The 72,089-nt window shown below is 27.3% G+C and overlaps 2 long non-coding RNA genes across 2 annotated transcripts; one reads left to right on the top strand and one right to left on the bottom strand.

Moving 5' to 3' along the window:
- Nucleotides 1–33,653: 33,653 nt before the first annotated feature.
- Nucleotides 33,654–35,468, top strand: LOC147813942 (uncharacterized). The gene is made up of 2 exons (XR_015432280.1): nucleotides 33,654–33,848; nucleotides 35,269–35,468. It is a non-coding gene; the product is annotated as an uncharacterized LOC147813942 (long non-coding RNA).
- Nucleotides 35,469–47,242: 11,774 nt separating this feature from the next.
- On the bottom strand, nucleotides 47,243–47,921 carry LOC147813943 (uncharacterized). The gene is made up of 2 exons (XR_015432645.1): nucleotides 47,832–47,921; nucleotides 47,243–47,772 (listed from the first exon to the last, which is right to left on the bottom strand). It is a non-coding gene; the product is annotated as an uncharacterized LOC147813943 (long non-coding RNA).
- Between the last annotated feature and the right edge of the window lie 24,168 nt (nucleotides 47,922–72,089).

Below are 72,089 nucleotides of genomic sequence, written 5' to 3' on the forward strand. Positions count from 1 at the left end.
AGAAGATCAAAGATACTAACACATGTAACCTATGACGTCAGCTGATCATTTAAAAGCAAAATGGGGTGTTAAAGTTGAGCTAAGTTTTTACATATGAGTTAGAATGTTAATTAAAGTAAATTTAATATCGCACATCGCTGCGCCGTACCGCGCATTTAATTTGTTTAAATATAATTTTTTCTCATCTACGTCTTTTAATTAAGATTTAATATCTAAGATTTAATATTCGCTTATGTACTTTATTGTAACCGTGATATTATTTTGCTTTGTGTTCTTGGCAACTTTGATACAAAATTAGTTTGTTTATTTTTCACATGCCTTTGTGTCTGTCCTTGTGTTAAGTAATATAGTGAAATAATTTTAATCTTTGTGAAAGAATCTTTGTTAAAGGATATAGAATGTGTCACTTAAGAGAACTGATAATTGTCCGGCTTGGCTTACTCGAATTAAAGTGAAAAAAAAAGTTGCTAACGTAAATGAATGCCATGCTTTAACAACCATTAAGGATCGAAATACCCGCTCTACGTCACTTGCAAGTATCCCATTCCAAAAGAAATTTTTCAGAATTACGTATTTTTAAATATGTGGGAAGCAGGGGCGGATCCAGAAATTTTTCCTGGGGAGGGTCATAGACTCAAATCCCCCCCCCCAATTAATTTTTTCTTCAAATTTTTTTTGTGAATATTTTTATTGAAAAAAAAACTGCGGTTTTTAATGCTAGTCTTCTTATTTTTTTTTTCATAATGAACAGTAAAACAATACATAAATAATTCAAGTATTTAACATCTTTAAATAATAAATGTAATGCGTTATCCAGAAACTTTGGCAAATCTGTCAATGATTTTTTCAACATCCAAATCAATTTCTCGATGAATGTTTAATAATGCGAGTCCATTTAATCGTTCTTGATTTTGAGGTGCTCTAAAGACAAGTTTTGAGACGTCGAAGAGTTGAAAAGAAACGTTCTGCTGTTGCTGCACTAACTGACAGAGTTTTTAAAATTCTCAACAACATATTGATTGATGGGTACAAATCGATGTCACAAGCATTAATAATCTTGGAAAGATTGTTGGGCACTTCAAGTCCTGTCTCCGTTTCACGCTACTGCCATTTTGCCATCCAAAGACGAAATTCTGTTTCGACAACTTTTGCGGAAACATTTAAGAGATTCTTATAAAATTCGGACGTTTCACGAACGGCTATAAGATCTTCTTCTGTAACAGTTTGACGAGGTAAAAAAACTCGTAGATTAAAAAGTTTCATCACATCTGGGGAAAGTCTGTCCTTTAAATCTGTTAAAATATTATCTAATAAAGGAATATAAATAGCCTTCCGAAAATATTCTTCTTGGGTCAGGTTTGGCTGATTATTATTTCTTTGTGCTTATCGAGTATTTAGTCGAGTTTCACAAGTTTCCCATCTTCACCTTTATACAATCCTAGGTTAAACCTGTTGAAGCGTGTTCGGAGCGCTCGGTGAGCTTCAACATTATTAATGTTTACAATGAAACTATGACGAATTTCATTTTAATCTTTCGGATTATGATTCTTGAAACAGTGAAGAACATAAAATCGATTTTTCCGACCTACCTAGGTGTATATGTCCCCTTAAACAAATTTTAAAATATTTTATTTCTTTTGTAAACTTTAAAAAAAAAATTATTTTTGTAATTTTTTTTTCAATTTCGGGGGGGGGTCATGACTCCTATGACCCCCCGCTGGATTCACCACTGGTAGGAAGGATTTAGAAATATTCCCACACATCCGTTTAAAATTAGGCTACAATTTTAACTAAATCGGTTGCGTGTATTTTATCCAGTATTTTAAATAGATAAAAAAGATAAAAAAGGAGAAGTGCCAAATTTAAACTTACTTAAATAAAAATTTAAGAAACAAAATCATAAGCATCCAGGGTCATAAACATACAGGATGAAAGACTTTGAACATAAGAAAAACAGCACAACAAAGTGCAAAAGGGAAAAAACAAACTTTTGCGATGATTTATATACATTTCATCGATTTGAATTCAGTTTAGTTAATTATACTTCAGATCTGGTATAGAATTTTACAGGTTCGACAGGTACACTGTAACTTTGGTACTCGAACGTAGTTTGTTGACTACACCACACAACTTTCAAAATATATGTTTGATTTGAAAATAGCTTTTGTTTCACAAATAAGTTTTGCAACACAATTTAAGCATGGGTTTTTAAGATTTCATTTAAATATTCCCTTGTTTTTTGGTATCACATGTAAGAAAACATATTATTAAATGACCAAAGATCTCGAAAAATATTAGCATTTTTGAATACTTAATTAATTAATAGATATATAAAACGAATTATTTTATATATATACTTTGAGTATTACAGTTATACGAAACCGAAAACGGTTTAAATCCTGAAGTTATGAAACACATTTCAATGTTTATCATTTGATGATATTTATAGAAAAAAGGATTTGTTTTCCAAATGCTTTTTAGATATTCTGGGCACATGGTTTCACATGCATGAATAAATTTCTAACATAAAAATAGATGCAGGAACTTGTATTTTACTTTAAAGGATTTGAACAAAACAGAATCACCGAATATACTTGACGGAATACGTTTTAGAGATTTTCAAGAAAACACTTTACATGATTTTTCTTATTTGTTTCTTCAAATAGTATCCAATGCATAAATTCCGTAACAGTTCCGCTTTTTATTTTGCATTTACTGATTTTCAGAGAAGAAAGTATGGTCAAAATTACCAGTATATGGTAAAATTCACCATGTTTTTGGCTCTATGAGAGCATCAAGAACCTCGGTATTTTTTTACCGAAGGGCTTTAATTTTTTTTGGTAAAATTAACAATAAAAATGATTTTGTAATACGTGATAAAATTTAGTTAATATGGCAATTTTATCATAAGACTTTAGAGCATGGTATAAAAACCATTTATTCGGTTAAATTTACTTTTCAGGTTTGCGTCTCAGAAGAGTGTAGGATACTAAAAACTCGTTTTTTATTGAAGGAATGGAACAAATATTGCGGTAACAAAGCTGGGATTCCAACCCCTGTTCAGCCGGTCAGGAGATCGACCTATTAGCCCTCATATAGACAGAATCTACCTAGCAGCACAAAACTAAATATCTTCATAAGGTGGACGTGGTTAGGGTAGAAAAAATTCTGGTTGTTAAACCACATTAGGTAAAAAGAATCAATAAAGTTTTTTTCACTCCTGGAAGTTTGAATATCACATTTTTAATGGTTAAGTGTCTGTTTTGGTTGAACACAGTAAAATAACAATTACATAACAATACAAAAACATTACAATAGCAATTACATTTTTACTGCGAAATTTCTAACAGTGTACTATTCTTTCTAAATTCCTTGACTTGTTTCCTAATTCCTTGTTTTTTAAACATATTAACCAGAACTAATCAAGCTGAAATAATTCTTTTTTTTTTTTAGTTATTATTATTTGTTTCCCATTAGGAAGTTTTACGTAATTGCAATAAGTAATATTTCTTAAAAATTTAACCACTATCAAAATAAAGATTACTTTAATTAGTCTCATTCAACATAATGCTGTAGCTCGAAGCCAACTCATGAAAATCAATATTTACAACAATCAAGCAATTTTCTCCCGTACTTATCCTTAAAAAGGCTGTAACAAATTTCCCCATTGTCTACATAAAAACTGATCAATAGTGATGTAGTTTTGATATATACAAATATACTAATAAAATACTTTGAAACTGTTTTAATGCATTTTATATTATACATATAAAAGCTGCACCAATTGCCATAGCACTAGTAGTGCCCATTACCAAAATTATCTAAGCAACAATGGCCACATTATTAGTATTGTTATGCAGTATGGGATTTAATGGGGATAAAAGATAATCAGTTCTTTTTACGTTTCAAATAATATAAAGCGTGTTCATAGGTTAAAAATATTACAAATATTATAGATTAAACCGTGGTGGCTTAGGGGTTAGAGCACTGGCCTTCCAATGTTCTGACCAAGGTTCGAATAGCAACGTTGGCTAGTAGATATGAACTCTGCTCCTGGCTCACATTGATCACAGTGCTGACATAAAATATCCTCAGAGATAGATGGATTATGGATTAGTATCCCCATGCCGTGTGCCTTACCGTGAATGTTTTCGTGGTTTTCCTTCCATATAACACAAATGCGGGAGAGTTAAATTTAAAACATCCTTCACAAACTCTAGTTTGTCCTAGTACTTGATCCATGAGTTTTTTTGCCTTCTGGATTAGGTTCAAAATTAAAATGGTATGGCGTTGAACATTGATAGTCATAAACTCAGAATTGCGTTGGCTGTTAACGCTGGTTATGAAATAAAATAAAATATTATACATTTTCTGGTAACTATCTAGATTTAGATTTTTGCTCGTTATTTTTCATTTTAAAAACAAGGGTTAAGAAACCGTTTTTTTAGGGAAAAAAAACTAGTTTGAGTGCTTAATACCACACTATAATTAAATTGAAGTCATATAGCACTAAAGAAATGGACGCTCAAAAAATAAAATAATAATACTTTTAATAAGTGAGCATAAATAGGTTGTCGTTGCTCAGTGTATTTCTTTCAAATTTTATGTTTTTAAGTAGTTTCAAAAAGGAACTTCAAAATAATGGAAATAAGTTATTTTGAGAAACTACATAATTCATCTCAAAATTTAAACAAACAAGAAAGAAAATTATGTAGTCAGTAAACATCTTATTAGATTAAAAATTATGCATCGTAACTATCTCACGCTAAAAATAATAAAATGGTAAATAATTACCACTTAAATTGTCATTCCAAAAAAAGGTTGTAACTAGAAACTGACAAAAGTCACTTAGACTAATCTGGATGAAAAAAGAACAATAAAAAAAATCTACTGCTGTCAGTAAGGATGGTATGAAAATAATTAGTTAATAAAAATAATTAGTCAGCTGAAGTAAACAGAATAAATCATGAAATAGTTTCTTTACTGAATGGGTGTACATTTCTTAAAAAAAGATTCTGCTTAAGGGTATGTTTTTGAATTGAAAACACAAATCTTATAAAGAAGCAATTATATATTTTTACAAAATTTATTAAAATAAAGAAAGTATTTAAAACATGAAAATTCAACCTGCTACATATATCATATTTTTCTAATAATTTTTCAAATTTTTGGATAAAAAAAAAGAGATTGAAATTTAATTGGAGGTTAAAAATGAAGGATATGACAGATGTATAGTGCGCAAAAATAAACGGACCACACCGAATATCTTTTGATCTAATGATTGAATCTCGAGAGATTTTTAAGCGAATTGAAACATTTTGGCATACAATTGTAAAATGCATCTAACCATAGATAATTCATGCTAAAATTAACATTAAAAAATATATTTATGTTTTTTTTATTAATTTATTTCTTAATAGTTAAAAAAAGGAATTGCAAGGCTTTCACATTTTTACACCCTTTTAAGGAATCTAACTTTACATGACAAAATAAAATGTTTTAGTGAAATCGGATGAAAACGACTCACCCCCTCAAACCATTAAAATTGAGTACAAGAACGTGAAGATCCGATCATTAGATCAAATGTTATTTAGAATGGTCCGTTGTTTCTTTCATATGGTATATTATATTACAATCATAACATTAATTTTAAAAACAATAACATTAATTGTAACAGAAATAACAATAATTTTAACAACCATAACATTAATTTTAAAGAAAAACTATACACAACAATAGAAAATTTTATAAATAACAATTATTCGAAAATTAACAATAACATTTACTAACAATTACATTATCTAAAAAAAAAACTATACGCAACAATAGAAAATGTTATAAATAACAATTATTCGAAAATTAACAATAACATTAATTAACAATAACATTAATTAACAATAACATTAATTAACAATAACATTAATTAACAATAACATTAATTAACAATAACATTAATTTTATTTTATTACAGTAATTTTTTCACTATATTTTTTCAATTTATTTCATAAATATTGACAAAAACCGACATTTATTATTCAATATAAATGAAAAAATCAACAAAAAAGTTGTGATCGCCTTATTTCGATCACTGGTTACCCATTGGTCAAATGCTTTTTCTTTCTAGATTGGCTCCGTTAAACGTCACAACACTTCAAATCATGGGTTGCAAAAGCTGTCTCAATTGATGTTTGTCGTCGGATTGATTTTCATATCCTGTTTATGCTTGTGTTTTAAGATGTCGCAAAATACTTTTCCTTCTTTAGCATTCATATTTATATTAAAATCACCGTCAAGTCAGTAATTACACGTTAATAATAAAAATAGTATAAAAATACTTTAAATTATTATTATGTAAATACATAAAAAATGCCTGCTAATGAAAATAAAAAGAAAAACAGCAGCGATCGCCATAGCAACGCATGCAACGACGGCGCATGCGCACTGTTTACTATTACTCTTGAACACAGTTGAAAAGTGTGTGGACGCCATCAAATCCAAACCAAGACCCATTTTGCCAATGGGTAATAAATAACTAACCAAAATAAATATAGGGGAGCGTCGGGTAGCCCCGCCCAGCGGGTACCCCCGCCCACAGTCAATTTCATATGTATAGAATAATTTTTCAAATCAATGGGCCATCGGACATAAATTGTTATATTAAAAAAAGATTATTTTCAAAGTTTCAAGTATTTAAGCAGCAGTTAACATCGTAAACAGTAGTTTTGAAAATATGTTGAACACAGTAGTCATGAAATTCAGAAAAATTGGTTGAATGTTTCGATTAAACTTCATTTTAATACTAAAAAAATAATCTTTTCTATGCATACAGCATTAAAGTATGTAGTCTTAAGTTTAATTTGCACGAAGAAAGAAGTTTATATGTGAAAAATTGTTCCAGTAAGTACAAATTTGCAAAACAATTGGATTTCGGGTAGCCCCGCTCACATGAATGTCGGGTATCACCGCCCAATTTTATTTCGTCGATAAATGTACGGTTGCAAAGATTATTATTTTATTGCTTCAAATTTGAATGTTATATGCATTTTTAACAACAAATATTGTTGTTATTAAATGATAGAATTCACTAAAAGTATATAAATATGTAATAAATAAAATAATTTTGTGATAAAAATGATAAATGAGGTTATCTATTGTCAATACATTGGTCATTTTCATTTATACCTGAAAAAACAGTCAAAAAACATAATTTCTGTAACTGGGCGGGGCTACTCGACACATTTTGAAAAGAGCTGAAAAACATGTTTTTTTTAAATTTCTATTCTTTTAAGTTAAACTATTTTTTTTTGGTTTATTCTTTTTGCATTATTTAATTAGATGGAAAAACAATAGAAACATACAAAAATACTGATTATTACTCAATATTATACAGAAATATAAGCAATACTCCTTAAGTGGGCGGGGCTACCCGACTCTCCCCTATATATCCGGTTTTTGTGCATTTTCTGCGAAGGGAGAAACTGAGATCGTTTTTAAAAAATGAGAAAAATAACTAATATTAAAGAGTAAACAAAATTCAAATGTGTTAAAGTAATTCAAATGTTACACCATATGATTACGTTTCGTGAAATATTATCAATTTTTGCTAAAAATATATGGTAAAACGAATTTCTACATGATTAAATTGTGAATAGCCGAAAGGTGTGTTTCTGTGTGTTTTATTCTACTTTTTTTATACGTTTGACTTTCAAATGTAAGTAGAATTACTTCTGGTTGTTGGGCATTCTGTATTGCATACCTGAAAATTTCTTTTAAAGGTTAAAAATAATATATTGCTTCTTATTCGCAGTTTCTCACTGAATAAGTAAACTCAGTATTTTTTTACTATACATTAAATTTCATTCAATATAATGATTTATTCTAAAAAAATATATGTATATAAATTTAGCTCAACAAAAAAATTGTTCTCTAAACAATACATTATTTTCCTAAAAAAGCTTTTTTTAAAAACAATTATCTTATCATTGAGTTATCGGTAAATTGGTTTCTAAAAATAATGATGAAAATAGGCATGTGTTAATACAATTTATTACACAATTAAATTGAAAATGATGGAATTCACCAGGTTTAAGAGATCATTAATGAACTAAGTAACTGATTTTGTTTGATATAAATTAAATAAAGCTTGGAATTCCTTAAAAATTATTAAACTTTGGAGAAAGACTAATAACTACAAAAGTATTAGCCTTTTTAGCGTAAACAAATGCTGACAAAAAAAATATGGTAAAATATGCCAGTGTATAGTAAAATTCACCGTGTTTTTGGATCACCAAAAAGTTCGGTATTTTATACCGAAGAGCTTTGGTAATGATTATTTTGGTAAAATTAACATGAACATATGGTTTTGAAACCTGTGTTAAAATTTGGTAACTGTGGTAAAATTTGGTAATTTTATACCTCAGAACATGGCAAAAAATATTTATATGGTTAAAACTTACTTTTTTAGTCTTGTATTTTCAAGCAGTCCAGTTTTGTGTTTTTGATTTTATTAATCGGAATTATGTTTATATTTCTTTAACAGAAATGTTAACACTATGCAGTGTGGCAATTTTTCCGAAACTTATTTCATCCGTGTATGATGTCAAATTTGTTTTATTTGTGTTGTTATTAAATAATTTTTTAAAGAAACTCAAAAGTTAATTTGAAATTTTAAATATATTTTATATCCATCCTTGAATCTTCGGTGAGTCATATACTTGGAGGAGTGGCTTTTAACTTTAAACTCTATATATTTATAGTTGCAAACTAGACTCATAAGACCGAAGAAAAGGATGTGTTACAGTAAACATACCGAAATATAAAAATTATCAAACATTAATTTGGGGGGAGGGGCAATAAAATTACAATATTTACAAAAACAGCTTTCAGATTTCTATAAATATTCAAAAGGAGAATTTTGTTAGATTTTTTATAGCCCACTCAAAAAATACTTACTTTCATTTAAAAAAGAATGTTGGTTGCGAAGCTAGTTCACCGACCGTTGTCAGTGGACAATATCAAGCTGAGTTTAATCGAACAGTTTTAACTAACCTTTTAAAAGAGTTAAAATTAAAATTCTCTTTTCTAAAATTTTCAGTTTTATCATATTTCAATGTTAGAAAAGCAAATCCTAGAAGGATTGATTTGGTGAAAATTATCTGAGAAAAAAAAATTCATTACTAAAATGCAAAAAGTTTAAGGTGTAAGATAAAAAAATTTAGTTTCATAGCAAGCCTGCTACGAGAATATATATATATATATATATATATATATATATATATATATATATATATATATATATATATATATATATATATATATATATATATATATATATATATATATATATATATATATATATATATATATATGAATACCTATTACTTCTCTGACTTACTTCTCTTTTAATTCTTCTTATTGAATCTCACAATCTATATTGCTTAGATTATTTTTTTTTCAAGCACAGATAATTATTTTCTGAATCAGGATTATTATCTATTTCATTACGATTAACACATTACTAAAATGTTCTAACAAAATGCTTCTCTAATTGTATATTTCGAAACCAAAATATTTTGTGTTACTGCTGAAAATATTGACGTATAAGAAGAAGTAAACAATGATTAATGAAAATCAATTACAGGGATAGGCAAGTGGAACCTTTTAATTATGAAAGCAATTAAACAGATGAAATAGCTCTTAAATATTAATGCGAACACAAAAAATAAGCATTTTAATACAAAAGTCTTAAAATAGTTTTGTTAAAGTACACATTTTATCCCAACTAACACACCACTAACGGAAAAGAAGAATAAATTATTTTTTAAAAACCATCTAGCCTGAAAATATTTTATAAGTATCATATTTGCTAAATTTTATTTTCTATGCAGCAAAAAGTGACACACAAGTGATTGATGATCGTACTTTATAGAATCAGTTTTTTTATGATAAGCTGTTACTTAAACAACTTAGAAACATTATTTAAAATCGACATATTTTAGGGAAATGTGTAGAAAATGAGGTTTTCCGATTTCATTTATCATTTTTGTGGGAAATAAATGTATAACAAATATCTTTGAATTTAAAAAATTGTTGAGATTGTGTTGGAATGAAATTTTTAAATAAACTTAATATTTGTTTGTAAGGAAGCAGTTTTAATGTATTTCTACAAAAATATATTAATTATTTTAAGAGAAGTGTCTAATCAGTTAAGGGTCTAATCAAAATATTTTGCTTTTTTTAAAAAAACATAGGATAATATTTTTCTTACAAAACTATTTGAAGTATGAGATGGATAATCTAGAAATTTTATAACAAATCAGTGAAATAGTGTAGTTAAAGCATTATTTTGTTTTTTCCTATTTATGCCAGCAAAAATGTGTTCAGAATAAGTTTAAACGTTTTATAAAACGCCGTAGATATTTTTTAATTAGAATTTATTAGAAATAATATATCAAGAGTTTTATGAAAAATTTTAAAGAATTAAAAACCAAATTTCATGTTAAATACAGGAAAATGACGGCAAGAAACTCAGAAAATTTAAAGAGATAAATCTAGTAAAACTCTGCAAACTAATGTCTGACTTTTAGACATTAAGCTTCTTACTGCTCTGATGTAACTGTGCGTATTGCATTAAATATGGTTTTGGATCCCTGAAACACAATAGGATAAAGAGCAATCCGCTTAGACGCCCAGAATTAACCACAGAAAATTGAACCTCGGCCGTAGCAGTAATAGGCGATAACCCTACCCACCGTACCGAAAGGGTGGTAGACACACTTAAAATAAAAAGCCTTAACATACAATATTAAATATCCGAAAGAAAATCACTTTCAAATGATAGACCTGACTTTTCTGTGACTCTGTTAATGGGTAACTTGGTATATATATATATATATATATATATATATATATATATATATATATATATATATATATATATATATATATATATATATATATATATATATATATATATATATACCTGTATTTTACTGAAATTGTTTAGTGTAAAGGAAAAGTGAACATGAATAATCACGTTTAGTCTAAGATTCAACAAATGAAATAACTGGCAATGCAAAGCAGGTGCGAAAAATACTGTTAAGAGAGCACTGATAGCTATATTAGGAATTTGGAACTAGCAACAGCAGATAATGCTCAAAGATTTGAGTAAGCACAGGATCTTTTCCTATTTTATGATGAGCTCATTAAGGAACTATGCACCTGAGCAGCAAGCCGTCTTAACAAAGGGTCATATTTTATTTATTTAGGGCAGTGGTTCCCAACCTGGGGGCGATAATCCTTAGGGGGGCGATCTGGGGGCGACGAGTACTCAGATAAAAATTGCCAATAATATTAATAAAAGCTATTTGAGAATGAAATTGAAAATATATATGAAACCTATGGTTCTGGTGTAGACAAAGAATTATAATAGTTAAAAATTAAAAAAAATTCAAGTGCAGGATCGTTTTTGTCATACGTTTTGGTATCGCAGGCGGAAATCTGACAAGTCCTCTGGGCAATAATACTGTTTCCAGGCGTATTGATGAGATGGCCGCCGACGTTGAATCAAAACTCATCAAATTTCTGAAAGAAGGTAAATTTGCGTTGCAGATTGATGAATCAACTGTGATAGATAACAAAGCTGTTTAAGCTTTCGTGAGATTCATAAATCAGAGTAAGAAGATTAACGAGGAAATGTTGTTTACAAAAACTTTGAACACAGATACAAAAGGATCGTCGATTTTGAAATTGGTCAAAGATTATTTTGAGGTAAAAGAAATTCCCCTCACAAATATAAGTGCTTGTGCAACAGATGGTGCTCCAACCATGTCTGGTTGTCATACTGGGTTTCTGGGTCACCTTAAAAAAGAAGTACCGGAAGTTATCTCACCATTCATTATGTCATTCATTGTCAACTTTTGGCTGCGAAAAATTGGTTATTTCTGGCATAAATAAAATAAAAGCTAATTTTCCTAATAACCGTTTGTTCCGAGAACTTTGCCATGAAAATTATGAAGATTTAGAATTCCTGCTCCTACATACAGCTGTGAGATGGCTTTCAAAAGGAAATTGAGCCGTTTCTTCGAATTGTTGGATTCGGTTACTGAGTTTCTCGACACCACTGATCCTGTTTTAAGTGAGAGTTTGAAGCAACACAAGTTGGAAACTGCGTACCCCACTCATAGTTTTGAAAAAATGAAGGAAATCAACGTAAAACTTCAAGGAAATAAAATAAATATTATCAAGGCTTATCTTCATTCATCGCCAAGTTTGATATCTACAAGTCAAACATTGGTCGCAAAGAGCTAATGCAATTTCCAACTCTTAAAAAGTGTTCAATGGCAGATATCGAGATTCTCAAAAATAAAATCTTAATTTTTACTAATCACCTGTATCAGTTATGGAACCAAGATTTAAAGATTTGATGAAATTAGAAATTTCGGATTGGATTTTCGATCCTTTCTCTTTTGAAGTTGTGGATAAGTTCACTTCCTCTTTGTAGTCTGAGATTTTAGATTTTAAGTATGACTGTGAGATTAAAGTCGTCTTTAAAAAATACGGTTACGAGTTAGCTTGGGTAAAGCTAATGGACACTTATCCACAATTGTGGAAACAAACTGAGCCGCTTCTCATCTCGTTCCCGTCAACATATTTAGTGGAGAGAGGATTTAGTTCTGTCTTCCAGCTCCTCACAATTGCAAAGAGAAAGGTTGGACATTTGCTTCAAAGGAGACCCGCGTTTAAATCTGACGAGCATAAAACCTGATATTCAAGCTTTAACTTGAAATACATCAAGCACAGGGCAGTCATTGAAGTTGTATAAATGTACTTTCTCTCTCTTCATTTTTTTTCTCAAATTTTAGTTGTTAACGTTTTAACTTTTTCTTGATTACATCAAAATATGAATTTAAAGAAATGTACTTTTGTTTCGATTATTCCGTTTTAAATATCATTTCTTTAAGAAAAAAAAAAGATGCACAATTTTATTTTAGGTAATAAAAATGACAGAATAAACGTGCCTCCTCATTTGCATTACAATTTAAATTAAAATCAATTAACACAGTATATTTTCAGTGTTTGGTTGCTCACAAGCAACAATGAATGATATTTTGAGCCAAAAGAGAAAGGGGCGATATGTGTCAGCCAACCCCAAGAGGGGGGCGATGGTCCACAGAAGGTTGGGAACCACTGATTTAGGGTCTTTCAGAATGATGTCAAAGTAGATTAGGTATAACTGATATTACTTTATTTTCATTTGTTATGTATCATTCAACGAACTTTTAAGTAGCAGCTTGTATTTATGTATTAATTATTGTTCAATACGGTACTGATAAATGGATTATAAATAAGCAAAATACATTGATTTCTATATTTTAAGGAGTTCTTTAAATATTTACTTGATCCCAAAGATTCAAACATAATCAAACGGGAAATAATAGTAAAAAATATCTGAGACAGTCTAATTCGGAGTTAATTCAATGAAACTTATAGCAGAATTTGAACTTCAAGGTAACGATTTCGAAAAAAAAAACATATAATGAAAGTTTCAAGAGTTGTATTGCTACTTCAACCCAAGTCACAGTATAATTTCTAATTAATTTGGGAAGGAAATAAATTATTTTGCCAGCCTAGATTGTATCTCATTACAAGAGCCAACCCCATTAATTTTGTTTTTAATAGGAAATTTAATGAAACCTTCTTAAGTTACTTTTTATTAATTTTTTTTCTTTTAATTAAAAAAACTTCAAGTTTAATTAGCTTGTTTGACAATAATTTCAAAAGTAAAGTATTCAAATCTTGGAAATATTTTTAACCAGACTAGTTAAACGTAAAAAAAATCCTATTCATTAAGTAGTTTTTATAGTTAATAATTTTTTATATTTAATTTCCTGGATAAGTAGTTTTTGAAAGTTTTTTTTTAATTATCAAAGATAATTTTCCGCTATTGATCTTTTTATAGCTGTTTTTCTAAGCACGTAAATTTTTCAATAATATAAAATAAATAATTTTCTTTAGAAAAAAAAAGATTAATTGTATTAATTAATTAGCCGTCTTACTTTTTTATACAACTATCGTCGTTCGGTCGTAGAGATCACATACTTAACAAAAGATTTAATTTAATGGTAACACTTTATTTTTGTACATTACCTAATTTTTTTTCCTCATGTTTCATAAATATAAGTAAAACCCTGTCAGTTTGGATGACGATTTTTTGTTTACTTGTATTTGTTAATTTGAATATTGATGGCGGATTTTACCTAAATGGAGTTGTGAAAAATCAACTTAGTGATACATGGATTCTGGATTAAAGCCTCTTTGCCAATTGGCTAACAGTGGAAAGTTCTCATTTACATGTAATACATTAAATGTTGGATAAGCCAAAAGGTTCCCTACGGATACGAGATAATACAATGCTTTCTAATGTTTTATAAATATAAGTAGTGTTAGTGTCTAACTTGTTGATGATGGCTCATTAAATTTCTCATATTCATCATAGGCAACCCAATGTTAATGTGGTAACACAATGCTTGGTAAGATTTTCTAAATATAAGAAGTGTTAGTGTGTAACTTATTAATAATGCTCGTTAAATTTTTTATTTTTCTCATGGGTAGCCCAATGTTAATGTGGTAACACAATGTTTGCTAATGTTTTATAAATATAACTATTGTTAGTGTGTCTAACTTATTCATGATGGCTCGTTAAATTTCTTATATTCCTCATGGGTAATCCAGTCTTAATGAGATAACACAACTACTGCTACGTTTGCTATTGTTTCATCAATTGTAAAAAAAGCTGTCGAATAGTTATCACCTAAATATAAAATTAAGGCTATTTATCATATAAATATAAACATTATAATTGTTTTTTTAAAAAAAAATTGTCTCAAAATATATAAAGTAAATGAAAACAAGTTTACTAATATTTCCATTCCCCACAAGATTTCATAAGTAAACTCCTTATCTTGTCAATCACTACTTTAACTGATTTCGAAGTGCACAGACATGCTTTTAAATTTTTAATTAATTAGTGTACTACAACCTTGAAAATATTAAAATATACTATCACTATGCTTTATCGCAAAAACAGAAACATTGTCACACTGTAAATCGGAAATGAAAATCACTTCACGCTTCATTTTTAATTAATTTCCATAACGCTATAACAAGTGTAAACCCCCTTTTCAGCATTCAGGAACAAACGAATTTCTTTCGTAGATTATTCGCACACACAAAATACAACATTTGAAGAATTTCAGGAAGAATATAACCAAATGTGGAATTATGATCTTGTGAAGGATTTTTTCCCCTTAGAGGTTTCAGTCTAAACAGTTTTCTAAGTAGAAGCAGATTTTGATAACTCCAATACAGCATAATAATAAATTTTTTTCCAGCACTCAGCTGAATAAGGGTATTATTATGTTTCACGGATGAATTCTTCCACTGCGATGGGAAATTCTTTTCAATCGGCTGTCACACCCAATCACCGATTTTGAAATTGTCTTTACTCTCAGACTTGATGCTTGATGAAGGCCGTAGTTCTGGAGTACTTTTATTTGGTTATTGAATTCACTCACATCTTGAACCATTGCCGCTTTTCATTCTACAGCGTGTCTTCGCGGCCTACTTTTATCCTAACCAGCTTGAAATATAGCAATCTGGCAGAGATAAAAAATCATAAATGACATACCCGTGTAAAAACGCAGCACATTTTTATCTTGGTTAAGAGAGCAAGAATCCAAATCGAATTTAAATCACCGTATTTGACAATTTAATGCTGGGTTTCTCATGTCTGGAAAAAGGGAGCATTATTAGTTGTAGTTCATTCGTAAAATAGAATAAGGGATTTCTCAGGTTCTCAACTCAATTAAAGGTAAAACTTCGAAAGATAATTATGCATTTTTTAATTCATTCGGAAGAACATGTAAATTATTAATTATATGAATGGATTTTAATTTGAATAATGAATTAAGAATGATAATTTAGATAACGAAGTAATATAACAATATTTGTTAAAACTTTTTACATTACAGTCATATTTTAGCAGCTAGCTTTAATTTCTGTATAAATGTATGGCAGCATTGAAGACTACCACAAGCACTCGACAACTTGTATTCAAATGTAAAATATTCATAGAGGTTTTTGAAAGAGCGCCAATATTGGCGTTTATGAAGGCGAAAATATTTAAGATATGGTCAAGTTTTGTGAAAACGTTTCCCAGTATAAGAGTTTAGATTCAATAACATCCTAACATTCTATGAGCCATGGTGGCTCGGGTAGAGCGTTCACCTTCGAATGAAGTGAATCGGATTCGAATCCCATCCATGGCAGGTCGATACGAATTCCGCATCTGGCTAGCACCGACAACAATGCTGACGTAAAATACCGTTAGGGGTAGATGGATCATGGTTTAGAATCTCCTTGACGACAGGTTAACCATGGGAGGTTTTTGCGGTTTTCCTCTCCTTGTAGCGCAAATGCGGGTTAGTTCCATCAAACCAATACTTGATAGAGGAGTTCTTTTGTTTTCTGGATTAGGTTCAAAATTACAAGGCTACGGAGGTGAACGTTGATAGTCGTAAACTCCAAATTGGTTAGACTGTTCCACGAAGGCTATAAAATAAAATAACATCCTTTAATTTGTGTGTGAAAGCTCGATTTGGTGTTAACTTGAAGAAAAAGGTTTTACTTCATAAAATTCTAAGGGTTACAGAGGGTTACATCACAATTTTTACAGAAAAGCAATTGATAACAGGTATGCTCATGAAAGTTTGTCTTATAATTGGAAAGGATTTTTTTCTTCAATTGGTATAAGTTTTTAGAAAAAAAGCATACATTTTGTTATTGAGTTAATACAATTGCACTTGCTTGTTATTTGTTGTTGTCTGTATAACTGCAAATAAACCACATTCCATGGAGCTATTAGGATTTAAATAAACCTTCATAGAACTATTAAGATTTAATACTTTTTCTTCATCACTATTTTTACATTGTTTTACTTTTTTCCCTTCAATGTTATTTCAGTATTTTTTTTACTACAATCCTAAGAGAGAAAGCTCGAGGTAGGAAACTAAAGAACTATTTTCTAATTAGTAGATTCTTTTTCCATTTTCAAACATTCCTTCTATTTTTTTTCTTTCAAATGCGTAAAAAGTGGCACCAGAAATTTCAACAAATATTCGGGAAGAGAATTTTATTTGTTAATTGTTGTCTTAATACAATTTTAGTCATTATTAAGTAGTTTTATTTATTTTTTGATTCATCATACATAATTTTGTATTTTACTCAAATTATTAAAATTCAAAAATAAAATTTGAAAAAGAAAAATAGACAATTATTTTTTTCTGATTTTTTAAGATTTCAATGAATTGTATGGTCATAAAAATAAACTATTTAATTGAAAATTTTCGTAGTTAGTATTTTTTATAAACTATTATCAAAATTTCCAACCTACTGTAGAGATGCACCCAGGTGGCTTGCATTAAGCGGTATACAGCGTGACCAGCTTCCAAGCCAAGTTTTATTAAGATTCAATAGCGAAACAAACTCTTAAATTCCAAAAAAAAGAAAACATCAATACTTTTTCTGATATCCAGCAGTAGCAATAATAGTATTTTATTTACATTGCTCTATCATTTAATTTATGTGTCATTACGTAGCTGCAGTATACCAGTGCAATAAAGAATGGGCTATTGGCAATATTCTGAAAAACGTTCTTAAGGGTAATCCGCAACCATGCTATCATAATTCTGATCCTCTGAAGAAGGGATGGCTCCTCCTTTTTGGTCAACTGACAAACTGGGAGTGAACTTGAGCACTTTACGATAGAACAGTTTAACGAGGATTAATGCTGCGCATCTCGCGGCTTTCGCAGGCTGATCAAAATTACCCATCTGCTCATTGGCCTTTGCCAGTGATGTTTAACATCAGTTTTGTATTGGGAAGCGTATTTTAATAATTAGCTCACAGTGGGATTCCTGATATCCATGCACAATTGGCAATTATAAATATTGTGATCTTGATCCTCCAGAACTTTGCAAGTCGAGTAGAGTTCTGATTTATCAAAAGCCTCTAGTGAATAGTTGAAGTGCCAAGCTGAGCTTATTCAAATAAAAATCGGAATAAAGCGGCTTTAAGGAAACAGTTTTAATGAATCTGACAATAGTTAGAACTTCTTCAGAGCTAGTTCAACTGTTTTTACACATTAAAATTGAAAGTTTTTAATCTAATTTTCAGTTAAGAACCGAATAAAATATCAAGAGTTAGTTTCCTTATAAAATCAATAATTTCAATTTAGCCTATTTTCAAAATTGACATTGCCCTATTCCAAGTCCAACAGAAGTGTACAACAAATTGCAAGTCCAGTATTTAACAATCAGTTTGAATTTATTGTAAAGATTACATAATTGATATTGGAATCGGCCGATGATTTTTCATATAAAATTAGATGCGCATAAAATAATAAAAAAAAATGGGAAGCAAGGTATTAATAAAAATAAATTTGTATTTCTTAAAAAAAAGTATCACAGCGATCAAGATGATAAATTAAAACAAGACCTGAAATTTTAGTTTTTTATATGCTAGCAAAGTTGAAATGTTTGCCTGACACTATTTTCCTAAAAATTTGAATAATTTTTGAAAAGTTAATAAATGTAGTAAAAATAACTGATTGCTGATCAAAACCATAAAAAAATGTATGCATTGAAAAATTTAATAATTTATTGCAAAATAATAATAATAACTTAAAATAAGGTTGCCATAAAGTATCAATGTTTCTATTGTTATGCAAATATCATTAAGTCGTAATAAGAATAACATCAGTAATGACCCCGTGCTTTGTTTGCATACTTCATGTTCTTTCTGCACTAACATGCCATTTGTCAGTTGGAGTCTTATAGAGTCAAAGTCGTTCATGTTTTCATTCACAGAAAGTCGAACTTAAGTGATCAGTCTTCAAAGAGTTTCAGTATGTTTTCTTTGAGCTATTGTGACACCTCAATGTATGGACAGTTGACCGACCGAGTAAAGCTAATCACAGATGGCGCCAGGGGTTAAAATTCATCGTAAGACTTTCAGGTTGTTACTTCCGATTGATTTTTATGCCTTAGCTTGAAAAGCGTGCCCTCCAATATTATTATATTTACAGTGTTTACAATATAATGCGCTCTTTCAATTTAAATCTCAACGAGACAAACAACAAATGGGAGTACAACAACTATCGGAAGACTTCGCAAGCATGCTATGCATGCATGCTATTTGAAATTTAAAGAAAACTCTTATAAATGATAATACTAATTACAATAATAAAACTTCCTGGAATATTAAGCCTGTTCACACATCACCTCGTAAGCATAACATAAGCGGAGGTATACACCGAAAGTTTTTTCGAAAGTTCTTTCGGTTTTAGGAAGCTTACATTTCGCCAACTATCCATAAGAAAGTAGACGCAAACACTCAAATCTGAAATATATATGGTAGTATGGTTTAAAACAGAACTTTTAGAAGTTAAGATTCACTGGTCAGTCCTAAATATTTGATTGCAAGTGGCGAGCTGGTGCGAGTGGAAATTTCACGCCTTGGCAAAGATAGTACCTCATCCAAGTAATTTAACAAAATGTACGTTTTAAGAAATGAACGAAAATGCAACTGAAAGGGTTTGACTACCAACAGTGCTCAACCTCCTGCCATGAAATCATAAAAGGTAGTCGTTAATTAGACGGCATGAGGCACTTCGCTAAGATGAGAGAAGAATCCATAATTTGTCTACCATTAATTGCTAAGGTTTCCTTTCATTTCCTTTCATAGCCAAAATGTGTCGGTGGTTAGAAGTCATGGGAAGTTGACTTATAAAGATAAAACATAGTTACCATTTAACGATTTTTAAATTTTTTGAAAGTTTTTTGACCAGTAGTATTAAAAAAATACATTAATATAATTGATTTCCTCTTGTATGGATGGTGATGTAATATAAATGTAAACAACAATAATCTCGAGCTCTTTATCTGCTCTACTTCTGGTTAGAAAGTTTAGAGCTACTTACTGCAGCTTATTTTGCGAGGCGATATTTTCGAACAGATAATTTTGTCTTTTATAAAAATAAATAAATTATATAATTTCTGAGCTAAAATCCGCTGTCTTTTTAATAATATTACGTAATTCTGGTGAGTTTGAGAGAAAATTTGCTTAGTCACTAATAGTTGTATTATTAAAAAAAGGTGACATGGTTGCTACATTTAGAAATAACTCGCTCTTCTGGCAGTCTCGATGCAGCCACTAATAGAGGTATTATTAAAAAAAATTTGGCATGGTTGCTAGATTTAGAAAGAACTCGCTCTTCTGGCAGTTCCGATGTAGCCACTAATATAGGTATTATTTAAAAAAAGGTGACATGGTTGCTAGATTTAGAAAGAACTCGCTCTTCTGGCAGTCACGATGTAGACGCTAATAGATGTATTATTAAAAAAAAGGTGACATGGTTGCTAGATTTAGAAAGAATTCGCTCTTCTGGCAGTCACGATGTAGACGCTAATAGATGTATTATTAAAAAAAGGTGACATGGTTGCTAGATTTAGAAAGAATTCGCTCTTCTGGCAGTCACGATGTAGACGCTAATAGATGTATTATTAAAAAAAAGGTGACATGGTTGCTAAATTTAGAAAGAACTCGCTCTTCTGGCAGTCACGATGTAGACGCTAATAGATGTATTATTAAAAAAAAAGGTGACATGGTTGCTAGATTTAGTAAGAACTCGCTCTTCTGGCAGCCCCGATGTAGCCGCTTTTTTACTTGTTTATTACTTTTACTTGTTTTTACTTGTTTAGTACTAGCTGTGCACCATCATATGTTAGTGTTAGCTTATTGTTCGAGCAGCGAAATTAAGTTCATTTAGTAAATTATAATTTAGGTTTAAATTTTGAAGTTGTTATATTGTTGACAAGGTAAGAAGTGTTTTATAACGATTTTGTTTTTTTCAAGTGACGATTCTTACGTCTTGAAATGACAGGTCTTCAAATGACGATTCTTATAATGATTCTTTTTTTAAACACAAATAATAAATCAGATAAGAAATACAGGTATACAATAAATAGAACTCAAAAGTGTCTCAAAACACAATGATTACTTTGTGAGTCAGATGGCTTCAAAATACACCGGAAACAGTAATCTGTAAGTTTAGGCAGTAAAGAGCTTGCAGTGAACCCTATTGTAGCAAGCACCATCCAAACGTTTATACTGAGAAAAATGATAATTGGAAAATATTTATTCAGGAGATTGCTAAATGAAATATTAATTTAATTTTTAGAATTATTAGAAATATGTTACGCCTTTTTTCACATGGCAATTATATATGGAGGAGAATGAGTTTTTTCAAGTCTAAATTTGATGATATGAGTAATGCTTAAGCATTTATTAACATTAACACTGCCTTAAATTTAGATCATTATTTTTAATTTTTAAGAACATGAACATTTCAAAAACATTATAACAATAAAAAATAAGTAAAATAAAGTAATTATCAAAAATAAGTAATTATCAAGAAAATCTAGAATATGCGTTTAAATTCAAGTGAAATGTATTGGCATACTAATAATTTTATTACCTAATTGCTTTAAGTTATTAGAAGATACTAATTACTTTAAGTTATTAGTGGAGTTAATTAATAGAATTATTTTTATGTTGAAAGTTTTGCTTATTTCAGCGCATAAAAATATTTTATCATGAATGGTTTCATAGATTAAATATTAGTATATGATTAAACTAATAACAGTTAATTAACGTATCTAATAAATTATTGACATGATACATTTTGCAAAGCGCAAATCATCGAATAATTATAAAGATAAGATATACTTTCATTAATTAAAACTATTCATCTATGCAATGTTTACCCAGAAAATTTATTTATAATTATGTCTAATTACACAAATAGAAAGGAAAGTCATAAGCCTGGTTAATTTGGATGGCTAACGATTATTTTAGATACAGATAGGAAAGGCTTAAGCGTTTCACTTAGAAAGAGTTTTAGATAAAACTTAGCTCCCCAAAGTATAAAGCTAAAATACCCTCTTTAATTACCTAAGCTATGATAAAACTCAACTGAAGAGCTATCGCGAGTGAGAATATTTTTGATATTCTTCTATATTTCACATTCGCTCTGATGAATAATTCCTCAATTTTCAAAAGTGCTCACGCTGTGGAAGAAACTTTCATGGATTAGGAATTTTTCATTCTCTAAAGAAGTTTAAGGAATTAAGTTTCATATTTTAAAATAATAATGAGTCTTCAAAAATCTTTTTCAAATACTTTTCTCCTATCTTTCAACCACTAAATTGCTTTGGAACTTTATTTTCAAAACTGTTATCACATATTAAAAATGAGAGCTATTATAGTAATTTTTCAACTAAATTGAAATAATTTAGGTATCTTTATGAAAATAATTTACTTTAGTTAGGAAATTTATTTAGATATTGAAAACAGAAATAATAACTTTTTCATTTCCATTAACGCAATTGAAAAGTATACTTATGTAATAAAAGTATTTTTAATTTTTAAAACTTTTTGTCTCGGAATTGGTTAACATATCGTCCAAAAGCTTGTATTGGTTTAAGAATTTCATTACATTGTGCAGTATATATAAGCAAAGTATTGTAACTTAATCAAAATACTTGAACACTAAAACGAACGACACTAGAACACTAGAAGGAGCGGTGCTGGAACGAACACTAGAATTCTAGAAGAAACGACACTAGAAACAAATACACTAAAACAAAATACACTAGAATGAACACTAGGTCACTAGAGCGAACGACATTTTCTCGACTTTACTTTGATCGCGAGCTTGGTTTTCAATTTTGATTCTTAATTCAAATATCATTAAAAATGTTAAAGGAGACAATTTTAATAATTTCAACATTAACAGTATTATTTTATTACATAAAAATACCTTTTTTTAGAAAGAATTACTAGCATGATCATAAAAGAGTAACACATATCATTGTATATATTAACAGATGTAATTAATTTGCTATGAAATTTTACACAGTATACAAACAAAGATAAACTTTGAAACTTGTTGAAATTAAATTAATTAAAAAAAATAACGTTTATTTCTAAGATGAAATATTCCAAATACTTTTTCATTCTTGATAAAAAAAGAATATACTCTTTAAAATTTCTGGGAAACTCTTTATTTTTGGACTATACATCTTTCTCGAAAACATAAAATGAGTTTCCAAAGAAATATTGCAAACAAACAGCGTAAAATCTTTATCAAGAGACTAGTAAATCTACCAAACTTCAACAGCTTATGCCCAACTCATGCATAAAGCAGAAAAAAACTTTAAAAAAAAAAGAAAAAAGAGAGAGAAAGCGAAAGAAAAGGAACAGAATATTATCATTTTTCAAACAGCTCAGTACAAAATAGGATGCTTCTAGAGAAAAAAAAACTTGATGTTTAGAGATATGACGAAAAATTAGTTAATTAAAATAACATTAAAGTAAAATGGCACTAAAGACTATTGTATATTGATTAAAGTATATTACATGACTCCCAATTTTTCCGTAATTGCTCAAAGGTTTTTATTTTAATATTGAAAAAATGATAGCATAATTGATATTTTTTGATTGATTTACAGATGTAATTTTAAATAATAAAATGATACTGCCAAATGATCGGCTTAAATACCGTATATTTGAAAGATTTTTTTAAAACCAGAAATGTCATTATTATACACCATGGGAATTTCATCAGAATTTTTTTAAATTTTAAATATGTATATATTTATTAAATTTGATTTGAAATAAATTCAATTTGAAATAATTTAATTGAAGTTATGTGACTAAATATGCAAATAAATACTTAAACTCAATGGCAGCAATCTTAAATTATGTAACATTTTACTTATATCATAACAAGGATTTTATGGAGAGATGATTTAAAACACTCCCTCTTAGTGCAGATTAGAAATTATAATGGGATTTAGGACAAGTTTAGCATCGTAAATGGGTGGATCAAAATAGTCATTAGAGTGACAAGGATGCAGGATGTTTTGGCAAGCAAAGTAAACTTGGTTAGAGAAGGATAAAATAACACTGAATACTATATTCAGTGATAACTGAGACTGAATGGCCTGCAGCTTTATTTCGTTCGCTTTAACCTCATAATAATTGCCATCATTTTATTAAATTTTCTATCCATAATCAAAAGAAATTAAATATTTAAATTTTCTTTCATCCGAAGATTTTGCTACATTCATTAAATTGTTTACATAAATATACTAGTTCTAATAAATAAATTAGTTTTATGGGAAAATATATTTTCATGACATAAAAGCAGTTTACATATGAGGAAAATATGTGTTCAAGTTTTATGACACACAGGTGTGTGGATATTTGTTATTATTTTTCGTAGTAATGATATCCAGTGACAATTTAAATATAATTTAAAACGTAGTCCCTAATTCAAAAGAAAAAAAGTAAATTAAATTAAAAAAGTTATAATAAACTAAATTAAATTTAAATAAATACATGTAATAAATTAATTAAAAAATAATTAATTGAAACTGTTTACTTATAAATTAATTAGTTTAAAATTGCTTAATTAAAAATTAATTTATTAAAAGTTTGGTGCTAAAAGTTATCTTATTTAGCTTGCAGTAACACTTGTTGCACTTTTGAAATTTAGTTAATAAGATGTAGTTACATCTGAAATATTTACATTTGAATATCTGAATATTTACATCTGAAATATTTTTTTTACTTTAAAATGCCCTATTATAAATTTTAGGAAATATTTTATTGGTTTTTATTTCATTTTTAAAAAATATTCGTTTAAGGTTTGGTAGTTTTCATGTTTGAGACATTACTGTGCTTCATTAGCTGTAGTTGGATTATAGAGTTTTAAAATTTGTTCATTTTACTTTATGTGAATTATTTTTGTTACACGTTTTTAATATTGAATGTGTTTTGCATGTAAAACTGTATAGTATTTTTTTTTAAATATGTTTTATTTGAATAGTTAAAAATATACAAATAGTATAAGCAATTGAAAATATTTTTGACAATAAATATTTTTAACATGATATTTTTATTTGAAATATTGAAAATGTGATTTTGTTTTTAAATATTTGATGTATGTATTTGAAAGTATATGATATATTTATGAACAGTTATATTATGCAATTAATATATGCCATGAAAATGATTAAATCTGTACGATCAAATTTCAAAAGGATATAAAACTGTTAAATATAATTTAGTATTTTATTACTTATTGAAAAGAGTTAAAAAATATTTACTATGATCACTAATAGTAAGCATATATTTTTTTCAAGAAAATACTAAAATTTAACATCATGGTTTCGCAATATCTGAAAAAGGTTTGATAATTGCATCATACAAATTTAATCAATCTTTGAAGAAATTTGAATTTAAAAACTCCCCGGTCTATTGCATATGAGCTGCGCATCCAATTTAATTGCTATTAATTTATTGTAATTTTCATAATTATGCAAACACAAATCTTTTATTACCGAATGTAAAAAATAATACGTTTCCTCTTATCAAACATTTCTGATTTCACGCACAATAATTACTATTAATGTTCTTTATAATCTAATGATCAGAAAAATGTCATGTTAATTTTTTTCCAGAACGTAGCATTTTTACAATATAAATTTCTGTTATGATTTTCAAAAACTTACTTTTTCTTCTTCTTTTTCAGTGACAAGACAATTTTTAGTAGGCCCTGGCTTTCGTCAAAAATCTTTTCCAGGCGTTTCTCTATTTGGCGACTATCCCTAATTTATCCCTAATTTTTCTCTGAAGCTTCAAGGTAACAAAGTTTCTGTAATTGATAGTGCATAGGATATTGTATAGTGCATAGGATAGTGTATAGGATCAAAACAATAAATGAAACTATTTTTTTTTTGTTGAAGGATGCATAACGCTTCGATTTGTAAGTGAACTGCATAGATTTAAAGCAGATAATATTTTTTCAAAAAATTTCTTAAATTTAACAGAAGTAGAGGAAATGGATTTATGATAAAATAATGCTAGTAACTTTTGGTTTCAGTTTTTATTCAAATATTGCCATTTATTTGCATATTTGTCAAGCAAAAATAAAAGACTCAATATATTTAAAATATGATATAATAAAAAGCAAACATTATCATTTATTGTAATTATTATTTTTGTTGAGATTTTTTCAACCCTGGAAGATATAAGTTTAAAAAATGGAAAAAAAAAGTTTCTTGTTCAAATGTTTCTCTTAAAACAACCTCGAATTTTATCCTTTGTAAGTAAACTAGACAAAAGATAACACTCGTAACACCTATACCTATGTTTAATTGTATTGGTCATCACGGCTTGGGTTTAAAAGATAATATTTTTATAATTATAATTTATATGTGTTCTAATAAATTAAACATGAAACTGAGCAGAAAATTTTAAAAAAAAGACAACAACAAAACACAATCAACTGAATTTTTTTTTTCGCGGTTTAAAAATGTAAATCATTTCAATTTTTAAAGTGTTATATTCATTCGAAGTCAATAACTTTGATTTTTTGCGGAAGTTTCAAAAAGGCAAAAGATCTAAAGAGATTTTTTTTATTAAATTTGTATTTTTTGCATTCATAGGAAACATAAATTGCTGAATTTTTTTAATTTTAATATTATTTTGAAATATATTTATGCATTTCCTTAAGTATATAAAACTATGCTATAAGTTCTAAGCTTTTTTTAATTATATCAAAAAGAAATCAAATAACCATAAAAAGATGGTATTCAAACAGCTAACTGTGAAAAAAACCGTTTATTAACTGCTTTCACCTAAAACGGGTAAGCAAACAGAATTTTATCGCACCAACTAGTTCAACCTAATGAAGCTATTTAGCTTCTTGAAGATGGCTACATATTATAGCCGAGAAGGCTAATCTGTTTATCTCATGACCGATAGAACTGGTGTTTGAGTCTCAGCGTTGACACATTAATATTTCCTCCATTTCCTTCAACACATGAAGAGTTTTCTGTGACTTGCACTCCCCAATTTAGGACCCTAAATTGAATTAAATAATTAAATTTAAAAAATTTACACATGATATTTTCATTCACGCAAAGATGGCAGCATCTTCAAGCTGCTAAACGATATCCAATGTCCCGCTAATTTTCTTTGTTAACGTTCTGAAACCAAGCTAGTTGTAAATGGGGAAAAAAAAACTGTATAATCATGTATTGATGGCTTTTTAACCAAACTAGCTGTAAACGTGCTTTACCGTAATTTTTGTGATTAATTGGATGGACTGACTGCTACCGGTTATTTTACGATAATTTTAGAATGAAAATTCTAACATTGTAGAACAGAGTCAAATTTGTAAGAAAGGATCTAAGTTTTATAAAATTGTAAATTTTTGTTTAGTGAAATTAAAAAAAGATGTTTTCCAAAATTTATACTTATCGTATAACAATACGTCTGACTTTATTTTGTTCTCTACGCAAGTTATATTACACACCTAATAATTTGTTGACAGTTAGTTGTAAAAAGAAGCAGCACACATTGAATTATTTTTACCACTGTATTTTCATCAATGGCTTAATAAATAAAAAATAATATTATTGCAATTATATTTAAAAATCCTCTTATTAATTAAGTTTTAATAATACAAGGAACAAGTATAAAATTAAATTTGTCATTTAAAATCAAAAATGTATGTTTTTCATTCTATCTATAATTTAGTATTTACACGTTTCATTTGTAAATAACTTTGAAATTTCGAAGCATTCAAGATTACATTTCATTCCTTTTTTAATAAGTATGTTTTTGGAAGTACATTAAATATTTATTAATGCTTACTTTTTTTGCTGTTTACACAAGAGATCGGATTATATTTGAGTTTTTCCGTAAAATGTTAAAACGTCAAATCTACGCGTTTTAATATTTGTGTTTCTTTTTAGTTCGGTTCAATAACGTTTGTTTGGTACAGAAATTTAATCAGAATTAGAATGAGTTGTTATTAAATTTGAATAAACTAAAGTATAATATTAAGTGATAAAATATCTCAAACAAAAAAAGCTATACGGTCTCTAAGGCGAAAAATCTATATTCTTTTGTAATAGAATAAATAATGTTGGAACTAGTTATCTTCCAAAAGCACATCGCGGAAAAGCATATTTCATAAAAGAGTTAAGCAGAGATTCTAAACTCAATTCAGGAATGTAACTTACCTGTAAAAGATAAGAATATAAATTTTGAAACTGTTTTATTTATAAGTTGTTTTAGGGAGAAACAACATAACTGTGCACTGAGAAAATATTTCTCTTAAAATTACCACACTCGATAGTCATAACATTCCTGGTAGCCATTCCTTCAGTAATTTTTCATTCATATCATAAGGGTTTGCTTGAAATTCTGTTTTTTAAGTAATAGTTAGTGCAAAACATTTAGTAATGGTCGGTAGGGTGTTGGACCCATGTCCAAGAGGTCGTGAGTTCGATCTTCGCCGGCGAAAACTTCCCATGTAGTAAATGGTGACTGGCGTATTTAAAATCTGTCTGGTCACAAAGTTCTACATGTTTCCATAACAAATTATACTTTTGGGTGTGCTTAATTGGAGATTGATCGTTCGCTTGCTCAGATGAAAACTACAACCTGTCGATGAATGAATGTATGAATGGGTTCACCTCATAAATGGGTTGTGACGTGTGTGGCTAAAGTCACATTCCTGGCCACAGATACCGCCACTGAAAAACAAGTAATTCACCCTTTGCCTTAAATACTCTTGGTTTCAGAAAACAGGCTTCCTGGATCAGCAACAGAAAAAACAACAACAACAGCATTTTGTAAAAAATGGAAAACTGAAAAGTGAATTTTTCCAAATATATGGTATTTTATGCAATGCTGCAAGGTTTCACGATAACACAATCAAATTTTAGCACATTTTAACAAGATTTCATCCCTTATTATAATTTTGTATTTTATGGTTAATATAACGAAAATCATTAACAAACGCATCGGAAAAAATGACTGAGCTTTTTTGTGTTCCCATAGAGCCGAAAATATGATACATTTAACCATATTCTGGTAATTTTGACCAGACTTTTTTTTCAGTGTGACTGCCAACTGTTTGAACACATATTTGTTAGTTTACACAAATTTCTAGTAAATAAGATAGTTCACACAAATTTGCTAGTAAAAATTTCACAAATAAATTTTCTTATTATAATCAAGAAAAAGTTGTAGTCACAAATTACGTACTTCCCTAGAAAAAAATTGAACTGAAACACTTTTACTACCATTTTTAAAATTTTTTTCTCCTATAAAAGCATGATTACTTCTCAAATATATGTTACATTTTAAATTGATAGTTGATAGTTTTACTAAGTTGAATTATTCTCTAAATCTATGCATTTGAACTTCTTGTAGTACAATAGAAATAAATCTGTTTAAAATAGCCTAGGCATAAGATGTTATTGCTTCTTTCTCCAAACTCGTATTTTCAAAATTAAATTATAAATTTATAAATTTTTTTTTATGATAATGAGAATTTCTTTTCATTTATTATCTATCATAAACAAACTTTTTTCTCTTTGAATTTTTTTCTCTTTTAAATTCTGTTTATCGAAATTTAATTTCGATGAACATAAATTTAATAATTGGAAAATATTAACTTTTTTTGTTTAGCTATATTTATTTTAAATGCAGGGTAACATTAACTTGATTATAGCGAAAGCACTTTGTTTTTAAATATTTAATTAAATAATTATTAATATTATAGTAATATTTTACCCTTAAGTTTTTAAATCTAAATTTTACTCAGAAATATCTAAAACATACTTGCATATCTATGAATAAACATTTGTTTGGTATTTTTTTAAAGTTTATCTGAAAATTTTCATGCCTGTCTTAATTTAATCGTACCATATTAAATATCGTTTGTTTTCCTAATAATTACGCATTGATAAAATCTTTATCTTAATTTCCGTACACAAATCTTTAATCCATATAAATATCTAATTCTGCATATATTCTCTAAATATCTCTATATAAATATTTAAATTTCCTACATAAATTCCATATAAATATCTAATTCTCTATATATTCTATATACTATAAATATTTAAATATCTATGTAAATTCTATATAAATATTTCATTCTATATATATTCTATATATAAATATATAAACATCTATGTTAATTTTATATAAATATCTTAAATTTCTGTACACAAGTGGAAATAGTCCAAAATGTATACTGATTGTAACACTTGTTTCATTTCTTAGCGTATCTGTGTTTAGTAAATTGCAAAGAGATCGCTTCAAGATTTCTCCCTAACGGCATCAAATTATAAACGTTGTTTGTAAGTACTTTTTGATGACTTTTTAATGAGGCACCTTTTAAAAACATATGAAAGGGATAAAACGAAATCTGAAACTGTTTGCTCCTGTCATTATACCCATACATTAAAGCTGATTTAAATTTATATGTCAATCATTAAACAGTTTTACAATATTATTTGGGAGTAAATACATATATATTTTTATGATGCCATGTCTTTTTATTTAAAATATAATAAAAAATGTCACTTAAATGAAATGCCGCCGTTCTTTTATTTAACTGGTTTTAAAAAGTCTAGCAAGCGTAAAAATTGAAAAATTGAACACCAGCATTAAACTATGAAAATTGAAATTGTCATAAACATTTTAATTAAAAATAAATATCCCTAAAACAATATTTATAAATTAAGTATTATTATACTTAATAACACGAAAAAAATTTTAGACCAAATTACAGTATAAAGCACCCTCATTTTGAGTGCATTCGTAAAATCCACTTTACCACAAAATTCAATTTACCGTAAATTTTTATGCCATAATTTTTTTCCGTAATATGTATTTAATTAGAGTGATTAATTGAATTTACTTTAATTATTCCCGTAATAATTTCGGTACATAATTTTTTTTGTTCCGTACCATGCTCTGTTAAAAATGGATTTTATGGTAAAAAGTTCACGCATGCTGAATGCCAGCACTTTTTACCGTTATTGATCCAGGATTGTTTCTAGAATTCCTGTCTAATGAGTGTAGCTTCTTGTAGATAAATAAATATGTCACTAAAATATTTTTTTAACTAATTTAACAAAATATAAGGATTTTAACTATACAATTCTTATATTTAGTTAGTTTAGTTTGTTTAATTTAACTAAACATAAGAATTGTAACTTAACCAAGAAAACGAGTTGCATTTGCTTTCTACAAAACCACGTTTTCAAAGTATGAATATATGCTAGAATTTTGCGTGGTTAAAGATACTATTATTTACGTGTAGTTTCAGATATTTCAAGAATTTGCATATTCCAACTTCAAGGACATAAATTTTAGTATAATTTGTCAAAGTTTATAAACTAGCTTCAGCTCAATGACGCATCAATCTTCTCTTCAGTGTTAATTTATGATAATATGAAACGATAATTTGTTGACTTAAGACATTTGTAAACCTTACCAGGTGAATAATGTTAAAATGTCAGGTGAATACTGTCTGGAGCCAAAACGTTCTTAAGTAAAATGAAATTTCAAGTAGAATTCGTATGCAAACTATTAAATTACAAGAAATTGCCTGAAGTAAATATCAATCTTTAATAGCAATAATTTATCTGTAGCAACTTAAAATATTTGAAAGCATATTTGTGAGCGCATAATATTGAAGATTGAGAGTAACAAAATGACTCGGACTTCTATACCTAAATTTTTTAAGATCTTCTTATGTAAATATTGCAAACGGGATTGTAATGAAACATGAAAAAATTATTACTTCTAACATTATTATCAATTTTCAGATTGCTCAGAATTAGCTTTAAATTCAGAGAGTAAATGAAGACTGGAATATGGGCTCTTTTACCAATCTTGAGCGTATTATAACTGCCTTTTCTGGAGAACCAAGAAACTTTTTTTTGTGACCAAGAAAGTATAACAACATCCAAAAAGTGAATGTGAGCTTCAAATGCTCTTCCAGAGTTTCAAATAATTTTGGTTAAAAATATTCGTTGCTAACACTTAAAATCAAATGATCTTACACCAAATTTTCACGCTTTTAGACCATATGTGAATTATTTTTTCTTCTTAAATCACAACACTTGTTTACAATCTGAAATGAGCTGGCGAGAATTTTTCGTAATTTTCAACGATTATATTCTTCAACTGAAACAGGAATACACCAATTAATACGTATGCATGCTTTTAGTTGTTTAATACGGATGTATATGTTTTAATTTTTTAAGTCTCGTAGAACTGTTTTAACTGATTTTATATTGTATAATTTCTAACCGCTTCTGTTCTTTTAAGCCCGGTTCGAATACGCCTTCAGGTTTTCTTTGTGCTTTGTGAATGTTTAATTTCCTAAGTAAGTTTTTTTAAAGAGTTTTTATACAGATGCATTCTATATTAATGATTCTTAATTTTTATTGTATTGTAAAAATTACTTTGCAGACTTATTTTTATTGAATGACAAAAATTTTGATGTCTACTTCACACGAAGTAGTGTAAAAGAACATTGTTGTATTAAACCACAGATCCAAGAATTATGTCTGGCTTTTCACTTCACCACTTTCGTATAAAGTAGTTGCCACCACCTTCGTCGTGGAGGCATGCTGAAATTCTTTACAGTGCTCACACATTTACGATATTACTCGCAACTGAAAGTATTTTACTTTATGAATAACTTTCGACTTAATGATTTAATTTTCTCGCACTAAATTACTCGATTAGTGTATTGAAACATTTTTCTTGACCACCAACATCTACCGATATATGCCCTTTTAAGTTATAGGGTAAGGCGGTGTGGTAATCTATAAAATTGATAAAGAATGGTTCAGGTTCTTGTTCCCAATGTTTATTTTAGTTTTCATCGGAAAAATTTGGAAGAAAATTTTCGGAATAAATTTTTTCTATGATGTTTGAGATAATAGATGATATGTAAGATATAAATGATAATGAATAACAATAGCTGATGTAAAAAAATTGAATTTGACAAATGAGAAAAAAAAAAGAATTTCTAGAATGCTTTCTAGATAGAACGTTAATTTTAAATTTATGATTAGACTTTTTTTATCACAGTCTTTAAACAGCCGACCCAATTTCGAGTTAACGGCAGCTAATGTCCAACTCCGTAGCCTTGTAATTTTGAACCTAACCTAGAAAACAGGAAAATTAATGGATTAATGCATTGGGAGAAATTTGCTTTCGTGGAGGACTTTTTGATGGAACTAACTTATATTTGCGTTTCATGAAGAGGAAAACTATGAGAACCTCCCATGGTTAGTCATAAGGCAAGGGGTCTCTTACCCATGATCCGTCCAACAACTGAGGATGGTCGGTGAGAGCCGGGTGAGGAATTCCTATTGACCAGATGACTGGGATTTGAACCCGGTTCACCTCATTGGAAGGCGAGCGCTCTATCCCCTGAGCCACCACGGCTTTATTTTTTGTATTATTTCAAAATTGCTTCTAGCCGTTATTATTCACTTGCACGGACAAATGGCTTGGGATGTTTAATAATTAATGCGCGACTTAAGGCCATATCACACTTAAGGAAATTCGTCCAACTCAACCTTCAACTCAACCTCAACTTCAACTCCGAAGGCAACTCCGTCCGAAAAGATAGGTGTGCTATACTTATCCGAGTTGGATCAACTGCTGTTCAACTCTTTCAGATCTCTTCGAAAGAGTTGATTCAACTTCACAATTCAACCAATCAGGTGGCAGCAACCGCATGGGATTATGGGATAGCACAAGTCAAAACAATATGGCGGCAAAGTTTATGTGAAAAAGCAGCGAATCTAATTTGTTATATATTAATTCAGGTGAGTTTTTAATTGAGTATTGATTTTAAAGTTATTTTATAAGAAGTATAAATCTGTTTCTATCCATTAAAGAAGTTTATGTTATAAATGTGTTATGTTTTTAACCGTGAATTAAAAGTATGATTTTTTACGCCAAATTCGCCAATCTGAAGTAAATTTTGCAAGTACATAAAAGTAGTTTTGTTTTATATTTTGACATTACTTTAAATGATAAACAAATTTTATGAATTGCATTTAATCTTTTTCGTACGTAACTGTATATTTATTAGTATTCGCCGAATTCAAATATAGTTTTTTTTTACAATTACTTTGCTCTTTCTATAGTTCCGATAAGATTATACCAGCAATTATTCTAGAGTTGGTACTGAATTCAGTGATTTTGAATATTTTTTTACAAAGGAAAAAATTGCGTTATAAAAAGTAAACTTACTCATACCTAAACAATATGCTGACAGAATTAATTTCTTTGTATTATTTTATTTTTAAACTGTATATTTGTCAGTATTCGCGGAATAAAAATTTGTTTTTTTCCAATTACTTTGCACTTTCTATGGACAAGTGGGCCCACCTTGAAAAAACCCACTTGGGCTAAGTGGGTAAGACGCTAAGTGGGTTTTATTTAAAAAAATGTTTTTATTAAAACTTATTGATTCACATTTAATCTTATGTAATTTATTGTGTAGCATAAGTTTGTCAAATAGATCTGCATGCTTTATACGATTAAGTTTTTAATATTTATAAAGTTGAAGAAACTTGTATCTGTAATTTTGTATTACTATTAAAAATTTAAAGAGGGTTTTTTCAAAAAGTAATATTTAATGAAATTAGATTAGATGGAAATTTAAATAACATAGACTGTAAGGATCAATTTTTCAAATGCAGTTGCATTCTTTATATTATTAATAAGCAGGTTTTGAATAAATTATGAAGGAAGTTGAAAATATTTTTTTACCCGTTAAAGCACCTAACAGGTTTTTTCAATGTAATTTTTTTAATAAAAAAGTATTAACACACGTTTAACTTTAAATATACTAATATGTAGGTACTTTTTATATCTGCTTTTTTCATAATTTAATAGATTAATTTATTTTTTGAAATTAAAGATAAAGTTAAAATTATTTATCTAAAAAAGAAGTCTTCTTCTTAAGGTTAAATATTTGAAAAAATGGGACAAGTAACTGATACTCCTTGTAATTATACATAATTTTAATTTCACTTTCTATTAATCTTATTATAAAAACCTGGAAAACCATTAAAAATTTATTTCAGTTTTTACTGATAATAAAAAACTTACTCATACCATAACAATATGCTGACAGAATTAATTGGTTGGTAATTTTTAATGACTGTTCCTTATTGTCTGTTACCTTAAATACATTTGCTTCACCTTTCTTAATAAATTTTTTTACTTGTATTGCAGCAAAGATGAGTCAAAATTTTGAACAAGCTCCCGTTGGAGAAACTTTTAAATGGAGCATCGAAATGGAGAGCACATTTATTGAACTCTTGAAGAAAAAAGAGAACATTTGGAATGTAACATCCCACCACCACAGGAAATATCATTTAAGAGCTCATAAAAAATTAATCGAAACTGCTTTTGGAATAAATTGTTCACTTTTATCAGTTCTTGTTTTTCTTAATTTTTGAATAGTTTGTGTTTATTCATGTTGAACCTTTAACAAAATAGTGCCGGTTAATAGCTTTCTTTTTTTAAAATTCAGTTTCACATAAACTTTTAATTTTCTACAAATAGCACAATTTTTTTCAAATTAGAGTATTTCACTAAACATATATAATAATACTTATCGAACTCTTAAAAAACTATTTTAATAATTTTTCAAGAACTTAAAGTCAACATTAAAAAAATTAATTGCATTAATTTGGTGCAAAAAATTATCAAACTCCTAAATTTTGTTATAACTGCTTATTTTTACTCTTATATTAGATTTTGTTTTCTCCGTTGTAAAATATACATAGTAAATGTAAGTTGCAAAAAGCTATATTATGTTATTAAATATATGAAAAACTTAAAGGTAATTTATTTGAATAATTTAAAATAAGTACTATATGACTAAAGGTAAAGAATAATCTAAAAATATATTTATTAACTAAAGATAAAAATCCATTGCTACTTATGTGTTTAATTTATGATAATAAGTGAAATTAATACAGCATGCAACGAATATATTTATAACAAAATGGTGATTTTTTTCCTAATTTACTTTTCCAATACTAAAACTAATTATATATTTTTAACTTCTATGTCAAAGATTGCACAAATGAAAACAAACAGTTCTCTCAATAAATTTTCCTAACAGCCTAATCTCTGTCTTCGTAAGCGTCATGCTTTACTCCAAAGTGTCCTTCTCTTATCTTTTTTTTTCTTTACCAAACTGTAAATGATCAAACTTGAAATTGCTGAGTAAGGATCCATTGCCGTCGATTAAATTAAATTTAATTACCACACGCGCTGAGTCTTTCGATGAAAATTTTTATCCGTCTATGTATAAAGCGCTAAATCGCCTAAAAAGAAAGAAATCACTCGTTTATCAATGATCAACTCTTTTCAACCGCATGGCAACCATAGTTCAACTGTTTCAGGTAGTAGTTGAACAGAAAGTTGAAGTTGAGGTTGAGTTGAAGGTTGAGTTGGACGAATTTCCTTAAGTGTGATATGGCCTTAACACATATATATATTTTTACTATCTAATTAAACTTACACAAATTTATTTTTTGAATTGATAATTACTCTCCCATAAACCATCGCAACAATATCCTCCTTATAATTAAATTTAACTATATCGAGCTCAAATTATACAAAAGAGCAAAAAATTACAAATATATTTTAGATTTTATTATTATTGGTTTTCATTATTTAACAGAAACAAAAATATTAATGAGATTTTTTTTTAAAATTTCATTCTCAAAATAATAAATGCATATATGTATTATAAAAGCCGAAAAGCTCAAGAGACTACTTAAAGTCTAAAAACCGCAACTTTAAAAGAAGACATTTTTTTATGCATTAGGATATAAATAAGATATCACAGTTTTCTGTGCCAACATTCCTTCGCCTTTTTCATATCAAAGACTCTATCAGATTAAATCACTCTTACAAAAAAGGAAAGACGAATGGCGGGAATCAAGAATATGTGTTCAAGATAGAAAGATTTATCGCTTACAGCGGATGGTACTTATCGTGATGAATTTAAAGTGTTCCATCAATGCTCTAAGCTGTGAATGCCAAAGAAGGATTTGGGAGCATTCAATCACTACACTTTCCTTCGAAACAAATATCGATTTTACATAAGTGCATAAACAAAACATATTTTGTTTTTATAGAGATTAGTTATTATAGAGATTGATAATTATTATCTTTTTGAAGTAATTTGGAATTTTCTTTTTTAGTAAACTCAGCAAATAGTTTGAGATTTCTAATAAAGCTAGTATTTTTTAGCTACTAAATATGCGTAATAGTGTTCCATAGGAACGTTTTTTTCAATATACCTATATAAAGTATACTAATTAAATCTTTATTTTATTGCAGGATAAAAATCTATGTCAACAGCACATAAATGTTGCGTTGAAAATATGGAAAATTCTTATGTGATTGTTAAATACACTAATATTATTATTTCAAATAAATTAAAATATTTAAAGTTTAAAATACTATTTACAATTAATATTTTAAAAATGTTCTATTGTAATGTTATAATAATTCTACACCTGTGTCTCATAAAAAATTATTCGATAAAAAGAAAACAGTTTGTATCCACTATAAGGGGCCGCAAAAGCTTATAACCCCATTACTTATATTAAGTACTTGTATAATACACCTGTAATATTATATTGGGTACCTATTACCGCAACACTTAATACCTAATTACTCAATACCAGTAAAATTTATTATTACGTAATATTTATAATTTCAACAACATTAGCACTGATTGCATCAAAACGATTTTTACTGCTTTTTCTAAGGAAAAAAATTCAACTGCATATGTTATAAGACAAGTTAAACACTATAGAAATCAGTTTCTCTAGTTTCCATTTATGAGTACTGTGGTGCTACTTACATTTTTGCTTAAACATTAACTTTTCTTTTCGTGTATTAATAATACATAATTAAAAAAACATTTAGTCAGTATTAAAAATTATAAAATTAAGTGGAAATTAATATAAAATAGTGCTTTTCAGAAACTTTTAAATTCGAAAAAGTGGAAAAATTCTTAAAAATTAGGCCCAATGCCAAAAGTTAAAATCTATCAAACTATGATATTTCATAATATTCTGTGGTAAAAATGTGTATTAATTATTGAGGAATATGCGAATACTTTACCAAAGTATTGGCGAATAAAAAAATCAATAATTAATAAGTTATAATTAAGCATTTGACAAGTTTGTTTTTCTTGATCTTGTATGCAACTTTATTTTTTATTTCATTATATACTGAAATTTAGATACCTACTTTCATTTATAAAATTATAAAAATATGAAATTCCATTGAACAAAAAATTCATATTACTTCATGACTCTCTCGAAAAAACCACTTTTAAGAGGGGCATTAGACTTGCATTATCATTCTTATGTTATCAGATTTAAAAGAATTACATAGTGTACATTATTATAAAAAAAATTTCAAAAATCCTTCTAATCATATCAAAAATCAGATAAGAATAAATTGACCAATAAAAGGCAAAACTGTCAATACCTATATAAGGTAATCTATTTGCTGTTTGTTCTTACCCATGGAGGGACATATATATATTTTCTACATTCCAGTCCACATACTATACTGTTAGAATTTTCATTCTAAATTATCGTAAAATAATGGTCAGCAGTCTGTATATCCAATTAACCCTGAAGTTTACGGTAAAATTTTTTTACCGTTACAGTTTTGAAACTGTTAAAAACTGGAATGGTTAAAAATCCATGAATACGAAAGTATACGATTTTTTAAGCATTTACAACTAGCATAGCATCAAAACCATATATAAGAAATTTAAATTTAACTTGACATAAAAGATATTTTAGCAGCTATATGATGTTGTCAACTATGCGTGAATTAATATCGTATTCTAATAGCCCAGGGTCACAAATTGGGGAGTGCAAGACACTCGAAACTCTTCATGTTTTGAAGGGAATGGTGGAATTATTGTGGTGCAGGGACTCGAACCTACATTCTGTCGTTTATGAGATTGACAATTAAATAAATACAAAAAATGATAATGGTCAATTAACAATTGAATAAATAAAATGGTTAATTAACAATTTAAAAAAATGTTATTTAACCATTTTTTCCGATGAATTTTTAGCAATCTAGGTTTATTAAATTATACACTATATAATACATAGTCTTAGTTTAAAAATAGCACGTAGTGTAAAAATTAGCACATTCTTTTTTCAAAATGTCTACATTACCCTCAAGTAATCCGATGATATCTATGCGATTTATTGTATTGTGCAAAAGCACACTAAATTTTAATATTGTTCCAAAGGTCTTTTCAGAACCTAATTTGAATTGAAAATACAGAACTAGAGTCTTAAACTACAACAAAAGCTGCATATAATGTACTGTATATCTGCAATGCACAAAAAAAAAATTAAAAATCCTGAATAACGTTTCATACAATGTTTGGGTTTTCGCGATTTAATTTTCATTACTCAATTTTAAGTGTTTGAGGGCATTAAACCTAAATTTGCCAATGCATTTATGCATATAATACATTAATTTACCCATTATAACACAAAAAAAGTATTTTCTCTGAATTGAGAGAAAAAGCGTATTCAAAACTCACACATTATGATAATATTAATCGTGTTTCTAGCTGTATGGAAACGCGAAAAAGAATTGTAATTTTAACTGAAGCGCTTAGGTAGCGATTACTCATAATGATTTTACTGTGCTATTTGATTATAAATGTCAGAAAATTCGGTAACTGCATCATCATACCTTAAGAGATGGCATAAAATTAGTTTCATTAACAAAATTGTGTTTATTCTGCTTTTATTTTATTTAATTTTTTTCATAAAAAAGCAGAATTGACATTACTGCATGGTAAGTTTACCGTATTTTGAATGCACATGTACAGGGTAATTTTACTAGAAGTTTTTTTTCTCAGCTTGAATAAAGATCCTTCCTCCCTTAAGACTCAGGGAACGGGATAGCCACAATCTTAAAAATATGTTTGCAACTGTTTTGAGCAAAGAGTGATCGAGAATTTGGAAATTTGGGCTATTTAAAACTAATTTAACATATTTTATCTAATCTCAAGAAATTTTTAAACGATTAAAAAAATTGCACTAGGTAAATTTTTTTTTTACCTTGAAGATAATTCCATGCAATAATTATATTTTTTATTGCTTCTTATTCTTTAATTTACTAATGATCGAAAAATTTAATAGGTATAAGACTTTTTGCACAAATTTATTCTACATTGTTTTAACGACTTAAAATATCTTATTAACTAGTTAATTAGCATATTTAAGGTGAAATCTTCGAACCATTAAGGTAAAGTCCTAATTAGCGAAAATCTGATCAAAACATATTCTGAATGCTATTTTTTATTGCACACTGTGCATCATTTAATTATCAATATTGTGGTTATCACTGCAAATTAACTTTTTATATTTCGTAGTTATCAGATTTTTGTAAATACAAGTGTATTTTCAGTAGGTTTTAAGTACAGATTCTTACAAAGTCCTGATTATAGCAAACAATCATACAGCATTAAATAAATCCTTATAATGTTTATTTTCCTTAAAACCTTAAAATTACTATTTTTACTTAAGCTAAAAAGTAAAAAATTACTTTATGACTATTTAATCTGACTTTCATATCACAACGCAATATATATATTTTGTTTCCCTACCAAATGATATCACATATTGGAAATGATCCTAAACGTAAAGCCAACAGCTGTAGTTAGCATATCATATACTATAGAGCTCACCTTCATTAAAGGTAGATCTTATCCTATTAGAGATTTGCTATAATATACGTAATGCAGTTAGTATTTCAATGTCAAACAGCTGTGTATTTACCATACTAATAACTAAACTGGTAGCTTTGAGCCTAGCACCATCAAATCTATTCATGTGCACACGGTCTCTTAAAATTGGCTTAGTATAATTGTATGCTTAAGCAACTTGTTTAAATGGAACTATTCTGGAAATGATAGGTATATAGCTATATATATAGGCTTTAAGTTATGTTAAATGTTGCTGGCATAGGATGATTGTTGCTTTAAAAGTAATAATAAGAGTCCGTAATTTTTTATTATTTCATTTTTATTATCAACAAAAAAATACAGTTATTTTTTGTATGATTTTTTTCAGGAAAAACGCTACAACTGATTTTTGATATTTTCCAACTGATGAGCAAAATTATGTTTAAAAATAGTAATAAAATAAAAAGTAAACAAATGCGTTTGTCAAATAAACTAAACAGGAGAAAATTATCATGCTTTTATGAGACTAAAAGCGAAAAACGTAAAACATGATTTTCAAAAGACGCAAACAATTTTTTGGTTCTGATAGAAATGTGCTAAGGAAGTGATTTGTCCTGCTTTATTTTGGGTTTGACAAAAAAACTGAATAATTTTCTCTTTTTTTTTAGTCTATTATATATATATACGTATACATATAAGTTCAAAATGAAGATAAAACAAAGGAAAATTATAGACATATGCAAGAGGGGGGGGGGGGAGAGAATTAATAATGAAAAAAATTAGAAACGACTGATTTAAAAGAAATGATGAAATAAATTTTTTAAAAAAAATATATATTAAAGATTATATGTTTTATTTTCCAGTTTTTTTTTTAAAAAAAAACTTCATAATTTTTTTTTTAAATCAGTCGTTTCTTATTTTTTTCATTATTATATTCCCCCCCCCCCACTTTTGCATAGGTCGATAATTTTCCTTTGTTTTATCTTCATTTTGAACTTATCTAATGAGTTCTGTTTACTTGCAGCTTATGCGCAATAAATGAAACTTATTGTTTTTCTTAACTTCGTGTCTTCTTGCATTTATTTATTTTGTTATATATATGTAATACAAAAATTAAATACTTTTGTATTAATAAAAGAATTAAAACACTTTCGTTTTCATAAAATGTCTTTGTTAAAGAATAAGCGTAGAGAGATTCTATTTTGGGAATTCAAGGCTGAAAACATACCATTGAAATATAAATAGATTTATATTTCAAGGGAAGTGTTATTTTTAGAATCGTTCCCTTTTTCACTTCCATATAAGGAAGCAGTAAATGATTTTCCTTAATGCGTAAGGTTACAAGGAATGTACTAAGTGTGCCTTTTTACCTCAAATCTGCGTTGTTATAAAACGTAAGAACGCTAGTTTTGCGTGTCCTTTTCATCATGATGTGATCCTGATAAGCTGTTCCGGAATTGTCCGGAGTCTTGTCCACTCCCCCTCCTTTGCAGGAGTGGGGATGTGAACTGTTATCAATACCAGCCTACCTTTAAATAAACCTGTTTAGAACGTCTGATGGCTTACGACTGCATTATTTCCAGCTAAATACAACACTGATAACAGGTTTGTAGCCCTGTTATTATATATATATATATATATATATATATATATATATATATATATATATATATATATATATATATATATATATATATATATATATATATATATATATATATATATATTATTTTATTTTATTGTATGTAATGCATTAATATTTAAATGTAGAGTATATTCCTCTCAAAAGATGTCGGGAAATTTTTGCTCTTAGTCTTGACAGAAATGTGGTATGGTATAGATGCACCCTGTTTTATTTTAGGTTTTACAAAAAACGAAACTGAATAATTTTGTCTTTCTAGTCTATCTGAAAAATATACGTTTTTTTCAATATTTACTTTATTATGTTTTTATATTTTTATATATTTAAAAAATATATATTAATATTTTTGTTTTTCAGCCTTCCTGTTAGTTTGTTAGATGGAAAATTGTCGAAAGTTTGATTGGCTATTAATTCCCTTTCTCCATAATAACTCAATAAATTTCGTTTGTGGTGGTTACTAAACGATGTAAACTTGTAGTGTCATCTAGTACAGAGCTACAGTTGAAATTCGATTAATCTTAAAAATCCAAAAGCCGTCAGTATTACGGCTTATGTTGAATTCTATTGGGTGATCGAATGAAAGATAGATTATGCTTGTTGTGGTCAGGAAGTAGTTGGAACGTTTATTGCCATTCAGAATGGAGCTTCAATTCAAATATGAATACTCCAACTAGTCAAAAGAAAGTTTGTAATTTTGATTGATGATCTGAATTGATATTATCGCATTGAAATCAGTTCCTAAGGGTCAGAAAATGTTCGAAACTTGCATTATCCTCAAACACAAATATCCGATAGAGATTTTATGCTCTAAATAATCGGGAATAGGCCCAAAATTTGATTCGATTGATATAAGTTACCGAAACAATTTCAATAACGTCGTAGTTTAATAATTATTATATTTAGCAGCATTTAACCTTTTATTCTGTACATTCCTTTTGATTACTTCAAATAACGTTCTATGTACATTCAATTAGTTATTTCGGAAGGTAGTGCTTTTTTATTTTATTTTATTTTATTCATCATAGTTTTGTTTAAATTATTTCTAGCTTGGAGTTTATATTGATTATATCGATAATGTCAGCAGTTTACTGCTTTAAATGAGTGTTTCAGATTTAATCAAGATCTTCTGTATAACTTTTGATAATACTTTGTATTTTGATGTAATTCTGTATTTTGATAAAATTTATTATTTTGGTGAAATTCAGTATTTTTATGTAATATTATATATTGATACATTTTTTACATTGATGATATTTTTGCATATTGTTGTCATTTTTCATATTGATGTAATTGTGTATTTTGATGCAGCTTTGTATTCTTATGAAATTTCGTATTTTGGTGAAATTTAGTATTTTGATGTAATATTTATTTGATGTAATGTATAATTTTCTTACAATTTGTTATTTTGATGTCATTTAGTATTTTGATCTGTCTCTGTAATTTGCTTTATTTTCGTATTTTGTGATTTTATTTTTCTAACACTGTATTTGGATATATTTTTTGTATTCAGATGCAATTCTATTTTTCCAATTTTTACTGCAGCCAGCAACTTCCCCTTGATAATTCATAGCTATCATTGGATGCCTTATTTATTTATTTTTTAAGTAGGATTTAAATTTTTCGGGAAACTGTGAGCTTTCTTTTGGATTGTGTCGGCTGATGGAATATTTATTCTAATATCACAAACAATTATTATTAATTTAAAAATAATGTTTGTCCCAATCATGCTGATTTAATTGCTCGATTTTGTTTTTTGATAATTAATACATCATCAGATTTTAATTAGTCTCTCTATTGAATCATTATTTTTATTCAAACAAATAATGCAGTAAATCAATAAAATAATAAATTATTTTATTGATTAAAAAACCAATCAACTAATTCAATCTGCATTAAAAAGCTGCCACTATTTTATTTTGTTGATATTGGAAATAGTAGTAAGAGGATTTTTCAATTTATTTTAACTTATTCCGAGGAAGCAAACTACTGTTTTCTGGTTAAAGCACGCATATTTCTTCAGTTTTTTTCACAATTATACTAACAAAAATTGAAAAATAATTATTAAGAAGATAATATATAAAAGATAATTATTAAAAATATAATATAAACGATTTTTTTAAAAACAAATCCGAAATAATATTTTTATATTAACAGTTTTGTTTTTTCAGGGTTTTTATGAGCTTAAAAAGTACTTTATAAACCTGATTATAATGTTTAATGAAGTTTTCAAGGATATATTTTTCTTTTAAAATATTATTTAAACAGGAAGAGAAATTTTAAAAACATATTCTTCATGCCAAACTTTTAATTAGAAGAAGAAAGGAAAACAAATTGATAATTTAAATATCAAAGGATTTATTGAGTATAGTCCTTATTTAGTATGTCATGTTTAGTTACTCCAAGTTTAATTTCCCCATTTTTTAATTACTAAAAATTAATAAAGAAAACTTTACAAATAATCCTTTATTTATGGTTGAGAATACAAACAAAGAGTCAAGTAATTTGATGCCGGATTATTTTAGATTAAAGAAACTCGTTCTCTAAAAAAACGTTCGTAAAGAAAACTTTCGCATAACATTCTTCATAGAATGAAATATTTTTTTAAACTGTTAAAACTGCTGTGTAATATTTCATAGAATGTGATGCAGAGCAACCCAAACATTTGTGTGAAGGAAAACTTTTTTGCAGGTTAACAGCATATTGAGATTTAATATACAATTAAAAGAATGTAATATTAATCAAAACCTTTTGGTATAAACTTTTGCTGAGCTCACGCTCTTTCACACCATGTTTGAATTATTATCACTTCCTAAAACAATAATGTTGCAAGGGAAGAAAAAGTTTGGTAAAATTACCGTACCGTACGGTAATGGCATTTCTGGCAAAAAAAACATGATTCTGGTAAAGAAAGCCAAATTATTAAGTATTTAAACTATTCATTTGGATGTTTTTCAGTTCATACAGTAAAGATTTACTCGAAATTCTTATTTTAAAAAATTTAGTTCTTAAGCAACATTTAAAAGTTAAATTTATTTAAAAATTTATTGCACTTATTTGGTAAAATGTTCAAGACTGAAAATTAAATTTAACAAAATACCATGATTTATGCAATCATAAATATATCAAATGTGGTAAATTTTTATCAAATTTTTTCAAATACTATAAGACTATGTCTTTTTAGAAATTTTCATCAAAAATTTTTCCAAAGAGCTTTTATAAAAATTACAAAAAAGACGGAAACACGGTAAATTTTATCATGTTCTTTTAAATTTTGACCATACTTTTCGTCTCAGTTTAATTTTCTTCCTGCTTGTATTCGATTAAGCCTAGTTCAAATTTGTCTTAATTTTCTCTCTGTGTTACACGTATATTTAATTTACAAACTAATTTATTTTAAGAATTAGAGTATACAATCATTTTTTACTGAAACTTATGTGTATTATATATTACTGCAATTATAAAATTTAGCACTACTGAATACAGAAAAGATGGCAGCTACTTTACACTATTTAGCGTAAAAAGACGTTCTTAGTGTTTCGCTAATCTAAAATCTACTCTTTGTTCTTGGTGTAGTGGTGAACACTCATTAAGGGTAACAGAGTACCATTAAAGTAAGTTGAAGAGCACTTTAGTGCAAAGTATTTGTCATTATTTTTGGTGTTAAGATAGACACAACTTTTTTGCAGTATAATAAATTCAATGCTTATACTTCCCCAGTAATTACGCACGACTAGTAGTTTTAGGCTTAACTATTACATTTTTTAATTTTTATAATTCTAGTAAGAAAGAAATTAATGATATTGTCAATATAACCATTTGAGTGCTAATTACATAGACTCAATATGCCATTTTAATACGTTCAATATAATAATGTACTGACAAGCTAGCTCATTATTTTTATTGATGTAAATTTTCTGAGAACTGCTAAGTAAACTGGCCTTTTAATTAAGATATTGTTTCACAGTTATTTTAGATTTTCATTATTTATGATTGTACTAAATACTCACTTTACAAAAGAATAAGTTAGTTATATAGCATGGAAAAAGTGGAACAAGCTCCAAATTAATAAAACCGCCATCCTACATATATTATTAAAAAAATTAATTCATTTAAACACCAATGAGCTGAAATACACCCTCATTTATAATGTAACCTGATTAAGTTTTAAATAATTTTTTAATGAAGCCTTATTTGCTACGATTGCAATTATTATTATTTGCTTTTATTATTTAGCCTTACTTGGAATTTTATCTTAAACTACATCGACTGCATTTTTATTGAAATATTTCATTGAAATGATGAAACAGAATCCCAAAATGATGTTCGAAAAATGATGAAACAAAAAACTTTTATTTTTAAGCTTTAAATGGGCCGATTTTTACTTTTTTTTTCGTCACAAAATTATTTTAAGACATCAATGGAAAGATATCAATAAATAACGTGTTAGGATTTCGTGTTGAAACTTTGATTTGTATTTATTAAATGGTGGTATATATGATAATTTGTGCTGCTGTGTGTGTAAAAAAAGAATTAAAGTTTATGGTGATGAGATAGAAAATCATTAAATAAAACTTAATCAAATTAGCCGTAAAATAGAATTAGATAAAAATATTGGATACAATCATCCTAATTAACCTAGCCATTAACTGATTAAATTTGCTGCCACACGTGGTGGATAACTTAACAATTTAGTGGTAGTATAAAGCTAAAAGGAGTCTCTGGAAAATAAATAATAAATTTAGATATAAGCAGATTAAGCTGAAATAAAAAAAAGAAACATAATTCTAAGAAAACGACAAAAATTACTTACACAGATTTATTTCCATCACATTAAATGAGGTCACACTAAATTCAAAAAATGCATATTTCAAATTTTTCTAACACTCAAGTAGAAATCAAAAATTAACTTTGATCATAGTTTTCCACTACAAACATTACAGATCAACATGGATCCTGAAAGATTATCACAATTTCATTATTGAGAATCATACTCTGCTCTCCATTCTTGGAGAGAACAACGGCAGGCCGAAGCCTCCGCGCCTCACCAACTCTTATCATAGACTGAGGTATCAAATTACTTCCAAAGGGACGCTTCATTATTGTTGCCACCATTCCAATACTTCCTTCCCAACATCTGGATGTAGGTGTCTCTGCCCTCGAGTTGGAATTTGGCTCTATCTGCTCCTAGAATCCTGAACCATAGTCATGGGAAATTTGGAGACTTGTGAAAAAAAAATATATTATTAGAATAAATCGTCGAGTGTGAAAAGTTCCGTGGAGTGTGAAAAGTTCTCATCAATGAAGAGTGTGAAGAATTCAAAGTAGAATAAACCTTGGAGTGTGAAAAGTTCTTATCAATAAAGAGTGTGAAGAATTCAAAGTAGAATAAACCTTGGAGTGTGAAAAGTTCTTATCAATAAAGAGTGTGAAGCATTCAAAGTCTATTTAGTGCCTCAAAAATTATTGTTACAATGTGTAACAGTATTGCATAAAAAGATGGCAATAAAGCGAATATTTATTACAAGAAAGTTGAAGCGAGTCTAATAATATTTCAAATGGATTTTACGAACTATAACTATTATGTTCGATCTTAATTCTAAAATGAAAACTTTAAATTTTGTTTCGTTTTAAAGATATATAGTTCTTAATTATTATATTTTTCTAGATTTATTCGAAAAGCCTTTAAGAAGAGGCAGTGAAATAAACTGTGAAATAATAAGTACCTCTAAATGTTTTCGATATTTTAGTTTTGATATTTATTTAAATCGCATTGCAATATTGAGTCAAACCTTTGACTAACGTAATGTTTTTTGATTTAACATCTTCCTCTGAAAAAACATAAATGTTTCATAAGAAATCTTCTTTTTGACTGACGCCTCATGACTGGCGTAACTTTATTAATGTAAAATGTTACGATAATGGTACTAATTTAGAAGAATTAATTATTAATAACTTTTCAAACATTGCGCCACTTTCTTTCCAATTAAATACAAAAACATGGTTTGTCCCATAAATTCTCAAGAATGGAGAAAAATTACTTTTACTTATTGGTATTTTAACAAAGAAACATGTCAAAATTCTGAGAAAGTTACATTAGTCACATTGAAAAGAAACAGTTATATTTTTCTTCTATAAAAACACAAAACATACAAAAAATATTACGAAAAAAACATGAAAAGTTAACTAGATACCGTTTAGAAGTTAACTATATTATGGAAGTCATTTAAGGTCTGCAAAAAGTAACATTTCTTATTTTCTTAGAAAGGATGGCAGTTCTATGAATTTTTTGTACTTTTTTACTTATGTGTGATTTAGGTTATAAAAGATTATGTTCACAATGAAAGAAAAATATACGATATTCTACGCTTATTTTGTCTACTGTCGCATTTTTATTACTGCAACCTTTTATTCCTCTTTCACTAAAATGCTTAATCTTCTGTAAATAAAACTATTTGTTTTATCCGAAAAAACAGTATTTTTCTTTTATGGTTGAGTTTAAAAGCAATATCAGTTCCATGATAATGAAGCTTTCAAATGTAATTATATATGCAATTTTATAATTCACTCAATCCTATAAAATTGTTAATAATCAACTCAGACTATATAATTTGAAAGAATGCAATGCGCATGTTACCGTTAAAGGAAAAAAAAGCACAATCGGAATTCTTACTTTTGGCAATTCAGCAATCCTTGAGCTGTATTTCGCTAATTTTGAGAAGAATTTCTTCTCAGAATAACGTGATTTTTGACAAAACACGAACTCTCAAATATATAACGGAACCTCATCTTAGTACTTTGCGGCAAACTGTTAACTAGAATGACGGAATTAGAATCAAGATTAGACGATTGAAAATAAAGTGGGCAAACAAGCCGACTAGTCTGTTAGGTGGTCATTAAGTTGACCTCGTACTAAAAAGATTCCGGGTTCGAATCAAGCTTCCGGATCTTTGTTGTGTCAGTCCTTCCTGTTTGTTTGGGGGACACTCATCCCTCTATATGATGCTCAAGATAAAGTGATTATTAGAAAAAATTAGACACATCAGGCACTACGAGGGATTTTTTTGGAAAAAAAAATAGAATAGCGAAATTTTTTTTTAATATAATTAGTTATTTCGTCACTCTGGCAAAATTTTTGCTCTGGGCGTATACCAAGAAACGGTTTCGTCAAAAACAAAAAAAATTTCGTGAAATTTGGGCATACATTTCTTAGAATGCAGTTATTCTACAGATTACTTAACTTATGTGGAGATTAACAAGATAGTCCAATAAAGTGCAAAATTAGTTTAAAAAATTAACTAAGCGATCTGCAAACTACTTAAATAATCTGCACATTGCTCACTAAGCACGAGCACTCTTTTAAGTATAAAAAAAGTCAGTGCTAGAGCATCACCTAAATTTAGATAATGTTATATTTTCACTATTTAAAAATATCAAGTTAATACAGTAACACAATGAACACATTCTATGATAGAATCAATCATTAATCTCTTTAAAATCTATAATTCAAGGAATCAAGGAGTTTAAAACATTATTAAAATTAGAGAAATTAACGTATAATTTTCTTTTATATTTTCTAACATCGAAACAGAAACAAATTTTAGTAGAATTATCGTACTGTATGGTAAGGAATCTAGCAGAAAACCCCCATAATTTTGATTAAAAAAACCAAACTATAATGTTTTTAAACCATTCAATTGGTAATTTATCCATTCATATTATACTGGTTAACCGGAAATTCTGATTTTTAAAACCATAGTTATTATTAGCAAACACTTAGTAAAAATGGAAAACTGAAAACTATATTAAACCAATTAAATAGCATGCTCTAAAGTATCATTATAAACCATGCCATGCCATATACCATGCTCTAAAGTATCATTATAAAATCATCAAATTTTACCACTTTCACCAAATTTTATCACATATTATAAAACAGTATTTTATTGCTAATTTTACCAAAATACTTCTCATAGAGTTTCAGTTAAAGTTACCGAGATTTTTTGTGCTTCCATAGAGCCAGAAACACAGTAAGTTTTACCATATTCTAGTAATTTTGACAATACTTTATTCCCTGATTAACAAAGTTGGTAAAAATGGGCGCAGTATTCCAAGTTTGAATAAAAACTAAGTTGAATTGATGAGCATTTTCATTTAATGTAATTAGTCATTTAATATTATGTTCCAATATATATTATATTCCTTCTTTTAATATAATATAATGTTTCAAATATTTATAAATTTCCCAATCCATAAAATTGAAAATGTAAAACTTTTTAGACTCAGACTCATGTAACTGTCACTTTATTGACAGTATTTCTGTTTGATCTCCACCGTTGATGCAGTTCTTCTACAGTCTTATTAAGACTCCTCTTTCTCTTTTATAGGTTATTAAACATAACTTAACTGGAAAAAGCCCTAAATTTGCATGTAACACGCCTAAATTAATTAAATCAATTGAAATAAATCTATAACATTTTGTTTGCTAATATGAATAGTTAGCGTTTAATTTTTAACTTTTGCTCAAATTAGGGTTCAGTTTGTTTCAGTTCATCGTTACCAATTCGTGAAAAATCTTGGTATTGTGACACGTTTAAGCGTTTTACATGCATAGATGTACTTATTTAAAGAATTTTTTAAGTCTAATATATGTATCTAGTCACTAACGGAATTTCTTCCATTTACCTTTGAGCAATATACTCTAAAAATGCGTGGGTAAGTATTATAAACACATATTAATGTTCTTATTCATAAGTATAGGAAGACAAATAGTTTATACAAAATTGTACCTTTGCATTTGAATAAAACTTTTGTTAATATGCATGTTTTTCATTATAATTGTGTTCTTTAGATGGTATAAAATTGTTATATAAACTGTTATAAAATTGATATAAAACTGTTTATTATATTTGATTCTGAGATAACATTGTCTCATTTTATGTTATTTCAGGAATGAACTATCAATCAAAAATATTTTTTAATGAAGAATATGCTCTAAGTTAATAATAAAAACATGTTGACTTACGTAATATGTTTCTTAAAATGTTTGGATGGTATGGTTTTGCTTGCTCATGGTTAGTATGGTTCACATTCGTATTTATTTTTATTGAAATTTTAATTAATTTATTTACTGCATGACTACTTCATAAAAGCTCTGAAGCAATAGTAAATTGATTTAATATTTACAGGGTTAAACTAAATTCTGTTGCAATACTTGAAAGAAAAAGACACCTAATCAGTTTTTAGTGCTACGGAATATGTAAATAAAAACTTAACTTCACAAAATGCATTTATTTATTTAACCTTTCCATGTAAAATATAGTATTCTGGATATTTATTGTTTTCTGTGTACTAGTAGACAAAAACTATTTTAATATTCAGATAATTTTAAGTCAAGTAGGAAACTATTTGCTCTATCGTATATATTAAGAAAAAGTATTAATTATGAAGAATTTTAAAATTTGCGAAGAATTTCTATTTTAGAGAAATCTTTTGTTTACAATATAAATCCATAATACGTATTTGATTAATAGATTACCTAAACCAAAGGGCTATTTACTTTTAAAAACTCAATCTAAAAAATATAGTAAAATGTGTGAGATGGCAATAATGAAATCCGGTGTGGTATAAATCCCGTCAAAATTATTTTTATCAAGGATGTAAATAATGGTGTTTTTGTAAGCTAAGGTAATTGCTTAGGGAAAAAAAGAATAGACGCTGCAATATTTTTCGTAAATTGTCTGTTTTAAGTTATGATGTAACATTACATAAATAGCAGGAAATAATTCTCTACCTATGGGAACATGACAAGTTAGGTGAAATATATTTATTCTTGGTGGAGATAACAGCATTGGTTCAAAGTGTATGTCATTTATGTAAGTCATTCTTAAATACAATGCATAAAATAAGTTTAAAAGTTACTTAAAAGATAAAGTAATGATTTGGAGATAATGAAATGTGTTTACAAAATAATATATAATGCTCTTTGAAAATATGTTTAAATGTGTTTTGGAACAATAATTTGCCATTTTCGATTTATTTTTTCCTTAATTTTTTGTATTGATTTTCTAATTCTTCAAAGAGCATTACATTACTTTTGATTTATTATATTATGCTTAAAAGGAAATATACTTTAAATAGAGAATTAGCTAATTACGTACGTACAGTAAAAAGTACAGAGCGCAAAATGAAAAATGGACCACTCTGAAAAACTCTTGATCTAAAGACCGGATCTTTACTTTCTAGAGGGCTCAATCTTAAAGGTTCGAAGGGGTGACTTCAAATAAACCAATTAATTAGTGCAAAAGATATTTTAAGTTGCGAAATCAGATGCAAAAACGTATTTGTCTGATTAAACATTCCATTTTTTCGACGAGTTTCGTTTTTCGACCCCCCCCCTCAAAATAGGGTGTTGCCTCTATCTGGGAAATAGGGTCCCAGTAGAGTGGTCCAAAGTTTGGGCCCCTATAATGTTAATTTTAATTTTTGCGTATTTCCCCATAACTCGAGAAAATTTTAAACGAATGGAAGAATTTTTGCACAAAATTATAATTTTTTTTCTTCTAAAGATAATATTCCATGCAAAATATAGCTTTTAGTAAATATTTATTATTTTCATTATTTTATTTAATAATAATCAAAAGACTTTTGAATTGTAAGATATACATTTTCTCTCATTATTTTAAAGAATGTAATTTATATATGCAAAAATAAAAATTTGAGCGAAATTGATCTATTTTTTCCTGATAAATCGAATTTTGAAAAATTCGTATATGGCGAAATACGCAAAAAGTAAAAATAAGATTAAGGGGTGGTTCAAGGCTTAGGCCGCCTTCTTTTCCAAGCTATTGGGATCATGTTTCCCAAATTTCGGCTATCCCCTACAATTTAGAGTCAAAAATCCGAATCCGTTGAAAAAAGTTATGTTTATTCAGAAAGAGTTCATGTGTTTAACTTCATAACTTAAAATATCGTCTGCATTAATAACTTAGCATATTTGAGATCACCACCTTGAACTATTACGAATGAGTCCTACAATGTGAAATGCCGATAATTAGATCAAAAGTTATTCAGGGTGGTCAGTTTATTTTTTTTCGCATTTTGCATTTACAAAGAGTTTTAGATTGTAGAAAAAGATGAGATGAGTAAGAGGAAGGGCATTCCTAAAACAGCTTGAGAACTTGGAGTATCAGGTATTGAAAAATAATTTCAAATCCTCACAATCTTTTCCACATGTGGTACAAGATTTGTAATTATATTTAAAATCCGTTAAGTATAATGTCGAGAAAGAATAATCGAGAAAGAACCAAAAATTTTGTTGATTTTGCCCCAATTAAAGGGAATAGTTAATTTTAACCCAGAAGCACATGTAATTGTGGCTGTATGCATAAACATTACGTAATTATAATTTCGATATCATTATAATTATAATAATCATTATAATTTATAATAATCATCATTATAATTTAGATAAGGCATTCATTATTTATTAATCATCCAGTAATAATTTGAAATTTGTCTCTAACAACATTGTTTAAAGTTTAATTGCAAATAAAATTTAAATAAATGATCATGTTTTTTGCAAAAAAGATGATCAATAAAACAAATGTTTCTAATTCAGTCTGAAAATTTAAACGAATAATTTTGTACAGTTCTTCCTTTTAAGATATTTATTTAGCAATATATTAAATAACTTAGAAATTATATTGATTTGATTATTTATTTTTTCGATTTTAATCGCTTGAGCTTTCATATCCTATAAAATCATATTAAAGAAGAAAAAATTAAAGAAACAAAAGCCAATGATGATCATTTTTCAAGAATCAAGACTGCTCTATTTTATTTTGTTAAATTTAGAATTTACTACTCAGTAAGCTATTTAAAAATTATCTATATTTTTTCAGCTCTTAAAAATTTTACGCAAGGCAGGGGGAAAATACCTAACCAAAAAACAGTAATGACAAATTTGAAATCACATCGAATTTCAAAATTATTCATAAATTACATAAGTATTGTTGCATAATTAAGGATTTTTGCTGCGGTAAATTCATACAACCATTGAGATTTTCTTAATAAATAAAAATACTGCTGCTGCTTATTCTACTTTAGAACGGATGAAAAAGATGTTTCTATCTTAATTACAACGAAGAGATAAGATTTTTTTCCCCTACGAATGTTGAATTCATACAAATACTGAGATATCTTTATAAAAAAAATCTGCTTCATATTTTTTTTAAAACAGAGAAAAAAGAAGTTTCTATCTTAAATACAGCAAAGAAATAATATTTTTTTTACACTGTTAAAATTTTCATTCTAAAATTACGATAAAATAACCGGCAACAGTTTGTCCATTCAAATAAACGAAAAGTTTACATTAAAGAAATTTTTTTTTACCTTTACGGTTTCGAAACCAGTAGTATGGTTAAAAAAACCATGAATACAGAACTATAAGGTTTGTAACCATTTACTACTGGCATGGTTTCAAAACCATGAAAACGAAATTTAACTGGAAATTATAGCTAAGATTGTGTGTTTAGCAGAGTTATGGTACTGCCATCTATGCGTGAATGGGAGTATCGTTTTCTAATTGTCCAGGGTAACAAATTGGGGAGTGAAGTACACTGGAAACTCTTTATGTGTTGAAGGCAATGGAGGAAATATTTAGGTGTCAGCGCTAGGACTTGAACTCTCGTTCTGCCAGTCATGGATTCACAGATTAGCCCTCTCGACTATGATCTGTACCCGGATGCAAGGAACTAAGTGGTTTCATTAAGTGAGCCTAGTTAATGTGATAAAATTCTGTCTTCGTATTTGGTGAAAGCAGTTAATAAACTGGTTTTCTCATTATGAACAGTTTGAATACCATTATCTTATTTATGATTATTGATTGTTTTCTTTGAATATATTAAAATAAGAATGAAATAAATTGCTATTAACCATTTTTTCGGAGAAATTTCTAACAGTGCATATAAAGAATTCATACAAATTCTGAGACTTCTTTAATAAATAAAAACAATTCTGCTTATTCTTTTTTAAAACGAAGAAAAATAATGTTTCTATCTTAATTACAACGAAGAAATAAAATTTGGTTTTCTCACTGTGTATTAAATTTCAAGTAATGTAAAAACGTGATTTCTTTTTATTTCCCCATTATTATTTTTTCCTCTTTTCTTATTAAATTCTGAAAAAGCCTATCCCAATACCAATAGATAATAACAAGATAAGATTTCACTTTAACTTATTTCTCAGAATTCGTAAACAAAGTTTACGATGTCTATCTACATTTTATATCAGAGCTGCATCATGTTTCTAAAAACGAGGAATTTGTGTTTTATAGAATAAACAATTCTTCGAAACAGCTTTTCGTAACTCCTATAAAATCTGTATGTTGAACACACTATTCACATATTTTAAATCAATACATATACTGTTATCGGAATACAGGGTTCTCTATAATAGGTTTCTCTGTTATCATAAATTATATAGGGACTTAGAAATTCTTTGCCTATTATGGGAATGCCAATTCGAAATATTTACTTTGCTTAGCCAAACTCTGCAGCAATGTACGAGAAAGACGCATAACTATTATAATTAAAAGTAATTGTAACTTGATAAACTTAAATTATTAAATTATAGTTAAGACTGTCTTAGTTGTTTTTGTTCGATTTTTCATATAACCAATAGAAGGTTTAGTGCATTTAAAAAAAAATAGTGTTAATATCTATATAATGTCTATTTAAATATGATATATGTTTAAAATGACATTTAATATTTAATTTATTTAAAATAATAATATGTATTTAAAAATGCAGTATACAAGTATGCTGCAATCTTCAAAGCATTTTATACTAATACGCTAAATATTGAAATTGTAATAATATTTATACATTATGTTAATATTAATATAACATTAGCATTGTAATGGTATTAATATTATTATAATTAATATAATCTAATTAATTCGATAACTTCTGATATTCTTAACAATATGCTACAGCGTTAAGGATAAATCTATTAAAAATCGAAAAAAAATTTCTGAATGGATTAACATTATTATAATATGCTAATTATTAATATTAAAATAATGTGCTAATATTACTATAACATTATAATACTATCAGTATTATTTTAGTGATAAAAATAGTATGCTTGATATTTAATGCTATAATTTATATTTCCATACAACGTTAAGACAACTTTTGACAGTTATTTTAACACTATGCTACCGTGTCGTGGAAATTAAATCACCAAAAATCAAGTTATTCATTTGGTATAATTCTAAATCCTTATAGTATTTATATTATATCTGACAAATACTTTACTTTAAAATATTTTAAAATTTTTATATTTAAATCTTTAGCACACCATGTTAACACCGTGTTGATGTTTAAAGGACAAAGGTAACCATTGCCATTGTTGGTGATTATTTTTTTTTATACTTTAAATTGAATACAGCCTGTTTAATTTGGGATTTATTACTTTGTTAGTTATGAAAATTTGTAAGGTAGAAGCTTTCTAAGAGTTCAGAGTTAAAAAACAGTAAATTAAATAAATTAGAAAAATAAATAAACGCATCAATACGGTTTTGAAATCTCATGCAAAGTACTTGATGCTGTCAAATTATAAAAACGCTCTGAATTTGCCATAATTGAAAAAATTGAGACTGAGTATTCCTTCTGAAAATGTTAAAAAATACCATTTTTATCGCAATTAAAGCAAAGAGATAAGATTAGTTTTTTCCCCTGGTATGTGGAATGAACTCAGCATTTTCATTTTGTTTTTCTTATCTTAAAAAGACGTATCTCAAAAGCAACAAATGATAATACGATGCGATTTACTTTAACTTACTTCCAATAATATATAAACAAAGATTAGACAGTGAAGTAATTTACTAAAAATCAACAAAAATAAAATATATGCAATTTCAATTTTTCAAAAATTAAGGCTTTCTTAAATGGTGAAAATAAAATAAAATTTATTGTTTTTTAAATAATTTACATGTTTTATTATTAAAGAATAATGTTTTCAGTTATTAGATCTAGAGACATTTTAATTCTCCTTCTAAAATAAATAATTAAAAAATAATTGTTAATTTTTTTCAGCATTTATCAAAACTTAGAATTTAAATAAAACTGACAATGAATAAAACAAAATAAATTATTAATAGAATAAAAATGCTGTTTATGACACTAGTAGCAGTTGCGATTTTCAATACTGGTGTTGTTCCTTGATTCATTCATCTTCAGCACAAACATAACCAACTTTACTTCAAGTAATATGTTTTAAGGTTAAATATGTATAACATATATTTTATGTTGTAAATTTTGCATGATATCAAAGTTATAACAAAAGAATTAATAATATTGATATCTTCTCTGTAAACGGAAGATAAATGTGAAAAAAAAATTACTATAAAAAATAAAATAAATTGTTAATAGCACAGCAATTCTGTATTTTTGTGAGACTAAAAGCATTCACAGTTTTCAGTTCAGAGTTGTTTTTTTTTTAAAGTTTATTTATCTCAAGTAAAAACATAGCCAATTTCACTCTAATATGTTTTAAAGTTGAATACTTTTAAAAATCACTTGTAATTTTTGCTCGACATCAAAGGAAAAACTGTAAACAATAGTGTTAATAATATTCATATCTTCTCCATAAACGCAAGATATAAGTGTAGAAATTTTTCAATAAAACTTACAACAAAAATTTAATAAATTATTAATCACACAGCAATTCTCTGTTTTAGTGACACTAATAGCATTCAGTTCTAGTTTTCAGTTCTCAGTTGTTTTTCTATTATTTCATCTCCAGCAAAAATATAACTTTCCTTACTTTAGCAATGCGTCTTAATGTTTACTATGTTCAATTTATTTAGGTAGTAAATGTTGCGCGATGTCAAAGGAAGAGCGATAGTGCTAATAATATTCGTATCTTTTTCGTAAACACAAGATATAAGTGTTACAAAATTTAAAATATATTCTTTTGCTTTAATATACATATTTTTAAAACATGCTGTTAACTTGTTATGATAAACACTTTTTTACTTGATTATTGCTTTTAGTTTTTCATTTTGAAAAGTAAAATAAAATAAAATGAATAAATAATAATTTTATTACAGACTAAATGTATAAAAATTAAGGCATCATTTGCTATCATAACCGAAATTAGCAAAATGGCTTATGAAACGAAATTAGAAAATTAGTCTGTGGCTTTTATGTATGTTGAAAGTTTCATTTTATTTTACGTTTGTTAATGTTTTTTCTTTAAAAACGCTCACTGTTTTTTAAACATTAATTTTTAATAATAATACCCATTTTATTGCCATTCCAAAAAAAATAGTTGTTAAATAAAAAGATATTTTTTTAGCGTTTTGATATTTCAAAATATTTTGATAATTATAATTGCTTGTTTTAGAATAACGAGAATAAGACTCATAAAAATACAAATTATTACCATTGAATAATTCCTTTCTTTTTACCATTGCTACTACCAACTGCTTATTTTATAAAACCTCATTTTCCTAAACCAAATTTACACCCTATTAACAATAATTTTGAACAGTTAGGTAAGCACAAAGCAAAACAAAACAAAAAAAAATATTAAAAGACGTAAAGGAAAGCTTTATTTCCAAATGGCACTGAAGTTTACATCGTAATTGCGCATTTTGTTATTTTTGCCAGCTTTTAAAACTGAAAAGGCTTTTTTGAAATGTAAAAATAAAATCAGGAAAAATAATTGTTGGAAGCAATTAAAAGAATGAATGTCCTCTTGAAATATGTAAATACGAAGTCTTAAAAGCTTTGTTGGGAAATTTTAAATGCCTGCTTTTTACTTTAGCATCTTGTTTCCATTACGAATAAAAAATATATATATATCTTATTTTTATTCTAATTATTATGAGAATAACTTTTTGTGCGCGTGTCAACAGTTTTTGAATGGTAAAGAAAACAAAAATACATTATTGTAAACAGGAATAAACAATAAATAAAAAAAGAACATATAAGTACAGAAAGATAAGAACAGAACAAGAGATAAGAAGGAACACAGATTAAAACAGAAATGTATTATCTTGATGACTGAGAGTTAAAACATATTGTAGCTTAGTTATTCAAATTATTAGATAATTTTGTTTATTTTCTGCTACATTGTATAATAATAGGATGATAATGATTATCATAGTTTGATTGAGTATCAATTTTAAAAAGTAAAAACAGACATATATTTGAACGTTTAGTAAAAGTATATTGTAACTTAATACAGTAAATGTTTAATATTATTTCTATTATTTTTTTATATTAACATACAGTAGCAGGACAATACTATAACATAATTGTTATTAATATTTAACTGAATGCCAATAGTTTTAAAATGGAAATACACATACATGTATTTTTAACTGACGGACAGTTAAAACATACTGTAGTTTAATACTTTAAATTCGTAAATAATTTTGACCATTTCCTGTTATGTCACACAATATTAGGAATGATAATGAATATAAACGTTTGACTTATTGTCAATAATGTTTAAACAATAAAAACTCACATATATTTTACGGATAGTGAAAGCATGTAACTTATTGTAGTAGATACTTAAGATTATTTCTATTTTTATGACATGCAGTAACAGAACAAAACAATAAAATAATTATTATCAACATTCGATTGAGCATCAAAACTTTTAAAATGGAAACAACATGCACGCATTACTTGAATGACGGGTATTTAAAACAAACTGTAGCTTAATTCATTAAATATTTATATTTTTTCATTATTTTATGGTATATCATTTAGAAATAGAGATAGTAATGAATCAATGATCGACTGAACGCTAATAGTTTTTAAATAGTAATAACAGAAATATGTAACTGATCGGAGAGTTAAAATACATAGTTATTTAAAGCATAAACTTAGTAATATTATTTCGATTATTTTTCATTGTGTCATATAATAACAGGAACACATTGATTATTAATATATGATTGAAATTTAACAGTTTTCAAGTAAAAAAAAACATTAATATATTGATTAAAGAAGTGTTAAAATATAATGTAACGTTACGAATAGCTTTTCATATGTTTTTAGTTGTTTAATGCTATGTACCATAACAATAAGAACCGTAAAATCATTAGCGTTTATTTTTAGTTATGATAATTTGTTTTTATCAAAATTAATATTATTTTATTTCTAATTGTATTCTTTTTAACTGCATGCTGTACAAACAATTAAAACTCAAATCTAAGATTGCTCAAATATAACTCTTTTCTCAGTTAAGACCAAGACTATTCTCTTTGGTAATCGCAATACAAAATGAACAATATTATCACTAATTTAAAAATATTATTCATCTGATTAATTTATACAACGTTATGTAATCAAAATCGAAATTACTATTGACATTCAATGTATCGGTTATGATATTTAATTGATAACAACAAGTATTGTTTTCAGATATAAAAATAGTACTACAGCTATATAGAGGTATAATTAAATCAATATAAAATCAAAGATTTTTCAAATCTAAGACTCAATCTGACTAGGATCAAAGACAAGCTTTGCTTGTCGCCTAAGTAAACGTTATTATAATTGAAACGAAAATATTATTTCAATATATCCTTCAACCGATCAAATATTCTAGACATTTGAGATTTTTGATTCTTAATTATGTGATTTCTTATTCCTGATAGTTTCTGATTTCAGAAGCTCCAAACTTCGTTTTGTTATTTCGTATCTATCAAACTGTCGACTAATTGGACATTTCTTTAAGGTTAAAAGTATAAAACTTAACAAGAGAGTTATTTCCGAACGTCGGCAAACATAATGCATTTTTTCAACTAACGTATAATTAAAGTTCAAAATCTTAGATGAACTTAAAAATTTGATTTGAAAGTTCACTAATTTTGTTTTTACACATGCTCTAAATATCTTCAAATAAATTAAATTTTATTTTCTAAATTGTAATGTTTTTCACAAACATAAAATAACTAAAAATGTTATCCTTGTTTGGTTCTTTAATGAAAATACACGGGATCATGGATTCGATCTAAATGTTCTTATTGAACGAGAGGGATAAAAAAACTAAATGTTTATAGTTCATAATATTGTTCTAGTGCGGTTCCAATGATAAATGGTGAAAGAGATATTGAAATAAAAAAAATATTATTTCAATATTTCCTTCAACCTATCAGATATTCTAGACATGATAGATTTTTGATTCTTTATTATCTGATTGCTTATTCCTGAAAATTTCTGATTTCAGAAGCTCCGAGTTTCGTTTTGTTATACTGTATCTATCAAACTGTCAACTAATTGGACATTTCCATAAGGCTAAAAAAATAAAAATTAACAAGAGAAATATTTCTGAACTTTGGCAAACATAATACATTAATACATACAACTAATGAATAAATAATTATACATACAAATGTATAATTAATTATACATGCAACTAATGTATAATTAATTATACATACAACTAATGTATAATTAAAGTTAAAATTCTTAGAAGAGCTTAACATATGATTTAAGAGTTCATTAAATTTGTTTTTACACATGCTCTAAATATCTTCAAATAAATTAAATGTTTTTCAATAGTGTAAAGTGACTAAAAATACTGTCCTTGTGTGGTTCTTCAATGAAAATACACGGGATCATGGACTCGATTTAAATGTTCGTATTGAACAATTGGGATAAGAAAAAACAACAATTTTGCATTTTATATGTAAAAATAGTTGTCTCTAAATGTATTTTTTCAGCTCTTCTACAACACTTGGTGTATATTATATCGATCTAAATAAAAGTTTCAAGACTATAAAAGTTTAGTTAAGTATTTTGCTTTTGATATAACTGACTTATTTTCTTTTAAGGAAATTATTAACTGCTTTAGAATATCATTTTTATTGTTTTAATTAAGTTACATAATTTCGATGAAACTTAGATATTACAAAAATATTTTTAAAAGTAAAATCATTGTACTATAGAAAAATGCTCTCATATCATTCAGTGATTCATTTAGTTCGCGTCTACATAAATTCGAGAATATTATTCGAAAGAAAGAACTATATTAAGAAGAAACTCATGATAAGAATTTTGAAAAAAAATGACAAAGTATATATTTTTATAAAATTGGATAATATTTTTACTTTGGAATATATTACTTTATATTCTCGTGCCTTTGAAAAAGTGAAAACCTTTCCTGCAAGGTATTTTCTCGTCAGGTCCCGAAGCGCAGTACATTTCTTTTTATCTTATTTGTAAATGTGGAGACATTTACATCATCAAATATTCAACAGAAAAATAAATAGATCGCAAATATTTCCATAAGTTGTTATAGTATCTAAAAAGTTAAGCTGTTTATGTCTTAGGAATGTAAATGGGAAAAAAAATTCCTATTTCTTTGTGGTTAAGATCTTGCATTGCTCTTGGTTGTAAATTTTGTTTATTTTGCCAATGAATAATACGGCTTGGAAGAATAATTTTAATACTTTTGTAAGGAAGGGTTTTGAAAGCCTGGAATATTTTGTTTTATTATCAGGTGATTGCAAAAGGTGGCACCCAATCTTAATAGCAAAAAAAATTCTCATGAGCTCGGTGAGATTGCAAGGTGTAAAAGTACTGTGATTCATTTCTTAAAATTAATTTTTAAATCTAAGCAAAACTTCTATATTTGGTAAAAATAAAGAAGCCATGGAGGCTCTTCGTCACCCAATAAAGCGTACATCACCCAATAAAGTGACCCAGTTCAAATCCTAGCGGTGGCTGGTTGATACGAATTCCTCACCCGGATCGCACAGACGACAGTTCTAACGTAAAAATAACCTCAGTGGTAGATGGATCATGCGTTAGACTCTCCTCTCTACTAGGTTAACCGTGAGAGATTGTTATGGTTTTCCTCTAGATGTATCTTAAATGCGAGTTAGTTACATCAAAAACTAATTAGCAAAAGTCTAGTTTGTCAGGATGTTTGATCCAGGAGTTTTATTGTATTCTGGGTTAGGTTCAAAACTACGTGAATGTTGATACTCGTAAACTCAAAAAATTGTGTCGTCTGTTCAACAAGAGTTATAAAACCATATTAAGTAAATAATCCCAAGAGCCTAACGTGGTAAGATATCAATTGATGAATAATTAGTATATATATATATATATATATATATATATATATATATATATATATATATATATATATATATATATATATATATATATATATATATATATATATATATATATATATATATATATATATATATATATATATATATATATATATATATATATATATATATATATATATATACAGTACCGAAGTGCGATAACTCGAATATTACTATAACTCGATTTTTTTTTGAGGTCCCGACCCTTTATCTTCAATTTCATGTTAATTATTCTCGATTACTCGAATTTTACTCCCTTTAACTCGATTTTTTTGGGATATTTTATAGCAAGAAAAAAAACCTAGGAGCTGATATCTTGCCCCTTCCTTTGCAACACACACACACAATGTCTTTCGCACTCTTCATGGAGAAGCTAAGGCTGTCCCTGTTGAAGTATGTGAACAGTGGTTAAATGAAACGTTACCAAATTTACTTCAAGGATACAGTTAAAATGATGTTTTCAATATTGATGAAATGGGTTTATTTTTTAAATGTCTTCCAAATGAGACTATGATGCTCAAGGATGAAAACTGCTCAGGGGGTAAAATGAGAAAGGAACGTTTGACTGTCCTAGTTGGAGGAAATGCGTCTGGGACAGAGAAATTGCCCTTACTTGTTATCGGAAAAAACTGAACTACTCGATGTTTCAAGAATGTAAAAAACATATCCTTTGGATTACAAGTCTAACAAAAAGTTTTGGATGACATCAGTTTTATTTGAAGACTATGTAAGAAAATTGAATCGGAAATTCTTCGCAAAAAAAAGAAAAGTGATACTCTTTATGGATAAATGCACAGCACATAGTGATCTTCTTAATTTGAAAGCAGTAAACTTGCAGTTTCTCCCGCCAAACACAAGAGAAAAGTTGCAGCCGATGGACCAGGGTGCTTCAAACAGTCTTATCGTAATTGGCTTGTCAGAAAAATTATCTTAAATATTGTAAGCCATTAGAAGATTTGTAATTAAAAAGCATTAATTAAATAATCCGACAAGTCCAAAACCGAAACTAACGGTAAGTCGAACTTCCGATATGTCGAAGTTTTTCGTCAGTCCTATCAGATTCGAGTTATCGCGAATTCATTGCATATATATATTTTCCTGGTTACATGGCAGTTTCATGGTTTTGCCATCTGTGCGTGAATGAGAGCATATTATTTTAATAGACCAAGGTCACAAATTGGGGAATGCAGGAAAATGGAAATTGCTCATGTGTTGAAGGGAAGGGAGGAAATATTGTGGTGTCAATGCTGGGATTCGAACTCTGGTTCTGTTGGCCATTAGAATGAGAAATTAGCAATTTCTGCTATAATATGTATCCAGCGTCTAGGAACTAAGTGGTTTCATTAGCTAGTTCTAATTGATGCGATAAAATTCTGGATGCTTAAACGTATTAGGTAAAGGAATTTTATACCGTTAAAAAACTGTATTAGGTAAACGATTTGTCTCACAGTCAACAGTTTGAATAACATATTATTTTCGGTTATTTGATTGTTTGATTATGGTAAAATAACAAAGAAATAAATGGTTACTTAACTATTTTTTCTAAGAAATTTTCAACAGTATATCAATATATGGTTAGATCTAGAGAATAAATCGGAAATTATTGAATTCATAGAAATAAAAAATAGATAATTTAAATATAACAATTCTTATGTAACAATATTTAATAATTTCCTTGTGTTTAAATTTAAATACAAACTTAAACTCTGTAAATCCAGTTTTAAACCGGCAGATAACTCCTACCTACAAAACTAATAGCAGAATTTTGGTGGAACAAGGGAATTGATTACATTCGAACGCATTCAGTATTCATTATGGAGGATTCTTATCAAACTGCAAAAAAAAGTTAGCTTTTTGTAGTTTATTTATTTTGGGGTGAAGCATGACTTTTCAGTTCGAGTAGCTCATTTATCAGAAAAAAATGTGTATTTAAACTCGGCAAGAAAATGTTTAAATCTGCCTGACATAGTTATAAAATCTACTCTTGCTTGTTTCAAGTTTCTTTTTAGTATGGGTTTTTAAGTAGTGCGTTGAAAATGGTAAAACCTTGTTACATCATTTAAATGTTTTCTCATTGGGATAAAAAGTAAAGCGTATAGAATGTAGGCAAACATTTAATTTTTTCTAGTTTTTATTGATTTGAAATAAATGTTTGGTAAAGCATTTAACATTTATTATCTAGTAACAGTCCTTAATCTACATGATAATAGAGAAATAGGTTATAATTTTGTTTTACGGAACAATAAACAAAAGGTTCGTACTTTGAAATACTTAGTGTAAAGATAAAGAAAATGTTAATGAATGTTTTTCATTTAAACATATGAAACTGAGACACCCATTTCTTTGATTTCGCATTATATTTACCATTGAAAATTGATTGAAATGGTTCACAAGCTTATATTTGTATAGTTTTTAAACAGTTCCTTTAATTTAAATGGATTATTGTTCTAAAGAGTGCCCAATTTATAAAAAAATACATGTTTAATATAATTTAATTGTAACAAGAATTAGGCCTATATATGGAAAGGGATAAAAGGTAATTTTTAATGAAAAATAATTTTTCGGATTTATAGTTAAATGAATTAAAAGAAAGATTTCGTCTTTTAAAATCTGTTAATCAAGCATTAAAGAAATTTCTAGCAATATTAAGTAGAACATTAATACAATGTTCCGGTTTATTTATACAATTTTGATTTTCTAGTGAGTTTTACGATGTATGTCAAATTTATGTATTAAAAGTTTTTCTGAATTATATCTTTAAGAAATGCATTTTAACTCTATTGGTATAAAATTAATCATTTAAAATGCATACGTGAGTAATAAAATAATTCGAATCAAAAATGTATCAATGGCTAATTCATGGGGATAATGCCTTTTATGCCATACGTGTGCAAATCATGGAATTATCCTTCAAATAAATTATTAAGGTAACAAACTTTATAAAATAATAAAAATTTAAATTAAAAAAATATATATAAAATTTAAAACTAAACATAGTGAATACATAATTCAATCATTAATTAAGCTTAAATGTGATCAAAATGTTTTTAAAAATTTTTATAATTTATTTATACACACATAAACATTATGCTTTATAATATGTTTTCTTACTGTGCATTTTGCTTCAATTTCGTTTTTAGAAATATTTACAGGTCATGAATTTAAATTCTAAAGCATTGAAATATTCTTTTATGAAAGAATTTGGAACAAAAATGCAATCAACCAAAGCTGAAGATGCAATTCTAATGTTATTATTTAAACGTGTAGCAAGAGTTGAAAAATTAGTCTAATAATCAATAAGGATAAAAATTTGAAATGTAAATAACACCTTATTGAGTGACTTAGATTACAGTGATACGAGCCAATTTCTAATGTGAAGAATTTTAAATAATTATTATGTATAGTTTATCATACGCAATTTTCATATATATCGAAAGATTTCATTATATATTTTCTGTAAAAAATATGTTTTAGTCATAATGTAACATAAATTTTGACTTATGAATGTAAATATCTTAGACGATAAAATGCATTTTAAACACATATATTTTTAAATGTCTTAAGTAGGATAAAAATTTAGACAAGAGGACAAAAAGCGCTAAAAAGAGAAGGCGTTAAAATAGCGACAGAATTCTCAATGACGAGTTAAAAATAGAAAAATTATTCTTCATCGACGTTTCTGTAACCTGTTTTTTTAACGTGATGTAAAAATCAGAACAAACAGATTTATTACATTTTAAAACTACTAGTATTCTTTTAAAAGTTTTCTGTGTATTACATATTTATCATGGAATAATTTGAAAAAGTTGATGTATTTAGTTGTGCATTAGTTCAAAGAGAATGTTGATTGATGTATTTCCAATTATTCATTATTTTATTCCAGAGTGGTACAGGCTAGCAATTGTATATCTCGAACGGTAAAATGTTAAAGAAGAAAAAAATTGTGATATATAATTAAAAAAAAATTGTTTTACTTTAGAAAATATATGAAGCTCCAAAGCAACGATAAATGCTCATTATATAAATTATTAAGTATGATTATTTTACAAAAGGGGCGGGACAGTGGGACTTCAGAGCTAAACCCCACAGAGCACCTCCATCCACTGATAAATCTAAAATACAAGGGTCATGTATACGTTAGAATAATTTTCTCAAAGGAAAGTTATGGAACGCATTCATTGGTTAATAATTGATATAATGTTCTGCCAAGGCTCTTTTTCTTAGCCTTACGCATTCAAATGTGTATGTGAAAAAGAAAAAGTGAGAAATAATAACGATTTTCAATTAATTCAAAACATTAGCAACCATTTTTTTTAATTTGTGGTAGCAAAAATTTCTGTCGTAGCAAAAATGTGGGAAAATTCTATTTTTCCAAAATGGAAAAAATTCTATTTTTCCAAATAAAGTACTCAATGCTGTACTTTAATTTTGATACTTGCTTACTTTATTTTACTATAATTTTAATACTTACTTCACCAAAAAATAGCCCTGTTTTGTAAATAATAAATCAACATAAAAGTTAAAATAATATTTCTGAGACTTTTCTTGACGTTAAACAACTTCAAAGGAATTTTGCGATAACTCCTATATACAAAGCTTAAAATAAATATATAATTTCCGGTAAAAAATAATATGTTGATAGTTAATTAAGGAGTTTGGAAAAAATATGAAGTTTTATTTAAGTAATTTTAATTATAAAAAAAGATTTCATTAAGCGGACGAAAATTAAAATTAACAATGTACAATTTCCATACTTAATAATTATCCGAAATTTCATAACACACCTATTAAATTTAGAACAGTTACTTGTGGGGCTAAAAACTTACTTAGTTATATCAAATACTATGTTCTCTTACAGCTTAATTTTAATTAATCATAAATTGTTAAAAATTTTAAGCATGAATTATTATTATTAATCAACCTATATCAGGCTTAATTACACATTAAAATAAACTGTATAACTTTCTTATCATTCCACTTTTAAAACTTAAAGATATCCTTCTCAACAATTACTGCGTGCATCAAATTACTGTGAAAAATACTTAAAATTGTGATTTTGAATACTGAAAAATTCTAATTATTCTACCTTGATTTAAAAAGTAAATTTATATTGAGATATTTTATTCAAATAGATTAAGTACCATAAGGATCTAATTCTCGTGTAAATTTTTTATAACTTTTTCTCACATTATTACAAAAATATCACACTTAATATTAAACATGCATTTAGATTTATCGATGGTTTAAGTATTTTTAATATTCTTAATTATAATACTTTTTTATTTTTTAAAAGAAATACATGCCACGAGGATTTAAATCAGGAAAAGAACAGTAATTATGATTGACGAAGGATGCAACGGAGGAGAAAATATACATAGCTGCAATTCACGTGGTTTTAAGTTGAATACATAGTAAATACATGGAACTCTCATATTTCTAAGTACATTATAACTTTTTGAGAAAAAATAAGATTTTTTAGTAATATTTATCACCTAAAAAACTAATTTATCAACTCTTCTAAACTATTATCAACTTTTTATTTAAAAACAACTCTTATCGAAAGAGTGAGATTAAATTATGTGCACAGTTTTTGAATTAAAAAAAATTACTATGCACATATTATTACTTAAAAATTTTTTTGAGTTATTCAGATTAATGCAATTATTACTATGTTCAAATCCAATTCAGAAAAGTTCAAAATAGGTCTTAACTTTAGAGTATGTATTTTGAACTTTGATAATTTGCCAACTCCTTCAGCATTTAGTTAAAATAACAAATAATATTCAATAAATGTTATAAATTTTATAAAAACATCATTTAATCGAGATATTTTAGCTAAAATAAGACGGTTTTTAAAATATGTATGCTTATAGCATAATATTTAAATACAAAAGGGACTAAAAGAAAAAAAAACGAAGAAAATTAAAAAAAATCTAGTCTTTCTTCTTTCTTAGCTAACTTATTTTTGCATTATTATGAAAAAAATTATACTTTTAATATTAAATTTATCTTTACATTTTTTGATGACTTAATTACCTTTAATTTTCAAGATTATACTATTTTATTAAATAATATTTACCCCGAGGAATTAATCTTGCTTCGTTATCATGATGATAGTATTAATTTCATTTTGTTGAATTTGGGTATTACAAAAGAAGAAAATAACTGCTTTGTTGATTTATACGATAAAAGAAGAGATTTTAATTTTAATATGAATAAGCTAATTACTTGGAATTCTAATATTTCTAAGAACATCTATTTAAATACCGTTTTTAATCAAATGAATAGAATTGAAAGAATATGCAGTAATGTTTATTTATCCCCCAAAAAATAGACAAATTCTTTCAAAATTTGATATAAAGCAATGGATACCCAACTAAAGTAATTAAATTCTATGTAAAATCATGGAGTTAATTGCATGTTGTCATTAATAAATTTACTAAAAACTTATTTGCGAATTTATATTTTTAACATGTGCAAATCCAATTCTAGCAAATCCGTGGTTAAAAATCTGCACAAAACGGGCTAATCATGGTTTCTCTCCCTCTCTCTTTTTTTTAAATGTTATTTTTTTAAAAATCATTAAAAATTTATAATTAAATATCAACCTGTATAATTAATATTGCATAATTAAATATCGATTATAAGCTTCCTCAAATTATCCAGTATAATATTTTTATGTGTTCAGTATAATTATCCAGTATAATATCTAGTATAATCAAACAAATATGTTGTAACTAATAAATCAAACGCGCTTCAGTACTGCATTAAGAACGTGCTATAAAACTAAATTCCTCTATTTACGTTTTTAGCTATATTTGCGCTTCTGTTTTCCTACTTTGTAATCTGGCAATCTTATGACGAAAATATTTTAAATCATTCTTGAAAATTCCCCATGCATCTAAGTTCATTTGAATTCGTTACTCGCTTTATAGATTTCGTATTGTGTTTTGTTTTACTTTTGCTTTACATTTTATTTTCTGTTTTTTACGCGATATATTTTTTTCTTAATGTGTTCTATTCTGTTTCAATTTTCTTAGTGCTCCTCACACTATTGTATTGATATATTTTGGGTCGACTGTTTTGATAAAATATTAGAAAGCACTTCTTTTTGCGGATGTGATCGTGTGGGCTGATGAAGAGATTATATATTTTCATTTTTTTTTGTTTTCCGGCTTTTTAATATACTTTTTATTTTTTAAAATTTTTTTTCAAAATTTAATTTTCATTTCAATATTAAGAAAAGAATAGAGAAAAACGAAGAAAATGAATAAATTTATATATAAGTTACTCTGTATGAGGCTTTGAGAAAGAATTTATTTTGGAATACAAATGGCAAAAGTAGAGCACCACCAAATTCGGAGAGACAGTTACTACAGCGGAACATAAATAAATATATCTTTTATCAGTACGAATTTAGCTCGAAGCATATGTTTTATAAAATGCTAGGGTTTCTTGAAACATTTTACGTCCGCAGATTTGAGATTGAAAAGGTTAAATTTATTTTTGGAAAGTTGGTCTTGATGACTAGTATAAATCTGATTCCATCTTTACGTTTATATATTTCAGCTGTCAAGTTGCTGTTGTTGAATTTATTTTCAGGCAAAAGCCTAAAAATATTACTCTATTTTCAGTTTTACGAACTATTTTAGATTTTTTTTTTGCCTTTGGGATAAGATATATAGTTAAGGATAAAAAAATACTGCATTAAATAAAAAATGAAACATTCTTTTTTTTCTTGGCAAATTTCGATATTTTTTTGTCAATATATTAATTTGAGCTGCAATCGACTTTTATGCTAAATACTTTTTTATTCGCTATAGTTATTTACCAGATGTGAAAAGCTTTTATGCATTTTATTTATAAATAGTTATTACATTAATATTTATATATAGTTATATATTTTTTGCGAATCGTATTTTTATTTCTTTTTTCAAGGAATAAAATTTTAATATAAATGTTACAGTTAAATAAATAAGTATGGCTGTAATTAATATTAACCTGCGAAAACAAATAATAATCATATTTGCTTGTAAAAGTGATAAATTTTGTACCTTAATAATTTTAACCTCTCATTATTATAATTTTCGAATAGCTTCGAATTGTTTGCTTCGAGTGATTAATTAGGTATGATTCATTTAACCTTAAATTTTAACGTAATTTTTAAATGTCTATGGGATTTAATAATAAATTTGTCGGGGTATAGATTAGCGAAGTTCAAAAAAAAAATCGTTAAGTGTTCAAATTGTTTTTTTAAATTTTATTTATTTATTTTAATTATTGTAAATTGATGAACGATAATATTTGAAGTCTTGAGTCCGGAACTTTTAATATTGTTCTGCAAATACAAATTTAATAAATTGTATAAAATTTGAAATGGCTCTTGCATTAAATAAATAATCCCAAAAAACTGTAGCGGTGAGATATTATTTGATTAAAAACTTCATTTGGTTTGAAAATATAGAAATTGGAAGTAATAATCGACATGTTTCAAGCGC

This window comes from Parasteatoda tepidariorum, chromosome 3 (assembly GCF_982258835.1).
Source record: "Parasteatoda tepidariorum strain Cologne lab strain chromosome 3, Ptep-v5.0, whole genome shotgun sequence".
NCBI lineage: Eukaryota > Metazoa > Arthropoda > Arachnida > Araneae > Theridiidae > Parasteatoda > Parasteatoda tepidariorum.